At 43.4% G+C, this 71,406-nt stretch overlaps 3 protein-coding genes across 8 annotated transcripts; all 3 read right to left on the minus strand.

Moving 5' to 3' along the window:
* Positions 1 to 1,748: 1,748 nt before the first annotated feature.
* LOC114598691 (pancreatic alpha-amylase) lies at positions 1,749 to 11,737 on the minus strand. Its single transcript, XM_028732643.2, has 10 exons — positions 9,516 to 11,737; positions 7,863 to 8,009; positions 6,280 to 6,477; positions 5,713 to 5,943; positions 5,401 to 5,534; positions 5,167 to 5,289; positions 4,943 to 5,042; positions 2,650 to 2,771; positions 2,365 to 2,490; positions 1,749 to 2,045 (listed from the first exon to the last, which is right to left on the minus strand). Exons 1-10 carry the CDS (start codon positions 9,681 to 9,683, stop codon positions 1,856 to 1,858), a joined length of 1,539 nt encoding a protein of 512 aa, XP_028588476.2. The 5' UTR covers positions 9,684 to 11,737; the 3' UTR covers positions 1,749 to 1,855.
* A 4,762-nt stretch (positions 11,738 to 16,499) lies between these two features.
* LOC114598692 (pancreatic alpha-amylase-like) lies at positions 16,500 to 33,099 on the minus strand. The gene is given in 12 exon segments (XM_028732644.2): positions 16,500 to 16,819; positions 17,298 to 17,423; positions 17,563 to 17,684; positions 19,047 to 19,146; positions 20,682 to 20,804; positions 22,188 to 22,321; positions 23,429 to 23,659; positions 24,427 to 24,624; positions 25,281 to 25,427; positions 28,726 to 28,947; positions 33,007 to 33,066; positions 33,068 to 33,099. Coding segments are annotated over 12 exon segments (1,683 nt in total). The 5' UTR covers positions 33,098 to 33,099; the 3' UTR covers positions 16,500 to 16,629.
* Positions 33,100 to 39,044: 5,945 nt separating this feature from the next.
* RNPC3 (RNA binding region (RNP1, RRM) containing 3) lies at positions 39,045 to 57,789 on the minus strand. Of its 6 annotated transcripts, none has more exons than XM_077928424.1 (15): positions 57,557 to 57,789; positions 55,167 to 55,214; positions 52,883 to 53,001; positions 51,969 to 52,052; positions 51,003 to 51,114; positions 49,289 to 49,357; positions 47,739 to 47,878; positions 46,218 to 46,343; positions 45,756 to 45,892; positions 45,453 to 45,620; positions 45,144 to 45,238; positions 45,001 to 45,059; positions 44,133 to 44,265; positions 42,881 to 42,957; positions 39,045 to 39,271 (listed from the first exon to the last, which is right to left on the minus strand). In XM_077928424.1, exons 1-14 carry the CDS (start codon positions 57,725 to 57,727, stop codon positions 42,883 to 42,885), a joined length of 1,536 nt encoding a protein of 511 aa, XP_077784550.1. In that variant the 5' UTR covers positions 57,728 to 57,789; the 3' UTR covers positions 39,045 to 39,271; positions 42,881 to 42,882. The 6 variants fall into 6 exon arrangements, with proteins under 6 accessions (XP_077784550.1, XP_077784544.1, XP_077784545.1 ...); XM_077928418.1 differs by lacking the exon at positions 57,557 to 57,789 and adding an exon at positions 56,977 to 57,045; XM_077928419.1 differs by lacking the exon at positions 57,557 to 57,789 and adding an exon at positions 56,977 to 57,045 and having other exon boundaries at positions 39,045 to 40,592.
* Positions 57,790 to 71,406: the final 13,617 nt, after the last annotated feature.

The following is a 71,406-nucleotide window of genomic DNA, read 5'->3' on the forward strand; positions in this document are numbered from 1 at the left end:
ACCTGCAACCTTGATGTTATCTGCACCATGCTCTAACCAACTGAGCTACCCAGGCTCATCATTGTGGCTGCAATCTGTACACTGAGTACTTTGTACCTGTGCTTATTTGTCAGATACTATGTACCTCGTTCCAAAACAAGCTGACTGCTTCTGTATGTGTGTCTCTCTCTCACACACACACACTTTCCCCCAGAATTCATACTCAAGGACAGATAGAACAAACAGACTGCAGGTTTTTCCCATCTGTCTGTTTCCTAACGAAATGGTCTTTGAAGGTCTCTTCGTATTTTTTTCACTTTGAAAGGATGTGAGTGAGAAAGACAGAGAGAGAGAGGGAGAGAGATCCCATTAGGTTGGCTTAAAAAACAACCACCAGCCTCGCAAACCACTGGTGTGTCTTTCACAGCTGTACGATGCTGGGGGATGGTGGGGTTGAGAAAAAGTGTTTCAGGCTCAAACATTGCATTTGTATTTCACCCCCTTTTGAACCAACTTGGGCCTTTCTGTCTGAAAGGCATGGAAATAAATGATAGCTTAACAACTTCTGTGAGCAAAGTTTTTCTAGCACACAAGTACATGAATTCCCATAAATCTCCACTACGAAATGACAATAAAAATGATGTTGTGGAAGGAAAAGGTTGCTGTCGCTGCTGATGGGACCACCAGTCCCTCACTGCAGCTCACCTCACCCACCCTAGATGGTGAGAAGCCACACTTTTGAATGGGACCTAAGCCAGCGCCCAGCTGACATTGGACTTGGTGCTGAGTTTTGAACCTAAAAAGAGCCTGCTGGATCAGGCCAATGGCCCATCTAGTCCAGCATCCTGTTCTCGCAGTGGCTGACCAGATGAATGTGGGAAGCCTGCAAGCTGGACCGGAGAGTAGCAGTATTCTCCCCTACTGTGGTTCCCAGTAACTAGCGTACTAGCTCCAATCCCAGCTTGGCTCCCATTCAAAAGTGCTGGAGACAGCAGGGCCAAACAACAGCCAATCAGGAAACAGGTCTGGGTTGAAAGTGGTGATGGTCTCTGGTGGTGCACAGACTGGTGACAGATTAGATATGTTGCATGATGCTGAGGGCAGATTCCATTTTGCAGACCCTCCCACCCATCCATGGACAGTGGGTGGCCAGCCGGTGTGAACACAGGAGAAACCTGGAAGTATAGCATAGGGCCAGTCCATGCATTCTGATGCCACTATGAGGGCTTTTCAAAACAGCCTCTGATTAGCAATCTCAGCATTCAGTGCCTATAGTATGTAGCGTGTAGTATGAAAGCACCCACCCTGCACTAGACTAGTTGCAGCTAGTCGGTGGGATGGAAGTCACTGCTATGCTGGTATCATCCACATGGCGGAGGAGGAGGAGGAGGAGGAGTTTGGACTTGATATCCCTCCTTTCACTCCCTTTAAGGAGTCTCAAAGTGGCTAACCATCTCCTTTCCCTTCCTCCCCCACAACAAACACTCTGTGAGGTGAGTGGGGCTGAGAGACTTCAAAGAAGTGTGACTAGCCCAAGGTCACCCAGCAGCTGCATGTGGAGGAGCGGAGACGCGAACCCGGTTCACCAGATTATGAGTCCACCATTCTTAACCACTACATCACACTGACTCTCTTGGCGACTGCTCTATGCATTCTTGCTCTCCTTTAAAGAATGGCTACATGTGGGCTGTTTTAGATAGATGGGGACTCTGTGTGTGTGTGTTGGTGGCAAGCATTGTTTTATCAGGGAAACAAATGGCAGATCCATGTGAGCATTGCAACTTTTTATTCTTTTGAGGGATTCCAAAATTACTCCATCTCGCTCAGAAGTGCTTTAGGAAAGCAAAACCGAGGTGAGGACATTCCTCTCCCCGAGCTATAATTTAGCATCGACATGGATGGCGACAAAGGGGTCTTCGGCAGAGTTGCTGATCTGGAAATAAGCTGTGCCATCGCCATTGACTTGGATTTTAATTCCACTGCAGCCATTGCCTTCCTTCTGCCCAGAAATGATGTCACAATAAGTGCCAGCAGGGAGGCCAGTTTGCAGAGTTTCAGACATGTTCCTGTTTTAAAAAGAGAGTCAAAAATAATGATAATGTAGTTAACTATCCTTTATCATCGAGCTTTGCACGCTAAGCTACTTGTTGGGTCCATTCCTCTATGCAATTGCTAATAATAAAGTGAGATTTCAGTTTGACCCCATCCTGGCTTTTCTAAGGACAAAACTGATGATGCTCAATTGCCCACCGCATCCTTCCTTCTATGGAAGATTCTGGTGTGCTTTGCAAGGCTGGTTTAAACATTATTGCTAGATTCTGTATAGCTCTAGGTGCCAGCTAGACTTCTCTGCTTTAAACACATGAGAAATCTCTTCCTACTTACCAGTCGTCATTATTAAAGACAATGAATCCTTTGTTGCCACGGCCAAATGCCACTTGATTGCTGTTATTGTCCCACCAGTTGGTAAATGGCTGTCCGTCCACAACATTGCGGAAAATCACCATGTTCCTTTGGAGGGGGAAAAATGGGTTCATTGGTAATTGATGTACTGCAGAACAGAGTCAAACATGCCAAAGTGCAATAAAGAGATAAGCATGATTAAGGGGACTGAAAGAGTGCTAATCTATGTGTTGGCTTGTAGCCATTAAGCCATGTTCACATTCCAACCTTATTTGACGCCATCGATGTTCGCAGACCCAGTCATTGCCACAGGTTGTGTCTGGATTAATGGTAACAGATTTGGTAGACCCATCCCCGTTGCTCGGAGGTCCAACCCAGTCATTTATATCCTGGTTGTCAAAGAATTGAGAAAACATAAATATTAGACCAGAGGTGAAAAATAATAACAGAACACATTTATTGGAACGTATAAACTAACCAAACTTGCAGATTATCATATTTCTGGGAGGCAAAGGCCTGGTCTACACATGTAACATAATGAGTTGAGAAGCTGCTAGGGTCCCAATATGTTAGAATGGATGATGCCACTTCAGATGGAGGATCATATCATGATATTTCCTTATACCCCTACCAAGTTAGCACAGAATAATAAATAATAATAATAATAATAATAATAATAATAATAATAATAATAATAATAATAATAATAATTTATTATTTATACCCTGCCCATCTGGCTGAGTTTCCCCAGCCACTCTGGGCAGCTTCCAATCAAGTGTTAAAAACAATACAGCATTAATCATTAAAATCTTCCCCAAACAGGGCTTCCTTCAGATGTCTTTTAAAAAGAAGATAGCTGCTTATTTCCTTCACATCTGAAGGGAGGGCGTTCCACAGGGCGGGCGCCACTACCGAGAAGGCCCTCTGCCTGGTTCACAGAAAGCAACAGTCTTGGCTGTCACCTCAATAACTAATACACTAGGGTTTTTTCTTGGTTTGGATGAACTTTTACTGTCTGTTTCAGTCAGGGTTTTTGTTTTATGTGGAGGAACATTCAAAACTGATAGGCTGAAATACTACAGTACTATCGACCACCTTCCTTGACATTCTGCTGTATGCGCAAGACCACACACACATGACTTGGTCAGTCTCCTGGATGTGTAGGATTGTTGGTTCTGTGGAGCAAGGTGCATATTAATGACGCCGATGAGTCTGAAGGACAGAGTTAGCACCTGCATTCCATAAGTAGTTCAAGTCAAATAAATAAAACCCAGTGGTAGACAGCATGGTTAGCCTGCACTGCTCACCTGACTTTTCTCCGGCTACATTTTTAGTGCATACCATCACGTGAAAGAGTAAGGTTGGTGAGGTGCAGTTAGGCCGATGGAGTCTAATCTGGTGCTCTTGCCAGTCTGTTTGCACCGCATCAACCTTGCTACCACCTCAGCCTCACCCCATCCTGGTGTGAAGCAGCAACGTTGCCAAAGGTAGGTCAGGTAAGCGTTGCAAGCCCACCATACCTTCTCTGCAAGTGTGCTTCAGAGTGCAGATGATTATTCGTCAGGGGCACCACATGCCCAATCATTACAAAGCAACCATACCAAAAGTGAAGTTAAGATAAATTAATTCTTTTTGGAGTATAATAGTGTAATCATAACCATGTGTAAAGGTAAAGGTAAAGGAACCCCTGACCGTTAGGTCCAGTTGCGGACGATTCTGGGGTTGCAGCACTCATCTCGCTTTACTGTCCGAGGGAGCCGGCGTACATCTTCCGGGTCATGTGGCCAGCATGACTAAGCTACTTCTGGCGAACCAGAGCTGTGCACGGAAACGCCGTTTACCTTCCAGCCAGAGCAGTGCCTATTTATCTACTTGCACTTTGACGTGTTTTCAAACTGCTAGGTTGGCAGGAGCTGGGACCGAGCAACAGGAGCTCACCCGTCGCAGGGATTCGAACTGCCGACCTTCTGATTGGCAAGCCCTAGGCTCAGTGGTTTAGACTACAGTGCCACCCACGTCCCAACCATGTGTACTCAGAAATAAATCTCAATGAACTCAGTAGAAGTTACTCTCAAATCAATTGGATTAGGTTTGTAGCCTTGAAAGATTTGAACCTCCCTGGGATATTCCTTCCTTCCACCACCCCATTTCAATTTACTGAAAACTGAAATAGCCACCTATATAGAAGAAGAAGAGTTTGGATTTGATATCCCACTTTATCACTACCCTAAGGAGTCTCAAAGTGGCTAACAATCTCCTTTTCCCTTCCTCCCCCGCAACAAACACTCTGTGAGGTGAGTGAAGCTGAGAGACTTCAGAGAAGTGTGACTAGCCCAAGGTCACCCAGCAGCTGCATGTGGAGGAGCGGGGACACGAACCCGGTTCACCAGATTATGAGTCCACCGCTCTTAACCACTACACCACACTGGCTCTCAGTACAGAGCTCTTTGAAGATGTGGTACACATCTAGAAAAGTGGGGTGCACATCCTTTAAAACCAAATAACGAATGCCCATTGCCAATTTATTTAGGCTCTTTGTTATCACACAATAGAAACTGACCTTTCCATTCTCAAAGTATCTTGGCCAGCGGAAACTTGACATCACACGGGTGAAACCATATGGGTGAGCGAGCATGAAGCCGACTGCCATTTTGTATTGCCTGAAGATATATTTTAAGAAAATGAACATGAAAGGGAGGATCAGAAATGGAGATTTATATTTATTTCAGGGGTGGGGTGGGGAGGAGGAGCCAGTAAGGCTTCAAGTCTCAAAGTGTTCCTTACCTGGAATCCCAGAAAGTCAAAATGGCAGATCCACCAGCACCGTGCCCCCTCTGGTTGTCATGATTGTCTACAAAGACAACGGCTTTGTCAGAAGGCATAAAACCCCAGCCTTCTCCCCAGTTCCTGAAGAAAAGAGAGAAAGGGCCAAATTTAGCTAAACACTCAATTTCAATATGTGCAAGGCTCTAAGCTTCGGTATTCAGTTTTGCTTTGAAGTATATAAAATTAAATTACTTTAAATAAGCCATCTTTTCTCCACTCCACTTGCGAATGACCGTTCCTAGTTTTGCACCATATTTGAATTCAGTTACCCGGCCATTTCCATAGTAGTCACTGGCTTTAATTGCCTCTCCACCCAAATCAATTACCTGTTGAGGGAAAAGAAGAAAAGTTATTACGATACAGCAACAGATGAGTAGAAAATAAAGTGTTTTTTGTACGCTCTGAAATCAGCTCTACATCACAAATGTCTGCCCTTGCCGTCCTCTCAAGCTAGCCTTATATGCGCTTAATGGTTGTCTTCAACATAACAGACAGTCAAAGTACCTCTTGGAAGATGAAAGGCCTTGTTCCTTCAGCAAACCAAGTTGTGCTCAGATTTTTCAGCTTGTCTAAGAATGCTTTCATGTCCCCAGGCCACATATGCTTGGAAGCATCAATTCGAAATCCTGCTACTCCAATGTCAATCAGATGGTTCATATACTCAGCAACCTTGGAGCGCACATAGTCCTTTTCGAGCGCAAGGTCAAGAAGGCTAACGAGGCGACAGTCGCGGACCTGTTTTGAAAGGTTGTTTTGAGAAATCAATTTCATAGAATCATAGAACTGTAGAGTTGGAAGGGACCATGAGGGCCATCTAGGCCAATCCCCTGCAATGCAGGAATCTTTTGCCCAACGTGGGGCTCGAACCCTGAGATTAAGTCTCATGCTCTACCAGCTGAGCTATCCCAGATGCCCAGTTTATCATTAGTGGGTTGGGTGTCACATTTAAACCAACTTCTCCTATGCAGAAAAGAATTGAAGAAGAGGAACTGCATAAGGATGATGAAGAGAAGAAATATGCAAGCGAAGAAAGGAGAAAGTGGGTAAAAAAAATGAATGCAAGAGCTTCACCTGGTAAGGATCACCATAATTTTCAATCTCTCCACTTCCAGTTTTGCATTTCCAGTCGTTGAAATCCCAGCCGGAGTACGGGACAGCAGGGAAATCGTGGGTCTCTGAATTAAAATAGCTTCCACAAGTAGAGTGGGTGCCAGATCCAGCAGCAGCTCCACACATGTGGTTGACTACAGCATCAACATAAATATATACCTGAGTACAGAAAAGGCATGACCAGGTTGTATTTATTATCATTGATTTTTATTCTCTTCTAGGCATAATTCAAGGAGCTGGTTATATCCTATGAAGGCCCAACATACTTCCTCTCTTGGGTCCCTTCTCAAGCACTGAGTTCCATTGAGGATGCCCTCTTAATCATACCATCTGTGCTTAGTTACCAACTGAATGAAGAGAGATGTTCTTGGTGGCTGCCCTTCTCCCCAGTTACGGAACGCTTTCCCACTGCATATTTGCCAAAGTCTAAGCTCGAGGGCATTTTGGGATGGATCATAGGACCTATCTGTTTGGGATGGCCTAGGGGGCTCAGAGTTAAGTTGGAGAATGGTGAGAAGTGTTATTAATGTAGGTGAAATATTAATTCTGTCTTGCAGGTGCTTGATCTGTTAACCACTCCACATCTTAAGGATGGGGTTGACTAGAAATCTCGGTAAATTAAAACAAGGCACTTTGTGTCAGTGATGGAAGGTTTTCAAGCAGCACATTTCATGGGCCCATTCCTCTAGAGTCTGGGCCATTCCTCCTTTATTTACTTTTAAAATGTATGCAGAGGAGACATTGAACATGCATATAATAAGTGAGAAACACAATTTAAAATTCATTAAGGGGTCTGTTTTGACCTTGCAGTAACCCTAGAGTTTTCTCTCCTGCTCCTCCTTCACAAAGTTACTGAAATGGCAATATTAGGTTCCAAGAGACAGCTGTCCATAATAAAAGAGCCTCACTATTTAGACTACACATGCTTATACAGCATTGTGTATAACTAACTTAACTAGAAGTTAAAGGAAAGGTAGTTTTCTATGTCTCCCAACATAGAGAACGTGCACAGTAGCTCTTGGGGGGCTCCCAGGAACCACAGCAAATGCCATTTCCATGGTTTCTGACCTTTCTGGACATTTCCCATAGCTTTTTGTGGGACTGGATGATTTTGTATATGCTTGCAGGATCCTTGAAAGTTAAACTGTGAAGCCCTACATATGGCAGAGTTACCCCTCGAGTAACTAACTTTAGTTAGTTTGGGAAAGGTAAGGGGAGAGCAGACAGGGCTCTTGATCGCAAAGTGGTTCTAGATCCTGTTGCATTCTCAGAACTGATTCAGATTAAACTTGCTTTTACATTTGATTAATTTAAGGGTGTCCAGGGGATGTCCTCCAAATTCATCCAACTGAAATGGGTCCATTCTGAATCGAGTTAGGCAGACTCCACCCATCCCTAGCTTGTTGGGGTGACAAGTGAATTTTACCAGCCATCTCCCTGGAATAATTGTCTCCCTAACTGAATACATGTCACTGGCATAGAACCATAGCTGATTTGATCTGAAGTTCCCCACTACCTATAGACAGGATTTCCAAACCACTTACTCCAACATTGTTGCATCTGGTAACCATGTCTTTAAATTCATTCTCATTTCCAGATCGTGAACATAGCTTGTAACTGATGGGCTGGTATCTTTCCCACCATGGCCTCCATGGATTTGTAATAACGAGGTTTTCATTTGGAGGGGAGATCTGTGAATTAAGAGATATTAAAACACCACACACCAATAAATGCCATTTCAACAATTTAGTAGAGAGCTGATGGTGCTGCTTATTTATTGTGGGCTGCGGTTGACATAGCCAGAATCTGTACAGAAAATACAAAACAAGTCATGAGTAAATTCTCCTCAGAAAGCTTTCACAATCTTCCTCAGAGAGTCTTCAGAAGAACCAAATGTGAGAGGAACTGCCCCCAGCCCTCCCTGACAGCATCATTTCATCCAAAGCAACAGGGAGGCCTTGCAGGCATCTACGCATTTGGAAATGACACTCATACAACAAAGTCAGGAGTGTCCTTGCCTTCTGGAATTCACAGGATTTTTAATGTTTCTATGCCCATGATTCAAATGAATTGAATGCTACAAATCCCAAGAATCCTGACAGACTATGGCCAGGAACATCGCTTCCTGCTAAGCAGAAATCTCTCTTGGCTCCACTAGCAAGGTGTTCCTGCTGCCAATTCACCCATCCTTTCAGAAGGGAAACAGGAAAAACCAGGTTTCCAAAAAAGGTTCCATGTTGCATGTTGTAAAAGACAACAAAAACAGGCATGGAGTTACCTCTTGTTCTCTCTCTCCCTCCCTGATTTATATTGCCCTGAGGAGTAGAAATGAAGAGTAGAATGTTATCACTCTCCTATTGCACTGGACCACTCTGCTCTAATGGGGAAGTGTGAAAAGATGTTCTTTATCACTTGGCTGGACAATAGCGATGTCTGGCTTACCAGCTAATTTTATACATTCCTTGCTAACTTAATTCTTGGCAAAATTATGGTCTTGTGACTTAGCAAGTCGTAGAGAAGTTTTCATTATCCATTATCTCTATTAATATTAAAAGAGTGTCTCATTGTTATGCACAGAAGAATCATTAAAGATCATGAAGCCCATAGCAAAATGCTTCCATCTTCTTTCCCACACACCATTATTCATGGAGTGGTTTGCTTAACTCTAAACCAGACCTATAAATAAAGCCTTGGCCAAAATATTATTTGGGGTGTTTTTCCCCACCCCAAATTACATTGTTGGATGTTGCCAAGTTGGCTATGTGAACCGGTCCCACATTCCAAACAAATTTCAAAAGCTTTGGTTGTCACTTTGACATTGTATTTCAATAGTCTTATTGGTTCAGACACATTAATTAAACCAGGAGTAGCTAACATCCTAACCTCCAGGTGGTGCTTGACTATAGTTCTCATCATCTTTGGCAAGGCTGTCTGGTGCTGATATGAGTTAAGAGTCCAGCAAAATCTGGAGGTTATGACATGGAGTTCAAGGGTATCATATTGGCTACCCCTGAATTAAACCATTAAGCATTAACTATATATTTGAGTCCTTCACCTTGGTCTGTTTCCAATGACTGGTCTAAGTATACGCCTGTAAGCACCTATTATTTCCAGTTGTTAGTTATATTGAAATCGCCACTTGTTGTCTTTGGTCCAAATAAACTGTGACAAGCAAATATTGAATAGAAGTCGCCTACCTGGACTCCGCCAAATCCATTAGGTGCCAAATAACGCTCACATTCCAGAGCAATGTCAGCCCAACGCCATTCGAAGAGATGGACTATTGATGTCCTTCCGGGCTTTGTATTTGGGTTATACTGAGCCCAAGAAAGCTCAAAAGCAACTAGGAGAAGAAAGACCCTCATGTTGTCTTGGAGAATTGTCGTTGTTGAGTGCTCTGCTTTGCCTTTCTATTTATATTCTTGCTGCAGATCAAAGTACACTTCAGTCGTGATGCATTCAACACAATTGGCTATATTTAATCAAAGGTCATTCCATTTGGTGGTTTAAACAAAAGTAACAGGTGAAGATAACAGACCAAATTCTCTGGCTAATAACTTCAAATCCACTGGATAAGGCTCCGTGTGATTATTCATGTCTGTGTTCGCAGCTAAATAGATTAGATAGTCCTGGGAACAGACATTCAGAGGCTGAACCCATGAACTTGTATGCACCGGGAAGAGTTTGTATGGACACACTCTCCTATTACTTTCAACAGAAGGAGCCATTCCACACTTATGTGCATGGAGTATATTTTAATGGGAACCTATTAATTGGAATCAGTGTCATTGCAAATACTGTGAATAGTAGTAGACGGTGCAAGTGACTCCTGGTGTCCTCATGTTTTTTCACAACACACACAGGTTTCAACACAATGCCAATCATCCCTTTTCATAGGTTACACCATTCAGAGCTTATTACTTGTTGTCCATCATGGTGAATTCTTTCTTTCTTTCTTTCTTTCTTTCTTTCTTTCTTTCTTTCTTTCTTTCTTTCTTTCTTTCTTTCTTTCTCTCTCTCTCTCTCTCTCTCTCTCTCTCTCTCTCTCTCTCTCTCTTTCTTTTACACTTGCCCTACTTCTCCAAGCTGCAAGATGTTGCAGGGCCACAACACTTACCCAGATTTGGTTTACTTTAGAAGGAGGTGACCGTAGGCTTAAGGATGCTCATATTTATTTAACAACACAATAATGGACTTTTTTTCCTGTGGTAGCTCCCTGCTTGTGGAATGCTCTCTCCAGGGAGGCCTCCCTGGCACCTTCATTAAATCATCATCATCATCATCATCATCATCATGTTGTACCCTGCCCATATGCAGCTACATTGACACCAGGCAAAAACATTCCTCTTCTCCTAGATCCTTGGCTAATTAAACTTTCTATGCCATGGGTAGGCAAACTAAGGCCCAGGGACCGGATCCGGCCCAATCACCTTCTCAATCCAGCCCGCGAACGGTCTGGGAATCAGCGTGTTTTTACATGAGTAGAATGTGTGTTTTTATTTAAAATGCATCTCTGGGTTATTTGTGGGGCATAGGAATTCATTCATATTTTTTTCCTTCCAAAATATATTCCGGCCCCCCACAAGGTCTGAGGGACAGTGGACCAGCCCCCTGCTGAAAAAGTTTGCTGACCCCTGATCTATGCCATTCTATACTGCGGTGTGGTATTGTTTTTGTTTGTTATTATGGTATGTATTTTTGTGGTTTTATATTGTAACCCACCCTATGATCTTTGGACAAAGGGCAGTATAGAAATATAATTAATCAAGTAATTAATAATTGGGGTGGAATGCCCCACTAGCATATGCATTCAGTGATACAGCAACCAAAAGTTATAGGCATTGCAGCCTCACTTCCATATAATCAATTGCTCCCTATAGTCAAGACCTAACACTTCTGTACCTAAGCAAATTGTATGTCAACTGTATTAATCAAGATGTGTCACAATTACCCATAAGAGAAGTGTCCCAGTCTGCCCTGGGTTCCAGGGATTGTACTGGTGTTAAACATTCAAATTAGGAGTCTGCAGAAACAGAGGCTCTTTTATATACTCTGTGGAATATAACAGGAGTTTTCAAAGTACATTGTATGAGAAGCATAACCTACAATTACAAAGGGTGGTACATGACTAAGGCTGCTTACACACAATACCTTTAAAACACATTTCCCCTCTCAAAGAATTCTGGGCTCTTTTATTTGTTAAGGGTGAAGAGAATTGTCACTCTGTGAGGGGTAAACTATAGTGCCCAGAATTTTTTGATTTGAAAAATGTGCTTCAGATATTTTGCTCAAACTAGACCCAGTGAGATTAACAAGCATGACTTCACTAGATCCAATAATTTTAGAGGGTTTGCTCTGAGGAAAACCTAGCTGATTACTACCCATAGCCACAAAGTCTAGTACTTTCCTAAACAGCAATTCCCAACACACACACACACACACACACACACACACACACACACACACTCCCAAAGAGACAGACATATTAACCATATTTACCAGTTTTGTTGAAGAGCCAGAAGATTCTGATAAGTGAATGATAGGTTTAAAGGTAATTTTTCAGCAACAGATGACTTCAGATTCATATCTCCTTGATTATATTAACCTCTCTGAAAGTTTAGAATACACTTGAATTTCAAAGTTACCCTTAAGAGATTAGAACAAAGATTAAGTGTCTAGTGGCTAAACAGCTTCCTAGTAACATTTTATTTTATGACTTCATTGTTGCCTGCTGTTTCTTAGGAATACTGAGTTAAGAAAAAAGAATGAACTTGGTTAAGCTAGTATTGTTAATATATTAACATGACAAGATAAGCATGTGCTGAAGATATCTCAGGAGCTTCAAAGCAGTTGTATTGAGAGTCACTGGCAGTGTTTTGTTATAAACCTGAGTGGAAACTCATTAAGAAGAGCTGATATGTATGTCTGTGGTTCTCAAACTTCCCAGCCCCCTGCAGAGCATTGAAAATCACTGAAAGTCTTGGTGGACCACTTAATGATTTTTCTGCCTATTTCAGCAATTGCAATGAGCTGTGCTAAATGCTGTGTGATCTTTAATTATATTTCTAATGCTTCTTCTACATTTTATATGTGTTTTGTTCCTCATGTCTTTATTTTATTTCAGTTTTAATTCCGTAGAATACAGTAGAAACTACAATAATAAATAGACAATGCAAGATAAGAAATAAAAGAAGCAATCAAAATACAATTAGAAAACAGAATGGTCATTTAATGCACCCACTGTACTCATACTCTCCATGAAATAGAGACGTCCCTTTCAACATTTCTTCCATGAAAATAGGGGCATCCTACCATACCCTCCAACGTTTCTCTGATGAAAATAGGGATGTTCTCAGGAAAAGCAGGACATTCCAGGATCAAATCAGAAAGCAGGACAGCTTCTGTAAATCTGGGACTGTCCCTGGAAAATGGGGACACTTGGAGGGTCTGTTCTTCACAGACACACAATGGACCACCTGAATGCAGCTCACAGATCACTGGTAGTCCATGGATCTCTGTTTGGGAACCCCTGATATAGATGATAAATTCAGGAATTATGTCCTGGAGAGCAAGGATAGTGAGAGAAAGGTCTCTAGGTATTCCAGACAGATCCCATGGAGCAGATGACTTGCTCCAACAGATTTCTGACTCCAAACCTATATCCCAAACTCTGCCTCCTTCCCAAGGAGTGGAGAGACTTAAAGGGACAGCCCTCTGTCCCAGAACCAAGCACTTGCTTGTCTCAGCTAGTTCCAACTGGGTTTATTGCCTGGGGGGGGGCAAGGGCAAGCAGGAGACCCCTGGTCAAGAGAGCTCTGGCCTCTGAAGGGGTTGCAGAAGGGTCACATTCTCTTCTGGAGGCCACATGCAGAACCTCCAGGTGTCCCTATTGTCCAGGGAGAGTCCCGGATTTACAGAAGCCATCCCGATTTCTGATTTGATCCCAGAATGTCCCACTTAGGACATCCCTATTTTTATTGGGGACACGGGTGGCGTTGTGGGTAAAAGCCTCAGTGCCTAGGGCTTGCCGATCGAAAGGTCGGCGGTTTGAATCCCCGCGGCGGGGTGCGCTCCCGTTGCTCGGTCCCAGCGCCTGCCAACCTAGCAGTTCGAAAGCACCCCCAGGTGCAAGTAGATAAATAGGGACCGCTTACTAGCGGGAAGGTAAACGGCATTTCCGTGTGCTGCGCTGGCTCGCCAGAGCAGCGATGTCACGCTGGCCACGTGACCCGGAAGTGTCTCCGGACAGCGCTGGCCCCCGGCCTCTAGAGTGAGATGGGCGCACAACCCTAGAGTCTGTCAAGACTGGCCCGTACGGGCAGGGGTACCTTTACCTTTACCTTATTTTTATTGGAGAAATGTTGGAGTGTGTGGAGTTATGCGGCCCCCGAGCCAAGGAGATAAGTAACTCTACAACCTTTAGAAGACATTCGAAGGCAGTCCTGTATAGTTGTGTAATGTTTATAATGTTTTATTGTGTTTTTATATATGATGGAAGCCATCCAGAGTGGATGTCAGTCAGATGGGTGGGGTATAAATAATAAAACTGTTGTCGTTGAATAGGACGTCCCTGTTTACATTGGAGAAATATTGGAGGGTATGCACGTGCCAGGGCTGGGCAAGGCCAGCGATAGAAGTGGGTGGAGCGGTTTATGTCAATTTTACCTCAGTACGGTAGGCTAATTCGTACACACACTCACACATCCTTCATTCAAGGCTAACAAAAGGAGAGTTCAAGAGCACAGTCCAGCTGGGGGGGACGACACTCGACACTCGAGGAGGGTATGAAATGAGGCCAGGGTAGCCAGGGGGGTAGAAGGTGTGGCTTGAGGACAGCCTCTTCCACCAAATACAGAAGCCCTGGGCCTGAGGTTCTCCACCTCTTTTCTAGGGGATCACAACTGGAGTCTGTAGCTCATGGGGGTTCAGTTCCAGGGCCCTCACAGCTTTTCTCATTGGCCTGTCTGACCTGGCCACCCTGGCCCTCTGTGTCAATGTCCAGACCACTGCTCATTCTTTGGCTCGAGATGGTGTAGTGGTTAGAGTGTCAGATTGGTACCCGAGAAACCAAATTTTAAAGACCCACTCGAAGCACAAAGCTCACCAGCTGGCCTTAGGCAAATCATCATCTCTCAGCCCAACTTACCTCACAGGGCTGTTTTGAGGGCAAATACTGCCTTGAGCTCCCTGTTGGAAAGGAAGAATACAATGAATGAATGAAGGTTAAGTGTAAGAAAAACGAAAGGGAAAGGAAAGGAGGCTTTATCACTACCATGGAACAGGACCGTTTGCTGAAATGTAATTGTTCCAGGATTGCTGAAGATTTTAAAACGGTCAGGGAATTCATCAGTAGAGAACTAGTTGTGCCACCACCTGTTCCCAATTTTTTTTTCCTTTTTAATAAAGGGCATAGTCTATGAAGAATTAAAGAAAATGCTCAGACAAACATTTCCCAAAAGACCAGAGGCCTTCTTACTGGGCATAATGACAATAAACATCTCAAGAGAAAGCAAAAGAGTATTTTTTTATGCAACAACTGCGGCTAGAGTGTTAACTGCCAAATACTGGAAAGGGGATTTGACTCCAACTAAGAAAGAATGGCAAAAGAAAGTGTGTGAGTATGTCGAACTAGCCAAAATGATAGAAGCAATAAGAAATCACTCGAGCTTAAGGATTAAAAAAAGAATGGGTTTGTTTAAAAAACTATTTGTGTAAACAGGGTTCCCCAATCAAAACTTGGATGTGCCTAGAGCAAATTTCACAAAATTACAAAATATGTAGAGGAGTTATTATATATAAAGAGAAGGTTGATAGGATTTTGACATAGTACAAAAGAAAATGAAATAAAGAGAGAAGAAGAAGCTGTTAAGAGGTAGAGGGAAGTCAAAAATTATTATTTGGAGTATGCATATATATAAAGAATAAAGTATAAGATGTATGTTAATGTAAAGGAAAAGTTGATGTGTATCTGGAATTTTAAATTGCAATAAAAAAGGGAGAATTTGTTGTGCCACCAACTAGGCAAATCACAGGAGGTGCTGCAAATATGGTCAGAGCTATTGCCAATCCACACTCAAAGGCTGATTCCTTTAATATAATCAGCTTTACAGTTCCTTGAAATAAAACGGCGTCAAAAATTAAGGTGGTCTTGCAACACCTGCTTTTGAAAAGTTGATCAATGAAACCATGAGCAAAAGCAAGGTTGGCTGTTGATACGCACCAAAGGAAAACAAGCTTTCATATTTGCACAGGTGCAAAGATTTGGGTGGCAAAGCAAAAACAAAAGCTCCCTGCAGCATGTGAACCGTGAGAACTGCTTTCTAAGGTGCTTGAGGTCACCAGGAGTTGCCCAGAGCTAGATTTCTCTTCATGAAATTATAACCTGTAACTGTTGCACAAATAAGCCCAAACAATATAATAAGAGTCAGTATGACCCTATCTCCAAATGTTAATCCCAATGGTTCATTTATCACGCTTAATTGGGGAAGTTACTACTGTTTCCTACAGGGTGTAGATCGCCAACTTTGCCTTGGGCAAAGCAATGAAGATTTCAAATGATGAATGATTATCAAGACACCTTAGTCATTCTGCTTGGACTCAGGGATCGATTCCCTTGTTTTTGTAGACACTCCTCCAGCAAACAGTTCTATGCAGGAATGGACTGCATTATTGCATGACACATGGGACCTGCAGCAAAGTGTTTCAGCACGAAGCACTGCTGGCCAGAGTTCCAGTGGTTCCATTCCACTTCCACCCACCCCAAAGTCCATCACCGTTCAACAACGACTGAGCTCATTATTGTTGGTTGACTTGCATTTTTTAAATTAAAAAAACCTGCAAAACTTTGGGTTTTATTTATGCATACCGAAATATCTAAATATAAAGAAAAAGAAGTCTTCTTAGTGCACACAAAATCAGCATGAGATCAAAAGAAAAACAGCAAAGATCTAAAGAGCATAAAATTGGCAGGGGAAGCTTGTTTGGGGGACAAACAATGGTGGTGATGGAGAAAGGTGTCCTCTTCATCCTTTGTTTCTGAGTTTCCCAGAGGCATGTGGCTGGGTGATGCCAAGAACCAGATGGCACACTAAGATGGCACACTGCTCTCATCCAGCAGGACTTACCTTCTTTGAAGGACGAATGAGAAAGGAATTCTAAAATTAATCAGAAAAGAAAGAAACAAGCTGAGCCACAAGTGACTTTTATTCATCTAGAGATAATTTATGAGGTTTTGCATTTTACTTTAATTTAGCTTCATAAAGCTTAGAAGAGCTAAGACAGAAAAACAAACAAAAAGAGATTCAGTGTGGATTACAGCTTGGCTTCGACATGAATTGCAATGAATGGATTTTCAGTTTGGCTGTTAAGTTGAAAATGAGCACTCCCATTAGCAGCAACGTGGATTTGCGTTCCAGTGCAGAGGTTGCCTTCCTTTCCTCCCGAAATAACATCGCAATAAGTGCCAGGGGGAAGACCGGTTGGTAATGTTACCGACAACGCCCTGTACAAAAGAAAACAAAAATAATAATTTTAATTTTTTTAATGCCATTTTACATACTCAAGTTTACAGTGGTACCTCAGGTTAAGTAGTTAATTCGTTCCAGAGGTCTGTTCTTAACATGAAACTGTTCTTAACCTGAAGCACCACTTTAGCTAATGGGGCCTCCTGCTGCTGCCGCGCCGCCGGAGCACAATTTCTGTTCTCATCCTGAAGCAAAGTTCTTAACCTGAAGCACTATTTCTGGGTTAGCAGAGTCTGTAACCTGATGCGTATGTAACCTGAAGCGTATGTAACCCGAGGTACCACTATATATGCTTCTGGTCACATTGTCATTCTGTACTTCTGGATCATTTGCTCCCCTGGGTGCACAAGCAGACATGCAAAAGACAAGCAGCAAAATTAACCTGCTGTACAAATTTGGCAAATGACTTGCTACGCATAATTTCTGAACGCCTTCATCTCTACATAAAAACATTACCTGTCATCATTATTAAACACAACGAATCCTTTGCCATCACGTCCAAATGCTACCTGGTTGTTGTCATCATCCCACCACCTCGTAATAGGTTGGCCGTACACTACATTTCGGAATGTCACCATGTTCCTAGAAATGAGACACGTGTATCACTTCCTTATGCAAACGGCACAAGTCACTGGAATCCTAAACATCTGGAGAAATAGGCTTTCTCCATCTCAAGAAGGCTCCCGCAGGAACAGATGACACATCTGGCAGCTTCCATTACCTTATTTGATTCCAACGATGTTCGCAGACCCAGCCGTTACCACAGGTGCCATTTGTGTTAATCGTAACAGGTTTAATTGATCCATCACTGTTGCTCGGTGGCCCAACCCAGTCATTTAGGTCCTAGTTATGGAAGATGACATTTAAAGTGATTAGACAACAAGAAATGACACTATAACATGCCGAATAAAATTTGCTGGCCGTGAGTCTCAACATGCTGGTTGATGTACCTTAAACCAGACCAGGTCTGTCGTAAGTCATGGCAGCACGATAGACTAGTTTATTCCCCAAATGAGTAGTCATGGCCTCCATTTAGGGGTAGCTAACCTGTGTCCCTCCAGCTCTCAGCCCCAACCAGCATGGGCAATAGTCAGGTATGATGGGAGTTGTAGTTGGGCCATGTGACTTATGACAGACCTGCCCTGATTTAAAGTACAACAACAAGGCTTCCAAATTTACTTGATTATACTGGTGAACCTCATAGCAAGCAAATGTTCTGAGAGTGGACTACACTGATGTGCTTGTCTGTCAGGGTTGGTTCAGATGCAGGTCAGCACTCAGAGACAGGCAGAAAAGTTCGCTCTTTATTCAAGAAAACAGTGTACCAGGCAGCAATGCCTACAAACAGGACTGGCCCCTATGAAACTGTTGCCAGAACTGAAGGTCTTTGCCTTCTACTTCCCACTAAGTCTCCTCCCTAGCTGGATGTCTCCCCAGCAGCCTTAAACTATGTCAGGGACCTTGGAGACAAGGGGGGAGGGGAGCTTACTACAGTAGGAAAGGCAAGCTCTGCTTATTCAGCCTCTGGCCCCTCCTTCTCTGCTTCATGTCTTGAGTCTGCACTGCTTTCTGCATCTGGCTCTTCTCTCTCACTCAAACCTGTTGTTTCTTCAGCCTCCCACCATTCTGCCACCCTCTTTCATCCTCTGACCTGTCCTCAGTGTCCCACCACCACTCCCCAGGCTCTGAGCCTTCCTTGTCTCAGGCTTCCCTTAAGGTTCCCCGGCTGTTGTCTCCCACCACTCCTCTTCGTCCTGCCAGTCCCTGACATAGCCCATCATTGCACACTAGGTTTGATGGCCTGATACTTGTGAGGCACAGCCTCAGGCTAAATTTATTGTGGAAGCCCACCTAAGTCTATTATGTGCATATGGGAGGGAGGAGGGCTTTGCAGTCAGTGATCTCAGTCAAAAACATGAATCCTCCTTAAATCTCACCAAAACTAATCAAGACAAAAGACGGCTATCCTATGACGGTTACCTGAAATTAAGTCCCACTGAATCCAGTAAATCATACTTCTGGGTGTAGACATGCACACGATAACACTGCTAAGTTGGTAACAGCCAACTTAAAGCATAGATTTCAACGGTTGCTCTGGCTTTGGGGCCAAAAAACCTGTTTTCCAAGTGTCAATACTATCCCTTAAGACAGAACGCCTTTGATATGGAATTAACAAATAGCTGTTGTGAACTGGAATAAAGTTACCTTTCCATGCTGGATAGCTCTTGGCCACCTGTAACTTGACATTATTCGTGTAAATCCGTAGGGGTGAGCAAGCATAAACCCAACTGCCATCTTATAGAGTCTGAAAAATGGATAAGAGGCACCTAGTTGCCAAAAGTGTACCAGAGTACAGAAAATAAGCAGGCCCAAGAATTTCATATTCTCTTCCAAAGCAACTCCCCATTCCCGATAGTACAGTTCTCAGGTGTCTTACATTCATGCTGTGTATACTGCCAAGGAAACCTGAATTCTGCACCACACTAATAATTCATTATAGGTAGTTTATGTACAAGTGCAGAAGCAGCCAACATGCTGCCCTCTAGACAATGATGGAGACCAACTCCCATCAGCCGCAGTCAGCATGGCCAATAGCCAAGGATGCTTGATGCTAGCACCATCCAGAGGGCATTCTGAGTCCTGCCACTTTCTCCAAATATGTGCATTTTTAAAACACTGAGTCAGACCAGCAAAAATCTCTTCAATAGGAAGATCATTCAAGCAGAGATTAGATACAGCACAGTAATGTTCCAATTTATAGACAAATAATTACTTTGGATCAATGTAATGATATTTGGAATGACTTTATATAGAATATATGAGGTTACTGATAAAGAAATTAGTATTTGGATAATAAGACTATACACATTTTTATATATTAATGTATGGGAAGACATTTTTATATATTAATGTATGTCCAATAATCCACCTTAGCCTAGGCTTCATCAGTAGAACAGGCTCATATGTAATGTTACAGGATAGTGGATCTCATAGCATAGTACTGGCGAAAGAAGGCTAATATACCGGAAATCCTTATCTTAGACTCTGTGAAAGGATTCTGTGGAACTGTAACAACCCTTCATGTGGATTATTGGACTCTTTGAACAGACAGGTGGAATAGATACTTATACATGTATGGGCCTTATGCATGAACTGACTAGCGAATGAACTGATCCACTGGGTCTTCTGCTTTTTTCGTTGAACTTTATGAGACTTCCGTTGAAATCTACAATTTGATACATTGAATAAAATGTAAAGGTACCCCTGCCCGTACGGGCCAGTCGTGTCCGACTCTAGGGTTGTGCGCCCATCTCACTCAAGAGGCCGGGGGCCAGCGCTGTCCGCAGACACTTCCGGGTCACGTGGCCAGCGTGACAAGCTGCATCTGGTGAGCCAGAGCTGCACACGGAAACGCCGTTTACCTTCCCGCTAGTAAGCGGTCCCTATTTATCTACTTGCACTTTCACGTGCTTTCGAACTGCTAGGTGGGCAGGAGCTGGGACCGAGCAACGGGAGCGCACCCCGCCGCGGGGATTCGAACCGCCAACCTGACGATCGGCAAGTCCTAGGCGCTGAGGTTTTACCCACAGCGCCACCCGCGTCCCGATACAATGAATAGTATACCTTATTTATGCAAAAGTGCAGCCGGTTACGTCTTGTGTGTTTATTGAGAATGTTTCACGTAACCATAGGTTTGTTGTGGTTGTTTTACCACTGGGTACCCAGCAGACCAATAGGATTCCTTCTCTTCTGAACTGCTCTTGATATCAACATGCCTGGATATTCAGACCTCAGGAAATAAACATTGCTGCTCAATAACCCTAAAAGGACGCGCCTTACCTTGGGTTCCAGAAAGTAAGAATGGAGGCTCCACCAGCCCCATGGCCCCTCTGGTTGTCGTGGTTATCTACAAAGACAATGGCTTTGTCAGAAGGCATCAAACTCCAGTTTTCTCCCCAGCGCCTAAATTGTGAAGAAATAATCAAAACTTTATTCACAATTCACTTCGGTGCAAACTACTGTTTATTTACCAGGTATATTTTTTTAGCCCACTGCTCATTACACGATCTCTGAGGGGGTGACAGCCAAACTGAAGCAAAAACCATTCCAGACAGCTTAAGAGCAGGTAAAAGCACAGCTTTAGAAGTTTGGTGAAGATGATGATAACGATGATAATGATGAATTTGATTTATATACTGCCTTTTATCAAAAGATAAAACAAATTTTACAGAGCATAATAATAATAACATAATAAAAAGCATGATGATAGATAGCATAATAAAAAATGATCATAATAATGGTCTGATAATCCCCACCTTTAACAGGCCATAGATTATTTAATGGCCAAAGTCCTTGGAAAAGAGGAATGGTTTGCTTGGCACCTAAAGACTTCTCTGGGGAGAGCATTCCACAGTCGAGGAACCACCACAGAAAAGGCCAATTCTTATGTTCAGAGACAGTTTTTAGAAATAATTTTATTATTTCTTGTTGGTGTCCTTGTTTCTCAATTTGATCCTTTTACATGGTTTTGTACGTTTTGCTGTATTCTATATGAAAGCACGTTGAAGTGCAAGTAGATAAATAGGTACCGCTCCGGCTCTGGTTCGCCAGAAGCGGCTTAGTCATGCTGGCCACATGACCCGGAAGCTGTACGCCGGCTCCCTCGGCCAATAAAGTGAGATGAGCGCCGCAACCCCAGAGTCGGTCACGACTGGTCAGGAGTCTGGACCTCTCAGGGAGGGGGAACATCGAGAAGGGCCTCAGGTGACAAGTACAGAGTCTGGGTTGGTTCTTATGGAGAGAAGTGGTTTTTACGTTATTGAGGTCCTGAGCTGCCTAAGAATTTATAGGTCAACACCAGCACTTTGAATTGGACCTGGAAACTAACTGGCAGCCAGTAAAGCCAGGACAGGATTGGGGTTATAAAAGCACCCAGTATCTGTCATAAAACAGATAATAAAATACTCAGAATTGCAGTGGCAGCTAATGCTCCATAACCTCTTGGGCAAATGGACCAAAATGCCAAAAGTGTTGGATCCATTTGGGTTTCCAAGGGGAAGAAATTCCAGTCAGGGAACCACTACACATTTTTGCATTTTTATTTTTTTAAAAAGGTGTGTGGGGGGGTATGAATAATCCTGTCCTTCCGATTATAGGCTGAAAAGCACACCTGTGGAGTTTCATATACAAACCCCACTCCTGTTGTAGGCCATGACTGTATTATTGCGCTAGTGGAGGGGGGGACATCTGCAGTGTTTGGCTTCCATCTGTGTGCAGTGGACCCCCTCTGCACCCCACCCTCAGTGTGTGGGCCCCTGGGCATGGATTGAGTCTAAAGCAAATTACTTTAAATTTGCCATCTTTTCTCCGTTCCATTTGCGGAGGACTGTCCCGAGTTCTGCGCCATATTTAAACTCAGTCACCCGGCCGTTTCTGAAGTATTCAGAGCTGTGGACCGCTTCACCGCCCAAGTCAATTACCTGGAAAAAGCCAGGGGAAGACACAGAGAAAAAGGATACACAATATTGATTTCAATTTGCTGCAGAAACCAACATCACTGAGCGAAGGTAGGCTACGGCAGGAATAGTCGGCGAGCTGAACTAAGACGTAAATATCTTGTGGTACGTACTGTGTTACATCTAGTGGAATCAATTTCGACTTATCTCCAATATGACCAGAGAAATGGTTTTGGCTATTATGGCCATTACCTTATGGAGCTGGTTTCCTCTGGCCTCTAGCATCTTATACATTTGAAGCGAGAATGGAAATATATCAGGACGTGAAGCAGCTGACCTGAAGCACTTTGAAGTCGCGCCAATTTCATTGCACTAAAATTAACGGTTCTTACAAAGGGCTCCACATGGAACAGCAAACTCCTTCCCAACCCAATATTTGCACTAGCAGCAGTTGTGCCCAAGTGTATCAGTTCTTCCATTCTTTTAAGCAATGTCTAAGGGCTGACCTGGAGAAAATAACTGCCTTGTTGGGTAAGACCAAAGCTCCATGAGGTCTAGCATGTTGTCGGGGACCGTGTTGAGGAGGGCTGCACTGAGGAGGAATGGTGGGAGCCACCCCCTCCCCCTGCTCCTACATCTTCCCAGGAGGAGGAGGACAGTATAGATTTGGAACAGTGGTTTGCAGAGGGGCCTAGTTCAGAAGGCAGAAGCTGGGAAATACTGGATGGGGAACAGCTAGGAGAAGAAACTCTGGAAGAGAGAGGGTTAACAGATTCACAGTCTCTGGACAGCCCAAGGTCAAGAAGAGCTCAGAAAGTGGCAGAACAGAAAGCATAGAGGGTACAAGCTCAGATTACAAGGCGTAGGAGTGACGTACATTAATAGGAATGGAAGGGGGTGTAATCCTTAATTGGGAACACCACCATTTCTAGGAGATGTGTTCTTTGTTCTCGCGCTGTGATTATTAAAGTTCCGAACAGGTAAGGCCTTCCTTTCTTTGATCTTCTTATCTACTGCCACAGGGGGAGGAAGCCAATTCCCCGAAGCCTGACACATAAGTAAGCATGGCATGCAGAACAGTTTGAACACTGGAAAGTGCCAGACAAAATGCTTAAAATTCCTGTTACTTACCTCCTGATAGACAAAAGGCCGTGAACCTTTGGCAAACCACCGTGTGTTGAGGTCATGTGCTTTGCTTAAAATAGCAGCGATGTCCTCAGGCCACATGTGCTTGGAAGCATCGATTCGGAACCCTGCTACACCAATATCAATCAGGTGGTTGAGGTAGTTGGCCATTTTTGAACGCACATCATCCCTTCTTTGCGTGAGGTCAACGAGCCCAGACAGGCGACAGTTGCGAACCTGTGCATGTGGGGGAAACCGCCATTGGTTTAGCGGCCAAAGCATAAACACGCAATAATCAAAGTACTTGTGACAGCTGCCCAACACCCATCCTGAACAAAAGCTCTTAGGATCTACTGACCCCACCAATTTATTCATCTCCACCCCCATCATTCAGCCCATCCAGCGCTGAGGGCCTTCTGGTGGTTCCCTCGCTGTGAGAAGTGAGGTTACAGGGAACCAGGCAGAGGGCCTTCTCAGTAGTGGCACCTGCCCTGTGGAACGCCCTCCCAGCAGATGTCAAGGCAATAAGCAACTATTTTACTTTTAAAAGACAACTGAAGGCGGCCCTGTTTAGGGAGGTTTTTAAAGTCTGACACTGTATTGTTTTTAATATTCGGTTGTAAGCCACCCAGAGCGGCTGGGGAAACCCAGCCAGATGGGCGGGGTATAAATAAATAAATTATTGTTATTGTTGTTGTTGTTGTTGTTGTTGTTGTTGTTGTTGTTGTTGTTATTAGCAGCAGCAGCCATTTAAAGAACAAAAAATACATTTGGAACGCAATTTCAAACCTAAGACCCAATAAGATCCCGAGAAGGAAATAAATGGTATTGGTAGAAGCTTAGCTATATTGTAAGAGGGGAAGCTGGAATCTTCCAGGTATCACTGGGCTCCAACTCCCATGATGCCTTAACCAATGGCCACATTGCTGAGGCTGATGGGAAATGAAGCCCAACAGCATCTTAAGAGAGCCAGGGATATCAGGTATCAATAGTGTAAAGCTTACCTGAACAGGATCACTGTAATTCTCAATATCCCCACTGTGTGTTTTGCATATCTCGTCATTGAAATCAAAGCTAGAGTATGGGACGGCTGGGAAATCTCGGGTCCCTGCATTGAAATAACTGCCACAAGTCCCCCGGTTCCCAGAGCCAGCCCCAGAGCCACACATATGGTTGATTACAACGTCCACATAGATATACACCTGTGGAAGATACAAGCAGCAGAGTTGCATGGTGGTTAGCGAGCCACTTGTTTTCAGTAATCTGTTTTAGCTTCTTCTAGCATCTCTCTAGGGACGCGGGTGGCGCTGTGGGTTAAAGCCTCAGCGCCTAGGACTTGCCGATCGAAAGGTCGGCGGTTCGAATCCCCGTGGCGGGGTGCGCTCCTGTCGCTCGGTCCCAGCGCCTGCCAACCTAGCAGTTCGAAAGCACCCTCGGGTGCAAGTAGATAAATAGGGACCGCTTACTAGCGGGAAGGTAAACGGCGTTCCGTGTGCTGCGCTGGCTCGCCAGATGCAGCTTGTCACGCTGGCCACGTGACCCGGAAGTGTCTGCGGACAGCACTGGCTCCCGGCCTCTAGAGTGAGATGAGCACACAACCCTAGAGTCTGTCAAGACTGGCCCGTATGGGCAGGGGTACCTTTACCTTTACCTTAGCATCTCTCTATTTCTGTTCAGGTTTCTAGTCCTTAGCGTTCAGGATGTAGCCTTCCAGCTTGGGAAGGCTTCCCATCATTTTCGTCTCAGAATTTTGCAGTCTTACCATTTTAATCGATTGTTGGTTTATTATGCTCTTCAACGTTCTTTGGGTTGAAAAGCAGGATTGTCCAAAAATAAATAGCCACTGAAAGCCACTTACTCCGACATTGTTGCACCTGGCCACCATGTCTCTAAATTCATTTTCATTTCCAGAACGCGAACATAACTTGTAACTGATTGGTTGATATCTTTCCCACCACGGCCTCCAGGGACTCGTAACGACAAGGTTTTCATTTGGAGGAGAAACCTATATAATTCAAAAATGTAGTGAGCGAGTAGGAGATAAAAACGTAATTGAACTCTTCCTATCAGTCTGATGTTTGAAGGTAGATAGGCCCCTTTTAAATCATAGTTTGAACTAAAGAATGTGACGGATGTGACAATAAATACAGCAGTGCAAACATTAGCAATTATGTTAAGGATGGTTAGTTTTGGTAGGTGTGTGTGTGTGTGTGTGTGTGTGTGTGTGTGTATGGGGTTTGTAATGCCCCAAGATAATTTCTGTGGGATCACAGACCCTGCATCCCTTACTCATGCACTTTTATTTACCTTCAAGTATTCTTAACTGACACATAACAATAGCTATCCCGAATGCTTTTCTCCATATGGGTTCATTTCAAATGCCAACACCTTGGCTATGTAGCATTTTATGTAATCCAGACGTGGCCTATGGGAAAGCTCACTGGAATAACGTTACCATCTTTTCTTCACATCTGAAGCTGGGAGGCCAGGCCTCAACTTCCACTATCTGGGCACCATGGTCCACAATGTCCACTCTCTAGTGTCTGACTGCTACATTTCAGATAGATGGGGAGCATGAAAAATGGCTTCCCATATGATATGGGAAGAAAGTGGGATTTTGCAAGATAATAAGCATCCCACAATTCAACTGCACAAACTCAGATATTAGTATTGGATGCAGGGATTCGTGAGGTATGTTCCGGTTTGGCCTTAGGACAGGCATAGGCAAACTCGGCCCTCCAGATGTTTTGGGACTACAACTCCCATCATTCCTGACCACCAGTCCTGTTAGCTAGGGATGATGGGAGTTGTAGTCCCAAAACATCTGGAGGGCCGAGTTTGCCTATGCCTGCCTTAGGAGGTATATTCTGGTTTGGCCTCAGCTTTACTTTCAAAAGCTAATTTCTAGCTCTTGTGATTGCAAAGGGAGTTTTAAAGGCATGCAGCTGGTGTTTGCAATGTCTTAGAAGTCGTGATGGGAGAGGATTTGCTGAGTGGGATTTCCAGTTCTTAGGGCGCAGAGTTTCAGTAGCCTGCTTAGCTCTTTTATCATTTATTCCGCAGAACCAGAATAAATGATTAACATGATTATATATATATATTATATATATAGTTATTCATTCATTCCATTTTACAGCAGCAGTTTCCCAAGAAGTTTGCAGTGGTATATAAGGTTCTCCCTTGCCAACAAAGGTCCGTATAGTTAAAGCCATGGTTTTCCCAGTAGTGATGTATGGAAGTGAGAGCTGGACCGTCAAGAAGGCTGATCGCCGAAGAATTGATGCTTTTGAATTATGATGCTGGAGAAGACTCTTGAGAGTCCCATGGACTGCAAGAAGATCAAACGCATCCATTCTTAAGGAAATCAGCCCTGAGTGCTCACTGGAAGGACAGATTGTGAAGTTGAGGCTCCAATACTTTGGCCACATCATGAGAAGAGAAGACTCCCTGGAAAAGAGCCTGAGGTTGGGAAAGTTGGAGGGCACAAGGAGAAGGGGACGACAGAGGATGAGATGGTTAGGCAGTGTTCTCGAACCTACAAACATGAGCCTTACCAAACTGCGGGACCATGGAGTCACAAAGAGTCGGACACAACTAAACGACTAAACAACAACCTCCACAGCAATTTTATCCTCAAAACAACCCTGTAAAGTAGGACAGGGATCTGACTGGTCAGCCCCAGTGAACTTGATACCTGATTCCCACATGCTAGCTCTTAAATACGTGGCAAGTGTCTCAATTTGTATAACATATCCTGGTCCAGCCTTTGTGAGACACATTTTGTTACTATCTCAGTACAGAGCATTCACAAACCCTGCTACTAAAGTTCATTGACTAGGACTTCTTTTTCAAAACTCTATTAATATTTAACCTAGTGCAAATCCTCAATAAATGGTATTCTGGTAAACTGAGGGCAAGTCCACACAATCACCTGCTGGGAATTGTTGCTTTATAGTGGACAGAACAGGCAAATACACTCCTCCCCATTAGGCATATTTAGGTACCGTGTAAGTCAGTCGCCCCAAGACTAAGCCTACAAGTGGAGAAGACCGATTTGTGTGATTCTTCCCCTCTTTAAGGGGGGAGAAAAATATTACATTAAATCCAACAGTGGAGGTAGAAGATAGCCTTCCTAGGCATGAATTTGTCAAACTACACACTACATGTTATGTGAAGCAAGACGTTCTTTTGTCTGACCTGAACCTTCAAACATGGCCCCAGATTCTAGTATTTCTAACATTCATTGGAAGGCTGCAAGTTCTATTATTACGATAGAAGAGAAAACCTTCTCCCTATTCACTTTCTCCAGATCAGGCATCATTTTATCCAGATCTGTCACATCCTCCTTTGTTCTAAGCGAAGAAACTCCAGCACAGTAGCCATATGAGACGCCATTTTCCTCAACCTTTTCCAGCTCCACAATATCCTTTGTGAGGTGAGGCACAGACAAACCTGGGTTTATCAGTGGACCATCCATCTCATACATGCATGGTGAGAAGACTATGAGTGTATTAACTGGGTGCTATGAACTGGATGGTTTGAAGCTCAACATCAAAAAACCAAAGATCATGGCCACTGGTCCCATCACCTCCTCTCAAATAGAAGGGGAAGAAATGGAGGCAGTGAGAGATTTTACTTTCTTGGGCTCCATGATCACTGCAGATGGTGACAGCAGCCATGAAATTAAAAGACGCCTGCTTCCTGGGAGAAAAGCAATGACAAACCTGGACAGCATCTTAAAAAGCAGAGACATCACCTTGCCAACAAAGGTCTGTATAGTTAAAGCTATGGTTTTACCAGTATCAATGTAATGAAGTGAGAACTGGACCATAAAGAAGGCTGATCGCCTAAGAATTGATGCTTTTGAATTATGGTGCTGGAGGAGACTCTTGAGAGTCCCAGGGACTGCAAGAAGATCAAACCTATCCATTCTTAAGGAAATCAGCCCTGAGCGCTCACTGGAAGGACAGATCCTGAAGCTGAGACTCCAATACTTTGGCCACCTCATGAGAAGAGAAGACTCCCTGGAAAACACCCTGATGTTGGGAAAGATCAATGATGTTCAAGGAGAAGGGGATGACAGAGGATGAGATGGTTGGATAGTTTTCTCAAAGCTACCAGCATGAGTTTGACCAAACTGCAGGAGGCAGTGGAAGACAGGAGTGCCTGTCGTGCTCTGGTCCATGGGGTCACGAAGAGTCGGACACGACTAAACGACAACAACAACATGAACTGGATGGTAGAAACTCATCCAGAATCTACCAGATAGTTATTTTGCCTTCAGCAAACGAGAGAGTACTAACCTGGACACCTGCAAATCCATTTGGGGCTAAGTAACGTTCACATTCAAGAGCAATGTCAATCCAGCGCCACTCAAAGAGGTGGACAATAGATGTCCTTACAGGCTTCGGATTGGTCTTGTATTGGGTCCAGCAAAGTCCAAAGGCCGCCAGGAGAAGAAGAAACAGGTTCTTCATGTTGTCCTTGACACTCGGTGACATCCTTCTCAACAGCCTTCTGCACTTCTGAAGGGAGAGCAAAGCACAGTTTAACAATTGCACCTCGACACTCCACCTTGTTAGTAGCATGTAGTTTTAAAGCACAGACAACTGTGGGGAATCTGTGGCACAGGCTGCTACCAATAATACAAATGTCAGTGGGGTGAAAGAGACAGTGCTTGTTGGTTTAATGTGGTCAACATGTTGGACAAGTTCAGCAACTTATAGTGAGTCTCTGAATTCAGTCCCAATCACAGACCTTCCAATTTTCCTTATTTTCCAATGAGAGTTTTGGATTTACAGAAGCCGTCCCGGTTTCTGATTTGATCCCGGAATGTCCTGCTATTGTCACTATTTTCATTGGAGAAATGTCAGAGGGTATGGAGTTATGTGACCCTTGAGCTAAGGAGATAAATAACTATGCAACCTTTAGAAGACATCTAAAGGCAGCCCTGTATTGGGAAGTTTTTTTAACGTTTAATGTTTTGTTATGTTTCTCTATATGTTGGGGCAGCGCACTCAGATGGGTGGGGTATAAATAATAAAAGTAATATTACTGTGGAATAGGACATCACTGTTTTCAGTGGAGAAATGCTGGAGGGTATGCAATCACACACAGAGACTGTGATAAACACAGATTTCATCAGGATTAGGGTCATGCGTGTGGCCATACCAAATTGAAGCATGGAGAGTGTGCGTTCACCTCAGCATTCATGAACTTAGGAGTCTAGAATAAGGGAAATTCTATAATAAGGGAAATTCTGTCAACCACAGAAGGGCAAAAACCCATGTGCAATACCCGCCCTAGCTCATGTTTCTTCAGAATAATAATTATAGAAATCCTGAATTTTGTCTCAGGCCAGGGCATGGGATGAGAGTTTCACCTGGCTTAAATTTGCTGTTGCAAAGATCCTCGTTTTAAATTCTGTATTTTAGCTCTCTGTTTTGAATATGTTATTATCTCACACTGAGCCCCGAGAGAGAGAAAGGTTTTGCATCTTGCTGCAGGCACTGCTTTTTCGGCACAGGAATGTGACTCGTTTAAAAACATTAAATCATAATAAATATAAATCCATCGCATTGCTCAGGCATCGTATCAAACTGGAAAGGGCACAACACTGCTATATTGAGGTGGTGTGCATTCAATCCTCCCTGATTCCTGGTCCAATAATCTGACCTATGTTCTAAGCATTCACTTTTGCCAAAGTTCCCTAGGTGATATTGAATAGCACAGCTTCATTTCCCCTAACTGAGCTTGCTTAATCAAAGAAAAGAACTTGTCAAACAAATTCCAGTTAAAGCTTTGCCCAACCCCAGCTGCCAGACCAACGAGAGCTCTTTGCAAAGCTCTCAGCACGTTAGCAACACTTCAAACTGGATTTAACATTTTAAATTTTAAACCAATTTTTTAAAAGCAAAAAAACCCCAAAACCTCGAGCTGTTAGAAAGCCCAGATGTAACACCATGCAAGTTGGCGTTAGAATACCTTAGTTACTCTGGCAACAAAACAAATTGGAGAATTGACAGATGTGACTGCTGAAGGCTGAGATTGCAAACTACGATGATGAGGAACATCTTTTCTTTCCACTTTTGGTGTTCGTTTAGGATCCCGGATCTATTTAGCAGAAATGTTCATTAAATGATAATTCTGCTTTTTTCTTGGATTTTCCCATCAAAAGTCAAACTGTAGAGCCATGACATGGGTGGGAGCCTCAATCTTCCCCTCCTTGATTTTCAAAGCCTGCTGGTTTATACAACACCAGTAACAAAAGTGGCATCATCACCACCTCACTGCAGGTACTGGCTATCTGTGCCAGCTAACCATAAGGAAGGAAGGGACTTTCTGGGAGATGATATATAATGAAATGAAAAAAGTATTTAAATATACTTTCCTGAAAAAACCAGAGGCCTTTCTCCTGGGCATGGTTGGCCAATTGGTGCTAAAGAAGGATGAACTTTCTTTATGTATGCTACAACAGCAGCAAGAATACTTATTGCAAAGTATTGGAAGACACAAGATCTACCCACTCTGGAAGAATGGCAGATGAAGGTGATGGACTATATGGAACTGGCAGAAATGACCGGCAGAATCCGAGACCAGGGAGAAGAGTTGGTGGAAGAAGATTGGAAGAAATTTAAAGACTACCTACAGAAATATTGTAAAATTAATGAATGTTAAAATGATGTTGGATGAAAAGTTATGTGGTTTTAGCTATAACGCTATAAGGAGTATGAAAAAATGGGTTATTAATAGTTAAAAATTAAATGTTACACATTATTTTAAGATTAAAGATTAGGATAAACAAAGAGGGGAAGGATTTGCTGAACTAACAAATTGAACTGGAATACAAAAAGGGAGGTGTGAGGAGGTCCGGGAAATAAGCAAATGAAAGAAAGTGATGGAATTGTTTTTCATCTATTTTTATTTTGTATTTTTCTTTTTTTTTCTTTTTTCATATTGTAAAATTCTAATAAATATCTGTTAAAAAAAAAAGGAAGGGACCAAATTAGGAGTTCAGCTTGCATTAGTGACTCAGAGCTCTAAGCACTACACACACCAGCTCTATCTGTGGCACAGTTCTGTAGCAGACCAGCCTTTCACTCAGGTATTTTCCTTTGGGGGGGCATCTAAGCCTATAAAAACAGACTCATTGCCTTGTATGATCAGGCAAAGGTCCAGATTCTGTTTGTATCAGAAGTCCCCACTATGTCTCATACTAAGCAAGCCCCTTGGCTAATTCCCACATATATAATGGAACAGTGGTACCTCGGGTTACAGACGCTTCAGGTTACAGACACTTCATGTTACAGACTCCGCTAACCCAGAAATAGTACCTCGGGTTAAGAACTTTGCTTCAGGATGAGAAGAAAAATCGTGCTCCGGCAGCAGGAGGCAGCAGCAGGAGGCCCCATTAGCTAAAGTGGTGCTTCAGGTTAAGAACAGTTTCAGGTTAAGAACGGACCTCCGGAACTAATTAAGTTCTTAACCCAAGGTACCACTGTAAAAGCAAAGCCATCTCCCTAAACAGGGTCAGTCTGGAATTTGAATCTATAGTATGTTTGGTGTTCTATCATGTTTTTATATGTGCTGGAAGCTGCCCAGAGTGGCTGGGGCAACCCAACCAAATGGGTGGGATATAAATAAAATTGTTGTTGTTGTTGACTCTTCCAAAACAAGAGTCATGCCCTCTAGTGCAGTGGGTCCCCAGTGAGCTAAGTATTGCAGACCCCTTGTTTTTCAAAAGCCAAGCTATGGACCCCCTACTTTAGAAAGAAAGAAAAAAGTTACATCTCCATGGTAGCTTTTGTTATGTGAATGGTGCCACAGACCCACTGGGCAGGTTGCCACCAACTGGGAAGGCGACTAGCCCAGCTGAAGGGCTACAGGCTCACCAACCTCTGCTATGTACCCAAAGACTGAAAAGGTCTTTTGTTAGTTCATCACTCTGCTCTGTACCAACAGATCAGGCTGTAACCTTTCTCTTCCCTTTGTCTTACAATAATATATATGCTTAAAACAGCCATAAAAACACAATTCTCTTAATGTATGCAGTGGGAGGAAGTTGGTCCCATTTCACGCTCTATTCCATGTGCCTGGGTAGCTCAGCTGGTTACAGCGTGGTGCTGATAATGCTGGGGTTGCAGGTTCGATCCCCGTACAGGACAGTTTCATAGTCCTGGATTGCAGGGCGGCTGACTAGATCAGGGGTCAGCAAATTTTTTCAGCAGGGGGCCGGTACACTGTCCCTCAAGACCTTGTGGGGGGCTGGATTATACTTTGGGGGGGGTGAATGAATTCCTATGCCCCACAAATAACCCAGAGATGCATTTTAAATAAAAGCACACATTCTGCTCATGTAAAAACACGATGATTCCCAGACCGTCAGTGGGCCAGATTTAGAAGGCAATTGGGCCGGATCCAGCCCCCGGGCCTTAGTTTGCCTACCCATGGACTAGATGATTCTCTAGTCACTTCCAACTCTACGCTTCTATTACTCTTATGTTGCTCAAGAAACCTTTAAAATGATCCCACCCTACCACATATCACCTCAGTAGATTGGAAGGCATACAAATTGGCTGAAATACCTCGGGGAAAAGTGTGCGTGGTCTTTTCACCAAATGCAGCCAAGTCACTCCTCGCAATGCAGGCCGAGGTCGCTTGCACTCCAGCATTCATAGTAAGCTGCCAGGAAGCGGATTTTGCAACGGTGACTATTAGGCAGCAAGGGCATGGAGATTCATCCCTCCCCCCCCACACACACTCCGCAACTCTGAAATGCAGGGGGTTGGACTAGATGCCTCGCGTGGTCCCTTCCAACATTACAATTCTATTATTCTGCGTTCTAGGCTATGGAAATATTATTCCCACTCACATAAACTGCAAGGAAACTGAGGCGTTCCTCCATTCATCCTCATCCTCAGATGGATAATAATTATTATTATGATATTATTTTTTATTTCTAGGAAGAGAGAAGGTGGCCAATTTCTGAATGGGCAAGTGGTTGGAAGAAGGGCTGCCTCACCTACAGTCAGGGGCAGCATAAGGTTTTGCTCTTCAATGGCATCCTGAGACTGATGGGCAGAATTTCTCAGAACCACATGGATCGAATGGCGGGTGGGCTCTGATGAGACTGAATCCATGCCTGAGCCAATCAGAGGGACTGAAAGGAGGAGCCTGAAGTTCTGAACACCAAGATTCCAATCCAGCATAACGCAAGGAGAGCCTTTCAAAATACATTTTTTTAAAAAAGCATTGAACACCCACCAATCAGCTGTTTGGCAGGGAAGAGAACAGAATCCAGTTCCAAACAACTAGTCAGTGGGACACCAGTTTTCCAGAACTGGAAATGCATGCACAGAAACGCTTACTGCGTGTGGTGTCTCCCATTCAGCCACAGATGCACACCCAGAAATCTCTCTCTGTGCATATATGTCCCTTAGTTGGAAGGGGAGAGAAAATGATCATTCTTACACCGCACTTTATTTTTGCAGAGCAATCTCCTTGCTGTTGCTTCGGCTACAAAGGAGAAAGAACGAACTTCTGTGTGCCAATGTGCTCTTTTGGAACCCGCTTCGTTGCGCAGTGTGCCAGCCGACAATGTGCAGGTCTGCCAGATGCAGTTGCCACCAGCTGTCGCCGCATTTTGCAGCCGCAGCTAGAAGCACAACTGTTTGGAATGAGCAAAACTGACGCTGCCCCATTGCAATACGGAAATCGAGTTTGGGAACGGCGGCAGACACGGCTGAATAGAAACAAAACAGCCACCCAAGAACTGTTTAATGAGCTCAGCTCACACTAAATGTAAGCCACCATAGCGGAGGAATTAATTTACTGTAAGATAGGATGCTTTGCCTGCTTTCCCATGGGAAAAATAGAACCCGTTTGCTGAATTATGCGGAATGAGGATATTATTATTTAATAGAGTACATTTCAGGATATTTGTGCATCAGAAGTGACTTTTGGAGACAGCCTTGCAAATAAACCCAAGAAGCTTACTGGCCTCCACAAATGATACTAGCTTGTCTATCCACTCATGGACTCTTCTTCCTTGGAGGTTTCCAAGCAGAGTTTAGATGACCATCTGTCAGGGATGCTTTAGCTGAGATTACTGTACCTGCTCAGTCCCACTTAAAGTGAAGGGTGCTGGAGACAGTAACACAGGGCCATCAACTATGGCCGAAACTATGTTAGGCAAGCCAGCAGCCTGCATCCAGGTCAAAGGCCTGGAAACGATGCCTTATGAGGAACGGCTAAGGGAGCTGGGCATGTTCAGCCTGGAGAAGAGGAGGTTAAGGGGTGATATGATAGCCATGTTCAAATATATAAAAGGATGTCATATAGAGGAGGGAGAAAGGTTGTTTTCTGCTGCTCCAGAGAAGCAGACACGGAGCAATGGATCCAAACTACAAGAAAGAAGATTCCACCTAAACATTAGGAAGAAGTGTGGTGGAGTCTCCTTCTTTGGAGGTCTTTAAGCAGAGGCTTGACAACCATATGTCAGGAGTGCTCTGATGGTGTTTCCTGCTTGGCAGGGGGTTGGACTAGATGGCCCTTGTGGTCTATTCCAACTCTAGATTCTATGATTCTATCCCCAAATGGCTGTGGAAAATGCTGATAGCTCGCTAATCCCACCTTGCTGCAATGGGCACTCATTATGCAAAGTTAGGGATACTTCAGGGTCCAAATATATAGGAATTACAGTGGTACCTTGGGTTACATACACTTCAGGTTACAGACTCCGCTAACCCAGAAATATTACCACGGGTTAAGAACTTTGCTTCAGGATGAGAACAGAAATCGTGCTCTGGAGGCACGGCACGGTGGCAGCAGGAGGCCCCATTTGCTAAAGTGGTGCTTCAGGTTAAGAACAGTTTCAGGTTAAGAACAGACCTCCAGAATGAATTAAGTTCTTAACCCGAGGTACCACTGTACATGCACACAGTTAGTTCCCAGGCAGCCTGGTACTTGGCAGAACTTGCAATGTAGTGCTAGTATATCTAACTGAGATATATATATATATATATATAAAGGTAAAGGTACCCCTGCCCGTACGGGCCTCTGGGGTTGTGCGCCCATCTCACTCAAGAGGCCGGGGGCCAGCGCTGTCCGGAGACACTTCTGGGTCATGTGGCCAGCGTGACAAAGCTGCATCTGGTGAGCCAGAGCAGCACACGGAAACGCCGTTTACCTTCCCGCCAGTAAGTGGTCCCTATTTATCTACTTGCACTCGGGGTTGCATTCGAACTGCTAGGTTGGCAGGCGCTGGGACCGAACGACGGGAGCGCACTCCGCCGCGGGGATTCGAACCGCCGACCTTTCAATTGGCAAGCCCTAGGCGCTGAGGCTTTTACCCACAGCGCCACCCGTGTCCCATATATATATATATATATATATATATAAAATAAAATTGTCATCATTAGACAAACAGGAAGATGTCTCTGTCTCTATACCAAATGCATCTATCCTGGAGGGGAGGATGTAAGACTTGGGAGGAGGTGGAAATAACATTACTGCAATGCAAATGCCCTTCCAGAGCTGCCATTAGCCATAGAAAGCAGACAGGACATATAAGGATTTTCTTCCAGATCAGGGATGGTGAACTGATGCTCTCCAAATAGGACTCCAAGTCCCATCAGCCCCTGCCAACATGGGCAATGCTAAGAAACCATGGGAACTGCAGGCCAGCAAAATCTGGGAGATTCAAAACTTCTAAATTACACATGGTTTGGCATCACTATCATCATCAAGCCTTACTGGGCCAGCGCTTCATGAAAAATCTGGGACTTGCCCTGCTAAACCCCTTGCAAATCTGGTAGCAATCCTTGGCGCATGCCTAGTTAGAAATAGGCTCTACAAAATCCATGAAAGTTGCATTATGGTTCGAACAGAATCACAGAACTGTAGAGTTTGGAGGAACCCCCAGAGAAATTTAGTCCAACCCCATGCAATGCAGGAATTGACGAATGCAGCCCTTCTCAAAGCCAGTTAAAGGCTTTTGTTTTGTTTTTAATCTGGATTTTTAGGAGCACAGAACCTAAAAGTAGGGCGGCCAAGAACGGGATTTTTTTAAAAAAATCTTGCAACAATCTCAATTGCTGCGTCACTTTTCGACTGGTGCAACCTCTCCCGAGAAGGAAAGGGTTTTATTTGGCGTTTTCCTGCAGGCACCCTCCCTCCCCGGATTAGCAGAGAATAATCCCATTGAATGCATTGCAGGTCGCATACCTACGCGCTCGGTGGCTTAATACAAGGCTCGGCTCCCCTCGCGGCTCCCCTAAAGGCTCCCACCTTTGCAATGCACGGCTCGGAGTAGAGGGGACGGCAGCCAATCGTTGGAAAGGAAGCAAACGACGTCCCGCCTCTGCAACCGGCTTGTGTGGCTCAGGTTGTCTTTCACTCAAGTCTTGGGCAAAATTCTCACGCCTGGTTGCATAAACACCTGCATGCTGCCCTCTAGCGTTCATGCTTTTAATTTTCACTGCAAGGTGCTCTTTTCTGCCTGGTATTAGAATCATAGGATTGTATACAGTGGTACCTCGGGTTACAGACGCTTCAGGTTACAGAAACCCAGAAATAGTACCTCGGGTTAAGAACTTTGCTTCAGGATGAGAACAGAAATCATGCGGCGGTGGCATGGCAACAGCGGGAGGCCCCGTTAGTTAAAGTGGTACCTCAGGTTAAGAACAGTTTCAGGTTAAGAACGGACCTCCAGAACGAATTAAGTTCTTACCCTGAGGTACCACTGTAGTTATAATAATATATTATTTATACCCTGACCATCTGGCTGGGTTTCCCCAGTCACTCTGGGAGGCTTCCAACAAAATATTAAAAGCACAATAAAACATCCAACATTAAAAACTTCCCTAAAATGGGTTGCCTTCAGAGGTCTTCTAAAAGTCATAGTTGTTTTATTTCCTTTGGAATGATATGAGTTGGAAGGGACCACGAGAGTCATCTAATCCACCCCTCTGCAACATGGGGCTCAAACCCACAAAACTCAGGTTAAGAGTCTTCTGCTCTACCAACTGAGCTACTTGTGAGCTACTTTTTAAAAACAGGAGAGACAACATAGCAAGTGGCATTGTTTTGTTTTGTTTTAGTAGCACGTTTCAGCCTTTTGTTGAATAATAAAAAAGGGTCTTGGGAGTTTGTAATGAAAATCCAGGAGTGGGTTTTTGAATTTAGGTGCACGTATCAGCCTATCGTTGGGAAATGACTATTGAGACACAAATGCAGCCTTCAGCTCTAGTAAGAACATTCATCCTCCTTCTGTTTTCACTCATTACTTTTCAGTGCCCAAAGAACAGGACCGCTGTCAAACTTAATGACATGGAAGACATTTAGAGAGATCCTGTGCTTAATATGGGAAAGTTTGAGGATTTTGCCTTGGCCTCCAATTTGATGTAATGCGACCTTCCTTCATCCCACTGAAGCAATCTTTGGAATGGATCATTGGCATCCCTCTGCCTCAGGAGACAATGGAAGAGTGAGCCTTCAGGTTGAAGCGTTGGAGTTACAGCGCCTGCTGTGGCCGTAGAGACCGGATATGGGAGACATGTTTTGTTGCAACTAGGGCAGATGAAGGTGTCTGGTTGTGCTGCTGCAGAAGCACTGTGGCGTTTCTTCTGTGATCGTAAAATACAGGTCAGCGTAATGCTCCCTCCTTCGTCCCATTGATCCCAATCTTTGGAACAGAATGTACAACTCAACCTTCTCAAGCACTGATTCAATCGTTGCACTTTGGAGAGGGGACCACTTGTTGCCTCTCCCTTTTGCATGGGCAGCTTCAGAGCTCAGCACCACCACCCCTACTGGGTAAAAATACTTCTCGTGTAACTATGTACAAAACCACACTGTATGGACAAAAGGAGAGCTATCCTCACCGATACAACATGTATGCAGCCATTTTTTTAAAAATAATAATCGGCCCTTTGGACATACAATTGCACAATTGTAAAAATATTTTTTAAAGGGTGTGGCAGAGGCGATACAGTGTAAATATGCTTGTAATAGCTGCAGAGTGTATTAAATCAAGAAGGGAAAGTGGCCTTCCCTAAACCTTGCAAGTACTCAATTTATTTGTGATGCTTTAGAGCAGTTTCCTTAAGATTTCTCCACCATTAGCCTAAATAATCTACACAGAATTGTAGAGTTGGAAGGGACCCCCAAGGGTCATCTAGTCTAACCCCCTGCAGTGTAGGAATCTTTTGCCCAATGTGGGGTTCGAACCCACAACCCTGAGATTAAGAGTCCTGTGCCCTACTGAGCTATTCCCTCCTTCCAACCTTGAAACATCCATGTGGAAATAGGGATGGACAAGTCTGTCCCACCCTAACTTAATTCCAGCTGCACTTTAATATTTGCATTTCTGAAGTAGGACAAGGGCTGACATGAACCTTCCTCTTCCATTTTAAGAATGAATATGGGGCATTTTCTACTCCGAGCCTCAGGGTCTCAGCTTCCAATCTGCACAGGTATTCAAGTATCTTAGGGAAGTGAAGTGATAGAACAGGAGAATATGCTTTTGAGCTGAAAACAGGGTTATGGTATGGTGGTTGAATGTCATTGGTTGTGTGGAAAAAAATGAATGCTTTGGCAAAGAAAAAAGAACACAGAAACAATGCAAAAGTGAATAATTTATTAGATCTTTAATTGAAACATTTTCCACCTCCACTATGTGACTTGCTGGAAGGTCTTCCATTGTTTAAAAGCACACAACACACCTAAGGTTAGCAGAACATTTGTGTCGTGTTTTAAATACATGTTAAATGCTTTTACGCACTGTTGAATAGTTCGGCCGACCGTGCATCTTCTTCCCAGAGCTTGAAAGACAGGGAACTCAAAACGAACCTGGAACGATTTAAAGGCGCATTGAAAACACACATTTCTAAAGTAGAAAGCTGAAAAGTTTGGATAATAAGAAAAACTAAGGCGGAGAGCTCATGAGCAAAAGTCTGCTCCTGCTATGGGCAAAGAAGAAGGGAATTTTTACCAAATCTGTCTTCCCTCAAAAACACCCTATGGCCAGCAAAAGCTGTTCCAGGGGTTTGGGGAACCATTAGGAAGAGTATAGAATGCAATAGGGGATGGCTGCAGGAAAAAAGTTAGCAAAAACCGCCCTACAACATCCCATCAGGATGGGACCCATGCAGACCCCTCCTGTAAATGGAAAGAGCATTTCCTTTTGCAGGGCTGTGGTTTTGAGTTCTAAGGGATCCAAGGCTAAAACTGTCTCTGGAACAGCTGTATTTTACTGTAATGTGCTAGCCTGAGAACAAATTAGAAAGCAGCATGAAAGACTAAGCAGAAGATCATTTAGTTTGCTCCATTTATACCACTTCACTTGCTGCTCTCTATCCAGTAAGGATATTGTATTACTTTGCTATGGAGGTGTTGCTGTTTTCCTCTGAACACCATGAGATTGGAAGGCGGTTAAAAATATAGAGTTGAGGCCAGATCTTCAGTTGGTAAACAGCATTTAAAACTCTACCAACGTAAGCAGAGAGGTTTACACTTGCTGAAGGCCTGGCAGCCCAAAATTGTGCTACTGTTAATATGAGGAATTTTTTAAAAGTACCGTATTTTTTGCACCATAACACTCCTCCTAGAAAGTAAGGGGAAATGTCTGTGCGTGTTATGGAGCGAATGCCTGCGGGTGGCGAGGGGATCTGCTGCAGTCGTGAGCAGAGGATCCATGGTTCCCCTTCCTTCCCTCCTCCGTGGTTACAAAGCATGGATCCACATGGATCCTCAGGATTTTTGCATTGGACTACTCCAAACTCACTGTCAGATCACATGTCTGTGGCCACAGCATGAACCACAAAAATCATATATCCACTATTTCGTTTAGAATTTTTTTTTCTTGTTTTCCTCCTCTAAAAGCTACGTGCGTGTTATGGTCTGGTGCGTGTTATAGAGCGAAAAATACGGTACATTTTAAGGCTATAAACTTCCATGGGCACCCTGGTAAGTTAACAAACAGGGGCTATGTTTAGTAAAATAACAAACTATTACTAGAGATCTGCTAGATGACCACCTAGTGCAATGCTAAGAGAACACTAGAACTTTTTACTAGAAAAAAAAGATGTATATATACAAAAAAAAGGATACAGCAAGAAAGGATACACTTTGCATGACACAGTATTACTGCAGTATTTAGGCAGGAATGTTTCTAAAGAAGAACAGCAGAATGAGGTTTAATCCTTTTATTCTCTGTTACAGCTTTCATTCTTTAGACTACCTATTTTAAAACAGTGGTCATTTTTAAATCTTCAGACCAAATGCACCAGGAACTCGGGAGAACAGCTCTGAATCCAATACAAAGAATATAGTATTAACTATTCGATCAGTACAATGCCAGAATGCGCACCAGAATTCTGGCTTTTTGCCATGTTCAAAAGCTAAGCATTTCTGTCTCCAATGTAGTTTTTGCTAGATGTTAGCCAGTGCTAGAATGTATTAGCATGGTCCCCCTACAATTCTGCTGGCTACCCAGCCATACCAAATATATCCATTAAAAATAATTTGTGGGATATGATGCATCAGGAGGCCACTTATCATGGGAAAACTTTTGTCTGCTACTTTTGTTCTTTTTTTAAGCATAAAAACCAAAGAGTGGTTTTTGTAACATTCGTATTCCTTGAGTGGAGCCTATCTCCTGCTTATGGCACTGTGCTGCACATTTGCTATTCTGGTGAGATCAGGGGAGGAGAGAAAAAGAGGATTTCCCCAATCTTGCACGGATCCTTGGAGAGACACAAACTTGGAAGGAGACAGAAACTTGCCTCTGCTGTTATGCAGAGCCAAAGAAAGTCAGAGTCGAGAATCTGTCCCTCCCCCTTCAGGAGGAGAAGGGCAAGCACAATTTCTGACTGGCTACCAAAGCTACAGGACACCAGCAAAAGAAATATCCGTCTTTAAAAAGACACTGCAATGCAATGGATACATTAGTTTCATCTGTAGCTATTTTTGCCAAACAACTGACGGAAATTTTACAATCATTTTAGCAAAGGATACAAGGTTACGGAAGCCAGTAACACAACAGAATGCAATTTTATTTATAAAGGTCAAACTTCAGCAGCGTGCTCAACCTGCAATTTGCCAGTCCCCACCCCCCCCCACCCCATCTATGACCATCAGCAATCCAGGATGGTAAACAAAAACAAACATTGTGATTACTGGAAAATATGGATGAAAACACTCAAAACTAACGCTCCGATTTGCTTCCAGATGGTCATTTGCAATACTACAAGAATACTCGACTGGCTAGATGTGTCTTTTTTAAAATGAATGGGCATCTCCGTCTAGGGCCACCTGCTGTTAGTTATTGCATCTTCAAGAAACCAAATCCTAGGGGAAGTTTACAAACATAAAACATGCAGTATCATAAATGATAACAAAGCGATTGTAGCAGCCATACAACTTGATCTTAGATCAAGGGGCAGAGACCCCACAGTTCTAGGAGAACAGTGGAAGAGGAGCCCAAAGGCCAAATTCGTTTGCACTCTGACATTCTAAAACTGATGACACAATGAACGCAAAATGTTATATTTATAAAAAAAATTCTCAGGCAGAAAGAAAAAAAGTGCTGCTGTGTTGATCAAGCAGAAGTTAGAAGTCTTTTCTTAAACCAGCTCCTGTTGGTGGTCAAGGCCTGTTTGTCACTGGAAAGCAAACCAGATTGTACCACTTCGATGACACATTGATGGAATGTTGCCCACACAAGGAGATTCCTGTTGCGCATTGAAAGCTGGTGCATCAGGAAGGAGGCTAGTGGGGAACGCATCTCACCACCTAGTTTTCTAAGCCAGTGTTTCCCAAACGTTTTTGGGCAACGGCACACCTGTTTACCGGAAAAAAATCTCGCGGCACACCACCATTAAAGCCCCGCCCCCGTGACGTCATTCGGGGAGCCGGCGGCCCGGGCCTGAGCTGGAAGGAGAGGCGGTGCTTTTCGGCACAAGGCAATCGGCCTGGAATTGTTTCCCGCGCGCTGCGAAAGGGAACAGCTGCGGTCGCGCGAACCCTCCGGCGCTGGGAGGGGAAAGGGCGGAGTCGCAGAGCACCAGCTGGCCGAGCGGTTGCGCGCAGCGTTGCGCTTTTGGAGAGCGTGCGGCTGCTGCTAGGGGATCCGGGGACGTGAGCAGGCCTGGCCCGACCCGGGTTGAAGGAGGACAAGCTGGCAGCGCGCCAAGTGAGTTCGGTTGCGCACGACGGCCCCCGCTCCCCCCACCCCCGCCGGATCCTCGCCGCCGCCGCCTCTCGCCCGCCTCCCTCCCACGGCACACCACCCGATGTCTCACGGCACAGTAGTGTGCCGCGGAACACCGGTTGGGAAACACTGTTCTAAGCCATGTCTAAGTCAGGTTCACCACTTCAGAGGCAATGTAGCCATGCTCTCTGTGTTTTGCATTTTTTTAAGTTAGGAGGGCAAAATGGAATACAAGGGAGTTTACCTACCTTCAGGGTCTTCTCCCCTTATCTTTTCTCCTTTCCTCTTTGGGATCCGGCTTTGGTCTCGCGGATCGAGCAAATTGCTTGGATTTTATTAAGGAATAGAAGTCTTGACGGCATGCGTTAACAAGAACAATTTATAAGCGGTCGGGGGGGGGGGGGAGGAGATGTAAGAAACAAAGACTACGGGACACAAAAGCATCACAAAATTATGATCCTTCTTAATTTCTATTTATTAAAACTAAAAAAGCTTGTTAGACCACCTCAGTGGAGATGGCAGAAAAATCTAACTCACTTTGCCTTCTTAGTGCTGCAGAGAAAGATTTATGTTAAAATAATTGTTGCTGTGTTGATGCAACCAGAACCAAAACACTGTGGAGCTGGAAAACAGAGGAATGGAGAAGAGACTGGGGTGATGGGTGGAGTTGGAGGGGTGTATGTGAAGCAGGAGACAATGAGCAGCATGCACCAGCACACTTTTGTTCATGATAAGATATGGTTTATTTCTGACTATGGCTTACTACGGAGGTGGGAGCTGTGGCCTCTCCAGATATTTCTAGACTGCGACTCCCACCATTCCTGACCACTGGCCATGTTGGTTGAGGCTGATGTGTGTTGGGAGTCCCAACAGCCCTGTCTTACTGTCATGTGCAAAATGGGCCAGTAACTGTTTTAATAACTGGTTTTCCATTTTTTTAAAGCAAAAAACAAAATTTGTGGATGGTTCAATTGCCTTGATCAGGCGTAGGCAAACTCTGCCCGTCCAGATGTTTGGGACTACAATTCCCATCATCCCTGACCACTGGTCCTGTTAGCTAGGGATGATGGGAATTGTAGTCCCAAACATCTGGAGGGTCAGAGTTTGCCTATGCCTGGCCTTGATTTTCACTCCATGACTTCACTGGGTTCCACTCAACCCAGTACAAGAAGCTGGCTGTAGAGAACTACATAGGAGACAAAAGTTTGAGGGCTGTTTTAGCGAAGGCCTGGCTGGTTGGTAAAAGTGTCCCTTTGGTGGCAGGGGAGAGGGCTGAGGAACACAGGAAAAGGGCAAATGAGTGAAGGACTCTGCTAGCTGGTTCACTCCCCTCCTTCTCACCTGTGCTGCAACAACTATGTCTGTGTTTGCCTACAATTTAAATGGGGACAAATAATATGCAGAGAAACCTTGCTACCAAAAGCAAGATTCTAAAGGCAGGCCCAATATTTAACTGAAAATGAAACGGAAAGCTTTTTTTTTATTTTAAGAAAAGGATACGACCACCATAGGCTTGTCAAATAAAACATATCCATTGACTTCTTTCAAAGCTTTTGCAGCTGCTCCTTCATTGGGAAGCCCAACAAATGCTTGTCCTTTCATACGGCCTTCTTTCATTAAGCGTATATCGAACCTAGGATAAATTTCAAGACGTAAATGCTTCAGCTGCCCAGTACATATCGTGACAGATGAAGGAAGGAGCCATGATTTGTTTCAGTAGTTCTCACAGTTCATATAGAAACAGTCAATAGGACTACAGAAGAGTCCTGCTGTACAAACAGCCTGCTCAGGTTCTTGCACAATTCTGGCAAAACAGGTATCTTCTGATACATCACTATACATTTCAGCTTCCCAAGCTGTGGCACCCATGGAATAAAATTGCAGTTCTCTTACTAGAACAACATTCTGTAACAGAATTACAGTTCCCTTAAAAGAACAGCATCCTCAGTTGGTACATGTCTACTCTCTTTCCCACACCCCTCCTTTGCAACATCTTTAGCTATCTTCCCAATTCTCCTAATTCCTTTCTCCATGCCCTATTTTTTTTCCAGTGCACAATTTATCCCTTCCCACAACCTCACTTTCTCGGCCACATTTCTCTGACTCAACTCTCTCCTTCTACACCCCAGTGGCTTCTTTTCTCTCTATTGTCACAAGTGGTATAGGCCCTCCCCATGCCCACCCTGCTGCTCTCAATCCTAATGTTTCATTATCCTCTATGATCCTCACTACAGTCTTTCATTAAAAAGGGTGCTGGACTCCTCTACTGGAAAACAGGTGGAAACATACGAGTTCATGGATATATCATTTGGCTCACCAAATCAAGAGCGGCTCAACCTACGGAAGAAGTCACCCAGCCATCACTTACATTATACGTTCAGTTTCTGATGAAAAGTCAACGTATCTTCCAAAGATAAACTTCAAATCCTGGGATTTAAATAAAAGCAGAGCAGGAAGAGTTAGCTACTTCTGCGGAAGGAACCAAACACTTTCTGCTCAATTCCCACTTACCCTTTCTTGAACTTGTTTAGAGAGATTCTTCACGTAAATTCTACAATTTGGCTCACCGGGCTCATAATTTCTGAAGACAGCAAGAGTTTCCATTTCTTGAGCACAGAAAAAAAATAATATATATATATAGCTGTAATCTCCATTTTAGCCAATAGGCTTAATTAAATAATTAATTCTCAACAGAATGTATATTTTATGTGAAAAAAAACCTAAATCAACTAAGCAATATAGCCAAACAAGCTCATCACATTTAAATAAAGCAACATCCTCATTGCGTGTCATAAAAAAAATTAATGGTAATAAAATCACCTTTATGGGAGACTCTGCTTTTTTCTAGCTCTCTTTTAGAAACAAATTCCGAAGGTATTTCATCGTCTTCTTCTTCCTCTTCTGTCTCTTCTTTATGACTGGAACGGAGAGCGGGTAAGATTTTTCCAAACCCTTCACCAGATATTTCATCAATGGCTGCATAGATGTCTAAGACAATTAAACACAGAGAACGTTTAGTTGGGACGTGATCCTGAGACACAAGTGACCTCAATCAAATTAAATACATGATAACGTGAAATCCATGTACATATAAACACGTTTTAGTTGACACACACAGCATACCATTGTTATGCTGCTCCGCCAAGCTTTTCTGAAGAATGCCAGGGCTCTCTGAAGATATGTGAAATTCAATTTTTTTGAGACCTACAGGGTGCGGCTGCTCAAACACATCCGAAGGCGACAGGGCTGGGTGCAAATTGCTGTTCAAAAAGACAATATAAAGCTTTGTTTAAAGCTTCTTTACAAGAAAGATTATGCACAGAATTGTTTACTCCTTAATGATTTTACATTTCTTTAAAGGGATTGCAAAAAGGGTTGCTAAGCACGTTACAGGTAAGAGTTGCAAGCAATATTCTGGTAATACTGTTTTTTTCTTACGATATAGCGCTATATACAATCACACCGCTGGACAATCTATATTTTTACTTGCTGAATATTTCTGACAGTTCAGTCAGGTAATTTCTCAAGATATCTATGTACTCCTTACATAGCAATGATCCACATTCAATACTCATATATCCATACCTGTGGGAAGCAAGCTGGGAGACATTTAATAAGTCTTTGATCTTTCTCCTTTTTCTTGTACGGTGCGGCTTTGTTGGGATCCGTCGTTTGGGTTGGAGGGTTGCCAATTCCATCAACTTTGTAAATCTGAATTATTAACACATTGAATACTTTATTGGAAAAAAGGCATTTCAACAGAAAATATGGGGGGAGAGTTAAACTTATCAATGAAACAAACCTCCCGCCCTCAGGGTTTCAGAGTTTGGCTTTTAAAAGAAGACTCTATTTAGTAGATGCCTGCTGCAGACAAGGTGATGTTGACTACTCTGCCATTTCTTCCACTCTGAACCCTGGTAGACGGAGAACTGGGGAGAACTGATTGGGAAACACACACCACTGCCCTAAGAAGAGTCTGGTAAATGAAAGAGAAGTAGCAGCCAGAGCAGCTGTCTCCTTTGGTTTCAGTTTCTCTGAAAGATAATGTGCTGATGAAGTCCAGTGAAGCTCAAACCTCACCACACACGAGGGGAAGAGGCTATTTCTCAGATCTAAACTTGCTATAAGAAAGGGACGGGAGGAAGGGGGCATCTGAAATCAAGATCAATTTTGCGGGGTCTACAGACCAAATTAACCCCTATCAAGTTAAGGGTGAGGTATGCTTTCCCTACCCATTCACTTCTTTGAATTACATCAGTTGATTCCATGCTCTATAGGTCTTCAAGGGCAAGGTCAAAAGCTTTGGGGATATATATTTAATATATATAACCAACGAGATGTAACTATTTGGTGGAAGCACCACACAAAATGCAGTATTTTAAGAAAAGAGTATTTTTTAAAAAAACAAAACAACCCTCCCTTGATACTCAATTATGGTTAAAATACCTTTTGAAATACTTTTGGGCAAGGTTTAAAATTAGTTGAAAATATATTTACTGCTTGATAAAAGAAATCTAGCAGTCTCTCCATAGTTGGTATTAAAGTACAGTGGTGCCTCGCAAGACGAAATTAATCCGTTCTGCGAGTCTCTTCGTCTTGCGATTTTTTCGTCTTGCGAAGCACGGCTATTAGCGGCTTAGCGGCTATTAGCGGCTTAAAGAAAAAGGAAACAAACTCGCAAGAACTCGCAAGACGTTTCATCTTGCGAAGCAAGCCCATAGGGAAATTCATCTTGCGGAACGACTCAAAAAACGGAAAACCCTTTCGTCTAGCGAGTTTTTCGTCTTGCGAGGCATTCGTCTTACGGGGCACCACTGTAGGCTTCTATGTTACTGCTATGTATTCAAGAGAGAAAGAGACAGAGACATTGATTACTAAGGCACAGGTAATTCCTAAACTATGGGTTCCAATCCCATAGTTTAACTATTTGCTACCTTTTACAGTTTTATTTTGTTGGGAGCCACCCAGAGTGGCTGTGGAAACCCAGTCAGGTGGGTGGCGGCTGCTGCTGCTGCTTCTTCTTCGAATGCAAAATATCACTAACTCTTTGCAGGCAGAGAAAAACAAGGACACCAACTTTTACGCAGGCTACAAAATATCACTAACCTTTCTTTTTCCTCTTCATCAGCACTTTCATACTCAGATTCATCTTTGCTCGAGTCCTGACTGTCCTCCTCTTCAGGCAAAGGGGGTTCCTCAGGAGGCAGAGGAGGAATCGGAGGCGGTAAAGGGATATACTCTTCATACTAAAGGAAGAATAAAATGTACAACCTTTTTGGTATTTCAGTTGTTAACAGTTCAAATGTGAGTGTGTGTGTGTGTGAGAGAGAGAGAGAGAGAACATACACAGTACTCAACAAGCAAGTGTTCTGCACCAGTCTAGTGATTGACATTAGATTATCACACATACCCTCTTGTGGGCAGCGCTCCTATATCTGAAGGAGCGTCTCCACCCCCATCGTTCTACCCGGACACTGAGGTCCAGCACCGAGGGCCTTTAGCGGTTCCCTCACTGCGAGAAGCCAAGTTACATGGAACCAGGCAGAGGGCCTTCTCGGTAGTGGCGCCTTCCCTGTGGAACACCCTCCCACCAGATGTCAAAGAGAACAACTACTACCAGGCTTTTAGAAGACATCTGAAGGCAGCCCTGTTTCGGGAAGCTTTTAATGTTTGATGTATTATAGTATTTTAATATTCTTTTGGAAGCCGCCCAGAGTGGCTGGGGAAGCCCAGCCAGATGGGCGGGGTATAAATAATAAATTATTATTATTATTATTATTATTATTATTATTATTATTATTATTATTATTATTATTATTATTATAAGAAATGGTCTGGACAAAAGGCCATAGCTACTGCAACACTCATGCAGCATACCCAGGAAATATGGGTCAAGAGTGGAGACTGAGGAAAGAACAAAGTAAGAATATTTATGTATCCATGCGCAATTTATCCCACCATTGTACCAACAGAACGTGGGGCAACCACAATGTAAAGTGCAGATTTAGCTGTTGTGAGGGATGGACAATATGCTTTAGCAGATCTTGACTACAGAGTTTGACTACATCAATTGCATCTCTTCTTATTCTGAGAAGAGTCAATATACAGCTCAATATACTGAACTTATATTTCAGTAATGATAGGAAATTCCCATTATATTTTTCAAAGCACACCTTTTATGGTTCACTTGATAATGAAGAACAGGACCCAAAGATGGAGTGACACTTCTAACTGAGGAGTTGCAAAAGCAGTTTGAAATGGCATAGTAATCAGTTGTTGATGGGGGGAAAGCCAAAAATTCCACTAGGTTCACACTCCCACTTGGATCCTAGCCAAAAATGTTAAAGAAAGGGGTATCTTAAAACTATAAATACAGTGGCACCTCTGGTTATGAACTTAATTTGTTCCGGAGGTCCACTCTTAAGATGAAACCATTCTTAATCTGAGGTACCACTTTAGCTAATGGGGCTTCCCATTGTCACTGGCGCATGATTTCTGTTCTCATCCTGAGGTAAAGTTCTTAACCCGAGGTACTACTTCTGAGTTAGCGGAGTCTGTAACCCAAAGTGTTTGTAACCCAAGGTGTCTGTAACCTGAGGTACCACTGTACAATGTTGCATTTATTCACAGTGCTTCAAGTAATAACAGTTTCATACCATAGGAGGTCGAGGAGTAACTGGCCCAAAGGGAGGAGGAAGATTCATTTTGTTCATAAGATGCAAAACCTGAAAGACAATAGCAACTTAGCATCTTCTCCAGCTACTCAAAGATGAATACTTGAGTAAACATGCCATTGTCATGGGACGAATATTATCCTTGCCACAACCGTTCACGTATTCCACATAAACCAAAACTTGTTGCATATTTTACAGTGGTTTTATATTTCCTATAGCTAATGAGCAGGAAATATGTCATCTGAAGATTAAAATGTCAGTTTGCATTTCTTAGTACAGAAATTATTGATCTGATGTGTAGAGATCTTTCCTATTCTAATTAATTCAAGAGGGTTCTGGAAGCTTCTCTGTGTGAAAGAAACAAGCAGAAGGTTCATGATGTTTGGGTTATTCCTTCAGAGAAGCTGCATACAGCTGGCTTAAACTGGTTCTCTTACCTTTTTCTGTCAAGGTCATGCTGACTATAATAAGAGGCCAGAAGGAGCCTGGGTTACTCTCTCTTTCCATCTGGTGTAGTGTTCTGTACATAGTATGCTTAGTGTTAAGGTTTAGTCTTATTATAAGTTATCGTAAGTTTAAGTGAAGTCTGCTGCAACTGCATTTCTTATGGACAGTGCCAATCCTGAATGTATTCAATTTGTGACCATTATGCTCATTTGCCTTTGGTAGCAGTAAAGTTCTGCTGGATGAAATGCCTCTGGACTATTTTTTGGGAATCCTGCAACGTATTTAAGTTTTTACTCTGCTAACTATACTTTGGAATTCTACTCTGGATCAATAGTGAGTAGAATAAATGACATAAAATCCTGGAACCATAAAAAATGAATAATTCTACAAGTTAAAATAAGTTGTGCTTGCCAGACAGAACTAGATTTAATGTATCTACCTAATGTGATTTATTTAAGGACTTTTTTCTCACAGGGAGATGGGATACTGAGATAAAATAATTTGGCAATACAGGGAGATATATGTACAACAATTATAACAGAAACGGTGTAAAATCTTGACCTAGGCAGTAAAACAATATCAACTAGTTTGGACATATTTGAAAACATGGTTACATACTTCCAAGCATCTAACAATATGGACTAGAAGTTTGGCCTTTTAAAAAAATTATTGGAAAGAAAATTTAAAGAACCATGTGATTTGTCATTTAAGACACTGAGCAAAACCACCCCTAGATTCTGCAATGAACACGCATACCGTACCTACTTCTGCCATGGAATCCACGATGGCACACATGTGATCCAAAAGCCAGTACTGGCACTGACAGGCATGCATATATTGAGCAAGGTGGTAGCTGTATGGTGCCTTCAGACCATAGCTTAATAGCTTTGATGGCTGAAAACAGTGCTTATGAGAACATACTAAAAATATTCTTACTGCTAAAGGTGATCTAATAACTCATACTGAAAGTCTTTGTGAGCTCCTTTGCAGTCACTTTCAAATTAATTGATGCCACTACAAACTCAAATAGGAGTGGAGCGATGCAACATTCACAGCAGAATCCTATACAAAAGTTAAGTCCCACTGAGATCAATGGAGCTTATTTCAAAGAAGCAGATACAGGACATAAGCCCTAGTCAATAATTTACAGCTGCTTAAAATAACAATTTGGCAATACCATACTAGTAATCCCATACTAGTATAGGGTTTATGTATTGAATTTAGGTTGGGGACGAGGATTTACACTTACCTGCACATAAAACTTAGGCACGCTTGCCAAGGCATTTGCTATGTTGGCTAGGATTGTACTGGAAGGCGGGGGATATCGATATTTGAGGCAAGAATTTATAGGGAAAGTTAACCTGTGAGGGGAAACAAACCAACCTTAGAAACAATTCAAACCTATATAAAAAAAGCTTCACTATGCAGAAGAGTTCAACATTTAGAGTTTAAAAGCACCGAACAAAGAAACCCCTAGCTCACAAACCAGCAATTCTGAAACATCAGAGACTGATTCCATAACATGCAGGGATTAATAAAAATATTTACCAACTACGGGATTGTAATGCTTCTCTTTGTTGAACAGCAGTTCCCAACACTACAGGCGACACCATTTTTTGAAACTAAAGGGAATTTCAAAAGCATGTTGAGCATAGAACTGAGAGGTCACCTGGTCTAACCCTTACTCAATGCAAATATGCAGTGTGTAGCAAGCTGCTACACACACTCGTAGTAGCTCTTAAATACCAATCCGTATGCAAAAAATAGTGACAGGAAACGAATATCTGCAGACAGAGGTTTGTGGAGCACTCAGAAAACTAAGTGTGGCAATCTTTTCAGCACACAAGTCTGCTCTGTTGCTTATCACATCTACTGTAAGTTCCACGTCCATGCAAATATCTAACATTGGTTCTCCCAATGTTGCTGGACGCTGAACCATCGCTTACTGACTGGGGCCAATGGGAGTTGGAGGTAAACAGCATCTGACAAACTGCAGGTTAGCTACTTCTGTTTTAGTCAGTAGCAGGGAAAAAACGTACTAAGAAAAGGGTAGTGATATAATTGTAGGAACAGAGAGGATGTGATTCATTCTTGGAAACCAAGTTAAGAAAATATTACTGGTCTCTCATATGTTTGCCTAAACGTGTTCACAAATGGTTACAGGCCAGGATTCAACAACAATTTTTGTATACAAAATCAGAACTCAAGTACTAACCCATGGCTAGGAGCAATTCCACTTTCTATCTTGAGGCAGCCTAGATCTTTCTGTTCTTTCTCTTCTTTCACTGGTTCTTCAAGGCTAAAACACACACAAGAGCAATCTACTACATTATGAGGTATGTTGAAATAACCCTAACTGTAAATGAACCCCACTGTGTTTGGACACAAAGTGCATTAAAAAAAAAAGAGCCACCAATAAAATTTGTTGTTGTTCATTCTTTACTTGTTTTTATCTAAATGAAGGACAATAGTAATAGGGGTAAACATAACATAACATAAATGACCAGATATGGAAGTTTCTATGAAGTCATAACTCTAATTTTGGCTCATAAATATGAATACCCACTCAAATCTATTTTGTTCAATTGTTGAATTCTGTGAGGTAGCCGTAATTTATATTCCAATAAAGGGGATGAATAAGATGAATCCATATATGTAAAAATCTGTATTTTTGATTCTGCTCAGTTCTCTTCCCTTCCTATGTTTGCTCAGTGAAAAAAAAAATCAAACAGAATTGTCTTTGTGGCAGAACTCCTAACTTCTTCTGTCCCAGTCCTAGACAATCTGACCAAAATTTATCTTTGAATGGGTCAAGATTTCCCCAGTATGATGGTCACACGGTAAAAACGGAGTGGAAAAGCATACCTGCTATGTAACCACAGGAACCTAGCCTAAATAAGGCCGTAATCCGAACCCCACTTACTTGGAAGTCCTACTGCATTCACTAGTACTTACCTCTTGCACTTCAGATCTAAAGTATTAATACAATGGGATTTGAAGAAACAATCTGGATCCTCCCATATCCACCACAGCAAAGTTTGAAGAAGGAGTTTTTGGAAAATATTTTCAAGAATCTTAGAAATATTTTATAAGCCCACTGAATTTGAAAATACAGAAGCATCTACATACCTTTTGTCCTTCTCGCTTTCAGAAGATTGGCTAAGTGCACAAACACTGTCTTGGTCCTTTGCATATTCAACTACCAGAGTGTGGCCTAGAAGGTTCAGCTGATGCAATCTCGATAAAGCCTTCAATTGAACACAACATGCAGTTAAATCAACTAACATTTAAAATGCACTCTGACCCATCAACCTCTCGGTTTATCCCTTTCTTCTCCCCTCTTGCAATTTACTTTGCCTAAAAACTAAACAACATGGAGAGAAAGTTTGTTTGGGGGAAGAGCAACAACTTTCCATTCAATCCCTCTTAATGACCAAAATGGATAATGTCCTGACCGTTGCCTACAATTTTATACCAACTTACCAGCGAGAAAGACATGCTGAAAATCAGTGAGAATTACTTCTCATTGCAGATAAGACTTGCTACACATGCAGAAAATTGCACTGTTAATGACTATGGGATTTGATTGCTTTCTTGCCAGTTCTTGAACTGGACACTGAAACTTATACTTCTGTTCCGATAATGTAGGTTACTTATACAGTGGTGCCTCGCAAGACGAAATTAATTCGTTCCGCAAGTCTCTTCGTCTTGCGAGTTTTTCGTCTTGCGATGCACGGTTTCCCATAGGAATGCATTGAAAATCAATTAATGCGTTCCTATGGAAACCGCCTTCAGACCAGGTCTGGGGACAGTCTGTCCCCCGACCTCTTCTGAAGGCTGGGGGGGGGGGACAAGGGCTTTTCTTCCCACCCCCAGCATTTTAAAAAACCCCGGGACAGCGGAGGACTTCTCCGCTGTCCGGGGCAATCTTAAAATGCTGGCGGGTGGCATTTTAAAATCGCCCCGGGACAGCGGAGGACTTCTCCGCTGTCCGGGGCGATTTAAAAGCCCCTGGGAAGGCAGGCAGGGGAGACAAAGACTTTTGCCCCCCGCCAGCCTTCAGAAGAGGTCCAGGACCTCCGCTCTCCCGGGAAGGCAGGCAGGAGGGAACAAAGACTTTTGCCCCCCGCCGGCCTTCAGAAGGTGTTCCTGCCCCGCCGCCCGGCTTCGGAGCATCCTTCCGAAGCTGGGCAGCGGGAGGAGGTGTTCCCGCCCCGCCGGGCGGCGGCGGGAGGTGTTCCCGCCCCGCCGCCCGGCTTCGGAGGAGCCTTCCGAAGCCGGGCGGCGGCAGGAGGTGTTCCTGCCCCGCCGCCCGGCTTCGGAGCATCCTTCCGAAGCTGGGCGGCGGGAGGAGGTGTTCCCGCCCCGCCGCCCGGCTTCGGAGGAGGTCCGAGGACAGTGGGGAAGACGCGCTGCGCTTCCCCGCTGTCCCGGAGATTTCCCTATGGGCTTTCTTCTTGCGAAGTAAGCCCATAGGGAACTTCGTCTTGCGAAGCGCCTCCAAAACGGAAAACCCTTTCGTCTAGCGGGTTTTCCGTCTTGCGAGGCGTTCGTCTTGCGGGGCACCACTGTAGATTTGTGATTTATATGGGGCCAATATGCATATATTTTATAAATTTCCTACTCCAAGGATTTTACACTTTTATGTTAGACAGAAGATAGAAGTTAGGAGAGGCAAAGTTAAGATGACAACAGGATGTCTGTCATCTTAATACAGAAAGAGCTATAAAATATAAAGCTAAGCAACTCGATATATTTTCTGTTTCTTTACAGCAGGCTTCCTCAGACTCGGCCCTCCAGATGCTTTTGGCCTACAACTCCCATGATCCTTAGCTAGCAGGACCAGTGGTCAGGGATGATGGGAATTGTAGTCACAAAACATTTGGAGGGCCGAGTTTGAGGAAGCCTGCTCTACAGTCTTGAACACGTAGCGGGTAGCCTGCATTTGCACATTTACAAGTTAAGCAGGCCTGTTTTAATATTAGCATCTAATATGTACACACAGTCATCAGTACCATACTCTGTTGTCTTTATGCTAACAGTTAATATTCATTTGCTAAAGTGTCCTTGCTGTTTTCTAACAACACCTAAGTATGTAATTATCTAAAGCATTTTGGAGGAATCTTATCCAAACATGAATGCTCTTAAGCAAGTCTTCCCTCCAATCTTAATGGAGTTTATTCTAAGTAGGTATGCAAACAATCACAGCCTTACAACACAATCCTCAGAAATAAATCCCATTGAAATCAATGGGGTTTACTCCCAGGTAAGCAAGGTTAAGACTGCAGCCTTAGACTTATCTTCAACACTTTGTTTCTGTTTTGAAAGGCAGACATCTTGACCTACAGCCATAGAACACTACAGCAAAAAAGAAATAAAAGAACGAAGTTCTGTAATAGTCTCAAATACACACCTGAGTAGCTGCATTTTCATTCGGAAAAGTAGCAAAAGCAGTGTGTTTCTGAGGGGGGGAAAAGAACATGCCAAACGTTGAATTTCCAATATAAGCAGAGAGAACATTAACACACAAATTATCCAATGTATTGCAGAATTTTAAACGTGAATGTGGCTGCACCTAAAGGCAAAGCAGGAAGGGCAACCATCTCTCTTTCTCCTCCCCTTGTTAGAACTGGAACATCAAGAAAGAGAGTCTAAGATGTGGAATCAGTACTTTTTGAGTCCAGTTTTCTAACCAGCTCCGAATCCCCTATTTAACCAGTTTCCTAGTTTTCAGTAAATACATGATTGCCGCTTTACACTGCTCTGCATTCTGAGTAGAGGTTACTCACAGACATTTGTAGATATATCTTGAGCCGCTTTGCATGGCACTCTTAATATAAGCAGGCACGAAAATGAAGAAACATGGCTTGGTGACCAGGCTCCCAAAGAGAAGCTCCCAGACACTTTGCTCCTCTCTGGTCCTTTCTGCCATTGCACTAACCCAACATTTGGTTTAGTGTGCAACGCCACACTGGCCATTGCATTTTAGTTTTAACTCTTATCGCACAACACTTTGAGATTATTATTATTATTACTGTATTATTATTTTAAAGCAAGTGGTCTATAATCTGATACAATAAATACATGTGCCAGATGTTAACAAATGGTCAAATTGTGTGTGTATATCCATCTATCTGGCGCCTAAAGGTGTACGGCAAAGACACCAGCCGGACCTCCCTGGGTGGCACAGGTAGTGTGTCCCTATCAAGGCGTAAGGCAAAACAAGAAGCGCCACCTTGCACTGACCTTCCTGCCCCTGGTTCTCCACCTGCCACGTTCTGGTAGAGAAGCGGCGAATCCAGGCGGGATTATTATTATTATCATTAATTGAATTTATATAACGCCCTATACCCAAGGGTCTCAGGGCATGCTCGCAAGGTCATGCACAGCTCCAACCAAAACCGGCACTGCTTCTGCCGAGGCTTCTACCCAGGGCCGGATTTAGGTTTGGTGAGGCCCTAAGCTACTGAAGGTAATGGGGGCCTTAATATGTCCAGCTGTCCTTTGTCAACAACAAATTGGTGCTTTTTTGCGTTGAATATATGCTGTACGGTAATTTATGGTATCTAACAGGTATCTAAAGCCATTTGCACATAATAATAATAATAATAATAATAATAATAATAATAATAATAATTTATTATTTGTACCCCGCCCATCTGGCTAGGTTTCCCCAGCCACTCTGGGCGGCTTCCATAAAAACCAAAAAACACTAAAATATCATACATTAAAAACTTCCCTGAACAGGGCTGCCTTAAGATGTCTTCTGAATGTCAGGTAGTTGTTTATCGTTTTGACATCTGATGGGAGGGTGTTCCACAGGGCAGGCGCCACTACCGAAAAGGCCCTCTGCCTGGTTCCCTGTAGCTTTGCTTCTCGCAATGAGGGAACCGCCAGAAGGCCCTCGGCACTGGACCTCAGCGTCCGGGCAGAACGATGGGGGTGGAGACGCTCCTTCAGGTATACTGGGCCGAGGCCGTTTAGGGCTTTAAAGGTCAACACCAACACTTTGAATTGTGCTCGGAAACGTACTGGGAGCCAATGTAGGTCTTTCAAGACCGGTGTTATGTGGTCTCGGCGGCCGCTCCCAGTCACCAGTCTAGCTGCCGCATTCTGGATTTGCTGTAGTTTCCGAAGTCACCTTCAAAGGTAGCCCCACGTAGAGCGTATTGCACCACTCTGGCGAGACAGTCCGCAGGCAGGTAGGGTCTCAGCCTGCGTACCAGGTGGAGTTGGTAGACAGCTGCCCTGGATACAGAATTGACCTGCGCCTCCATGGATAACAAAATATAACAAAATATGTATTTTGTCAAAAAATTGTTGAACTGAAATACAATTAAGAAGATGTATATGGGGGGGGGGGGCGGCACAAGAGAGTGGGGCCCTAAGCTATAGCTCATGGGTAGGCAAACTAAGGCCCAGGGGCCGGATCTGGCCCATTCGCCTTCAAAATCCAGCCCACGGATGGTCCAGGAATCAGTGTGTTTTTACATGAGTAGAATGTGTGCTTTTATTTAAAATGCATCTCTGGGATATTTGTGGGGCATAGGAATTCGTTCATTCCCCCCCCCCCCCCCAAGGTCTGAGGGACAGTGGAGCGGCCCCTGCTGGAAAGGTTTCCTGACCCCTGAGCTTGTTTAGCTTATACGTCAATCCGGCACTGGTTCTGCCACCTTAAAAGCTTCTTCTGCCGCCCGAGGCAGTTGCCTCAGTCTGCCTAATGCCAGAGGCGGCTCTGACACCGCGGCTGCCTCAGGCGGCATTGCACGCCTCGGCCGCCCGCCCCAGCCGCGCCTTCCCTACCAGCCTCCCGCGGTCGGACAGGACCCGCACGGAAGCGGCCCCGAAGTGCCTCAGCAAGCTCTCCTTCTCCGAAGCCGTCAGCGAGGCGGGGAGGTGCCGCACCAGCAGGATCCGCCCGCTTCTCCCCGGCCGCGGCGGTCGGGCCGTCTGCTCCGAGCTGGGCGCCGCCATGTCGCCTCGCCGCGCGGACTGAGCATGCGCCCTGCAGCCCCCGCCGACGCCACCCGCCGGGAAGGAAAACCTCGGAGAACCGAGTGGGAGAAGTTGTAACCTCGCGAGAGTGAAGGCGTCCTCAGGAGGGCGAGGACCAAAGGGACCGTGGCGTCGCTCTTTCGACGAAGAACTGCGGTACTCAATCGAACTGGAGGGCTGCTTTGCTCTTTGATAGCAAACGAGCGGAATGCTTTTCGCCTGTGTCAGTGATGATGATGATGATAATGATGATGAAGAAAAAGAATAAGTTGTTTATAGAGTGTCTAATGATACCCACAGAGTGTTCATGGCTGATGCCTGTGTTCAGTTTACTACCGGAAGTTTAAGCTGTTTCTCTAGATGCCCTTTGGATTGGGCATGCCCTGTAGGGGAAAGGGAGGTCCCAGTGGGCGGAAGTGTTCAAGTGCTGGCGGTAGTAAAGCGAAGCGGCTTCAGGTCGGTTTCCAGCCTTCTCTGTTTCTCAAACTTAGGATCCCCCACCCACCTATTGTTGGACTACAACTCCCATGAACCTTAGCAAGCAGTGTCAACGATCAGGGGTGATGGGAGTTGTTGTCCAACAACAGCTGGGGACCCAAGGATGAGAAACGAAAAGCCATCGCTCGTTGCTTCCGTAGAGAATAATGGAAGCTGATGCTGTGCGGGTCTTGCTTCTGTTTTTTGTGTGGACACGCAGTAAACCTTTAGCGTTATTCCTCTGGTCAAAGGCTGTTAAACAAAGGCTTTTAAATAAATTTCCAGCCGATCTATCCTTATGGCTTTTTGATTAATTCACTGATTCAAGCCACATACGTTTTGCATACCAAATTATGAAGGGTGGAGACGTGCTGCTCTCAGATGATGCATAATCTGTTGCAGATATATTTAAAACAACTGACTTTAAAAAAAAATTGTGTTGCCTGATTAATCAGGGTCTGCTTTTAATTAACCCAAAAAGAAAAAGAAAAGGCTAAAAGGTCGCAGAATCTGATAGATGCTTCTACAAAATTATGAATCCTGGGAGGTTTCCCACTCTTTTTCTACTGTAGATACAGCTGTGCCCATTTTCCTCCTCTTGGCCTTTGGGGTAGATATAATTTAGGCCTGCTCTCTGTCGTAAGAAAGAAGCTGGTGTTTATATAAGATGCAGCACAAGGGCTCTCTCTGTTAAAGACAGCATTGCACATATTTCTTACTAGTAATTCAAAATTTAATGTGCTAGAAGAAACTCACTAGTAACTATGTTTTCTTCCACCTTTTTTTGGGGGGGGGTTAGAAATGTGACTGAATCATCACTATATAGCTATTCATAAATTACAGAGGGTATCTGTCACTATAGGTTGTAGAATGAATGGCAGGCTTTGGCCTGAATGATAGGTTAATTTTAAAAATGTGGAAAGCACTATGAAATCACTTCATCAATGTTACATACTCTTCTATTCAAAATCTAGCCATGTGTGCATCAAACACTAAAATAGTAACAGGATATATAAGCCAAAATGCATTGTTTCTAAGCACAGATGATGCTCATCAAAGATAAATGTTGCATTTTATGGCTACAATCCTAATGCACACTTATCTGATGGAGAGCCACATTGAAATTGATGAGAATCACTTCTGAACAAACCTGGATTTGCTCGTGCCATCAACATGACATTTAAAAAACTCATGAATATTGTGTTGATTCATTTTGTTTGCGGAAGTGGCTAAGATCCAGCAGTAAACCCTCCAATCTGTATATCAGAATATCATGCAGGTTGTGGTGGGGTCTTCCATAAAGCTGTTTATCTTTTACATCATGAGCACCTCTAGAATGAGAGTTGCTGCCATCATCATCACCACCTGGCCCACTTATTACTTTTCAAGGTTATTTCAGAATTTGGTCTTTCTTATCCTACTTAATATTATAGCCTGCCTTGCTTAGACAAGAATAACACAGAATATATAGAATATAAGTTGCAATGTGGAATATTGAGGCTGACAAAGACTTTGAAAATGGTTTATTCTGTTAGTGGCAGGAAAGTGTGGCTTTTAAAATTCTGTAAGACCATCCCCATAACTCCCCATAACTCCTTTTCCTGGCCGAGTTCACTAGTGAAATGTAGAGCAACCCTGGATGGGTTATTAGATAAAATTGAGTTTTGCTTTAGAGTCAACTTATCTGTCTCATCTGTGCAGGTAGTTTTGGAAAGTCCAATAATATGATTGAGTTTCGCTTCTCTGTTTAAAGAGAACATCAAAGGCACTCCAAAAACAGAATATAGAAACACTGAGGGCCCTGCCTTTTTGAAAATCGAAATGGACAAGGAGATTCTGTTATCTGATTATTCAGTATAAAACACTTGGCTTTCATTGTGATTTTCTGGCGGCAGGGAGGAGGAATTTGTGGGTTATATTCTGTCCTCTTAGCGGTTTGCAGGGAGATAAGTGGGATGAATCGTTTGTGTGGGTTTTCTTTTCCTGCAAGCTACTTTTGTTCAGTGAAAATAAATGAAACTGACACAGTTTTTCCAAAACCCTGCATTGTGCCTGAACTGTATGAGAATCAACTTACAAGATCTTACAAGAAGATAAATTATAACAACAAAGTCAAAATCCTATTCAGACAATAAGTTTGGAAAACGTTGTTAGTCCTTCAGGACAACACATTGATCTTCACTCACTCTGTTAAATAAAAAGCGCAAGTGAACTTGACGTTTGTAAATCCTTTTAAATGCTCGTCCGCGACTGGACCTAATGGTCAGGGGTACCTTTACCTTTAGTGTAGTGTTGGTAGGCATTATGTCTCACATCACAGGGATGTGGGTGGTGCTGTAATTGAAACCACTGAGCCTCTTGGGCTTGCTGATCAGAAGGTTGGTGGTTCAAATTCTGCGACAGGTTGAACTCCCATTGCTCTGTCCCAGCTCATGTCAACCTAGCAGTTTGAAAGCATGCCAGTGCAAGTAGATAAATAGGTACCATTGTGGCGGGAAGGTAAACAGTGTTTCTGTGCGCTCTGATTTCCGACATGGTGTTCCGTTGCACCAGAAGCGGTTTAGTAATGCTGGCCACATGACTCGGAAAGCTGTCTGTGGACAAACGCCGGCTCCCTTGGGCTGAAAGCAAGATGAGTTCCACAACCCCATAGTCGCCTTTGACTGGACTTAACTGTCCAGGGGTCCTTTACCTTTACCTTTATGTCTCACATCTCTTAAGGGCATGAAAAGTGTGTGAGAGAAAATTTTGGGAGGTCAGATGCTTATAAATAGTCAAAAGTGTCCCCACATTGACAAACTATTTGCATGAATTTCTAGCAAGACTCTTATTGTTATTTGTTATTCCTGAGATTCAGACCTAGAGGGGAAATGATTGCAATAACAACATTAGAATTCAATTCATGCAATTGTCAGTTGACAAAATTAATCCTAAAATTCATATTTTGTCTATCCTTGGAGTTGACTCATGTTTTCCTTTCAAACCATTGTGTTTGCTTCATGAAAACCTGCATTTTTATCACCAAAAATATACTGTTTGCAGCCATTTGACTGGATCTGGATCTGAATTCAATGATAAAATGTATATGCTTTACTCTGTTAAGAAGAGATGCATTTCACTGCTTAATATAAAGTGTAATTTTTTTTGCTTGTAAGTGTTTTTAAAAGCCAATAAGCTGAGTTGGTTTTGAGTTTGGATGTTATGAGATTCACTTTGCAATATGAGTGAGAGAAACACAACAACTTTGCTTGCATAGTAGGGGTTTATTGTAGCAAATAAAATTGAGGTTCTGGATGCAGATACAGTGGTACCTCGGGTTAAGTACTTAATTCATTCTGGAGGTCTGTTCTTAACCTGAAACTGTTCTTAACCTGAAGCACCACTTTAGCTAATGGGGCCTCCCACTTCCGCCGCGCCACCACTGCACGATTCCTGTTCTCATCCTGAAGCAAAGTTCTTAACCCGAGGTACTATTTCTGGGTTAGCGGAGTCTGTAACCTGAAGCATATGTAACCTGAAGCGTATGTAACCCGAGGTACCACTGTAATGCATTCAGCAAAGTTTAGTATGTCCTAGGGTTGCAAGTTTGCATACAGACATGTTTTGCAGGTGTCTTTCTAAAGCGAAGGAAAGGGGAACTTAGCAACATAGGATGCACAATGCTGCTTTAAATTTTAAGTACTATTCATATATGCTAATCCACTGTTTATAAATAAAACAATGATATATACTCCCCAATATATAACTTGTGCTTTATCATACTTCTCTAAATGAAACACCATCACTACCAAGGAAAGTTTTCTTTTTCTTTTTTCCAATTAAGTATTGTTCAGTTGACCCCTTGCACTCCCTCTTTTAATCCCTCTAGTTGTGATGACGCTGTTCAAATATAAACTTAGGAAGCACAATTTTTCCCCAGCTCCATGTTCCTTGAGGAAAGTGTGCGTGCCACATCATCCCTTTGCACAAGCTGCCCACTCCTTCCTGCACAACTGGCCAGACTCCTCTGCAGCTGGATGATAGGAGGGAATTGTTTCTGAGAAGTTGTATCGCGCCTGGACCAATAACGCTGTATTACAGAGATAAAAGGGAGTATGTTACAAGGCAGAAGATTTACAGTCTCGTTTTTTTCTTTGTGCATGTCATGTGCCTAGCTGGTCTGACTCTTCGTACTGTTTCCAATTATACATGTCAAGGCACAATATTCTTGCAAACGTGAATGAATTAAAGATGAAAGTCCGCTTCAAGCTGTTTTCCAAACCATTAGGTTAGGGTAGTTAAGACTGTAGTGCAGGACAAGGCTTTTTTTCAGCTGGAACTCACTAGAACTCAGTTCTGGCACCGCTCAGGTGGGTGCCATTGCCATTATAAGAGAACAAGGCGAGTTCGTGGTGAGTTCGTGGTGAGTTCTGTCACTTCTTTTTCTAGAAAAATAGCACTGGTGCAAGATATGCTATCCAGTGGTGCCTCAGGGTGCCTTGACAAACCAATAGTGAAGCAAACTTCAGGGGGTCATTTAACAGGAACATATGGGGACCCATATGAACCGACCTGGACCCTGCGACCATCATCTGAGGCCCTTTTCATGCGCCTACTCCATGCGCCTACTCTAGAGCAGCGGTTCTCAACCTGTGGGTCCCCAGATGTTGTTGGACTACAACTCCCATCATCCCTGAGCTCTGGCCTTGCTAGCTAGGAGTGATGGGAGTTGTAGTTCAACAACATCTGGGCACCACAGGTCGAGAAAATCTAGAGCATGGCGACATGAGTGTGGGCCTTTTTCCATGGTGACTCCCCATTTGTGGAATGTTCTTGCTTGGCGCTGCCATTATATATATTTAGGTGCCAGGCAAAACTTTCCTCTGTAACCAGGCCTTTAACTCGCAGTGACATTTTAGAAGTGTGTTGGGTGTTTTAAATGTATTTCCCTCCCACTCCCCCAGTTTATATGTGTGGGGTTTTTTGTTGTTGTTGTTTATTTAGTTGGCTGGTTGTAAGGCACCTTGGGGTGTCCTGGGAAAGATAAAGTGACTAACAAATTTAATAAAGAAAAAAAACATAGACGAAGCTTCCTTTTACTAAGTCAGGCCATGTGTGGGGTGCTTCACTAACAGGCGGCTGTGCCAGAATCAAGTCAGGGGGGTTTACCATGGCAGTCAGGGCATCCAAAGACATTGGGGCAGGACTCTCCCAGCAACCCACATGATCCCAGCATCTAGAAGAGCCCCTCCCAGACTGCTGGCCCCCTCCCCAAGATCCAGGTCTACATTCTCATCCCATTCCCTCTTCCCTTCCAAGATGTCTCCAGAAGGCTCAGGACAGTGAAGTACTTCTTTGAGCAAATAAAGATATAGATATATATCACTGCAGATGGTGACAGCAGCCATGAAATTAAAAGACGCCTGCTTCTTGGGAGAAAAGCAATGACAAACCTAGACAGCATCTTAAAAAGCAGAGACATCACCTTGCCAACAAAGGTCCGTATAGTAAAAGCTATGGTTTTCCCAGTAGTGATGTATGGAAGTGAGAGCTGGACCATAAAGAAGGCTGATTGCCGAAGAATTGATGCTTTTGAATTATGGTGCTGGAGGAGACTCTTGAGAGTCCCATGGACTGCAAGAAGATCAAACCGATCCATTCTTAAGGAAATCCACCCTGAGTGCTCACTGGAAGGACAGATCATGAAGCTGAGGCTCCAATACTTTGGCCACCTCATGAGAAGAGAAAACTCCCTGGAAAAGGCCCTGATGTTGGGAAAGATGGAGGGCACAAGGAGAAGGGGGCGACAGAGGACGAGATGGTTGGACAGTGTTCTCGAAGCTACCAGCATGAGTTTGACCAAACTGCGGGAGGCAGTGGAAGACAGAGGTGCCTGGCATGCTCTGGTCCATGGGGTCACGAAGAGTCGGACATGACTAAACGACTAAACAACAACAACAACAAAGCACTTAATGTAATAAAAAGTCCTCCTTGTATTTCAATCAGAGCCGACCTCAAACATTTGCTGCCTTATTCCAGATACACAAGCTGACCACACTGGCAGCTGAATCTGGATTTCAGCCATGGGTCTTCCATTGCACCTGAGGGCAGCAGGTTAGCTTAAGGAGTTCAATTTAGGTGACATGATGCATACATAGCTCTGTCCAATCCCCACCCCTCAGCATCTGCCACCTGAGGTGTCTGTTTCACTATGCCTAACAGTAGGGTCGGGGCTGATTTCAACAGACAAATGTGGTAACTTTTACATAAAGTTCTTAGGCCACTGACAAACTGTTGTAAAGAATAGCGTATATGTTAAAGATGTACCTACCACTCCTTCATGCAACTCCACAAGTGTGAGTGCTCTACTAAACCTTATTTTAACAATACATTATTTTATTTCTGGGGTAGAAAGCTTGCCCAGACACCTCAGCTGCAAAGTTATAAGTCTAAATGTACTGAGCTCTTTCATTTCTCCCTCTCCCTCTCCGCTCCCTACCCTGTAAGCATTCATAAGGAACACATTGTAGCAAGTGGGATCATTTACGTATACATCTTTTCCTGTGTAGTATCTTTCATTCCAGAGATGCTGACATGACTTTGGTTGGTAATTCTGTATGTCGTGACCACCTGGAATGCAGCTGTCAGCCTGTAATTCTTCCAAGCAAGTGATACGTAGTTTTGTGTTGACAGAATGCTGAGTAAACCTACAGGGATAGACTAGGAAATGTTAATGCTCAACATATAATTGTAGATCGCTTTATCAAGTGACAAATGATGTCTGGGTAGGGGAGTCAAAATATCTCCATTGCAGCAATATATTTTGCCATCACTATTTATTGAGGGTTAATTGTGGTTTTCTGCAAAGCCTGTTGATTTCTTCTGAAAATAAATAGCTTGACTCTATTGAATGAGCTGCATGTTGTTGTTGCTTATTCGTTTAGTCGTGTCCGACTCTTCGTGACCCCATGGACCAGAGCACGCCAGGCCCTCCTGTCTTCCACTGCCTCCCGCAGTTTGGTCAGACTCATGTTAGTACCTTCAAGAACACTGTCCAACCATCTCATCCTCTGTTGGCCCCTTCTCCTTGTGCCCTCAATCTTTCCCAACATCAGGGTCTTTTCCAAAGGCATATGCATTTTATGAAATAAGTAAACAAATAAATTGATACATGGCAATCATGATTTCAGCAAGTCCATGCAATCCAGGTTGATGTTTACTGAAATCTGTCCATAAGTCATGATTTGCAAAGCCAAACATAGCATGTGTTAAGTGACGCCCAACTTTTTGGTGCTCCTTGTTACATTAATCCGCTGGCATGGGAGCTATATCTGCAGGGCTCTGGTGACCTCAGTGCCTGGGGGCTCCAATGAGGGCAAAATATGCAGGCATCATAGATGTGCAGTGATGGTCAGCAGCCATTCATACAGTTCCCTCGTAGAGGTGCAAGTTCTCCCCAATGGAGCACTGCCATGGAGCACTGCCGGGTTGCAAATCTGGCAGCATTCCCAGTTCATTCCCAAGATTGGTACATGGTAGCCTGCAGGTCCCCCCAGTTGGAAGTGACTATCAGATATGATAAGGCTAATCTATACTGGTCAATTTCAAACATTACAAATGCGTTATAATCATGTGACACCAGAGGGCACTGTAGAGCAATGTAAAATTGCACTGAGAGCTATATAACGCTTCTTTTTTAAAGCGTTTTTTATAATCAGTATAGATCCAGCCTTAGGCATTAGTATTAGATGACTAATCATCTAATGCAACTTAGGTATGGAAATATACTATGATTCCCAACTAGTAACATTTTCAATATGGCTATCATTGCCTGCCCCAGTTTGGGGTGTCATCTGTAATTTAGAAAGCCACTTCAAAACATTAAATGGGCAAGATATATTACACTGCTCATGGTAATGAGAACAGACAAGAGACAGAGAGAGAGAGAGAGAGAGAGAGAGAGAGAGAGAGAGAGAGATCTTTATTATTTAAATCATTTTCTTGTATGTTGGATAATACACAGTTCTGTTTATTGCTACGTAGGACTTAATTGAACAACCAAGCTAAACAAATTACATTTAACAAGCTGCGAAATGGACGAGAGCCATCTGGTTGTACAGTGCTGCTTTGTAACATTTAGACTGTGCAGAACCATTTGAATGGGCGGTATGAAACCCGGGAAGTCACAGGAAAGAAACCACAGAGCTCTGGAGACTGTAATAAAAGCTTCGGAAAAGACACAGCTGAACCTCGGCTCATGCCAAATAGCTCACTCAGGACTCATTGAACAATCTCTTTCAGTACCCTTCCCTTCGCCGTCCCCCTACGCATCCTCTCGGATGCCGTTGGCTAGGAATGATTACAGAACTGCCATTAAAATTTGTTTTAAATTCAAAGGAAATAAATTTTCAATTAGAAAGATGATTTTTTAAAGAAGAAATTCTAGCAGGCTTGTAACTTGCCTAGTCACCTATGATGAGTACAAATCTCTAGGCGACCAGGAGAAGATGCTTTAGGAAAGTTCTTAATTATTATTATTTTTTATAAAAAAATCAATGTTACTTTTATGTATATGGGTGGTGGGCAGGCTCCCTTTGCCTCTGCCTTGGACAGTAACTTCCGCAGGTTTCTTTTCAAGGCATGTGGGATAATTCCATGCATGCTCAATGAGGCTTAATCTCAGGATTTCAGTTCAAGCTTGAATGTTACAGTGCACAGTCAAAAGTACAGTGGTACCTCAGGTTAAGTACTTAATTCGTTCCGGAGGTCCGTTCTTAACCTGAAACTGTTCTTAACCTGAAGCACCACTTTAGCTAATGGGGCCTCCTGCTGCTGCCGCGCCGCTGGAACACAATTTCTGTTCTCATCCTGAAGCAAAGTTCTTAACCTGAGGTAATATTTCTGGGTTAGCGGAATCTGTAACCTGAAGCGTATGTAACCTGAAGTGTATGTAACCCAAGGTACTACTGTAATCTGATAGTTGAGTCCAGTGCTATTTTTCTAGAAAAAGAGGTACCGGAACTCACCATGAATGCCTCCCTTGTTCTCTTATAATGGCAATGGTGCCCACGTGAGAGGTACTAGAACTGAGTTCTGGTGAGTTCTGACTGGGAAAGAAGCGCTTTTATGGAAAATATGAAAAGTCTATTAAAGAATTTCCAAAAGAGAAATTGTATTATCATCCTGAAGGTCCTGTAGCAATTTAAAAAATAACATATGGATTGGTTCCTGAGAGGCCACCATCTCAAATCCCTCCTCCGAGCCATGAAGACTTTCCCATGTACAGTGGTACCTCGGGTTATATACACTTCAGGTTACAGACTCTGCTAACCCAGCAATAGTACCTCGGGTTAAGAACTTTGCTTCAGGATGAGAACAGAAATTGTGCTCTGGTGGCATGGCATCAGCAGGAGGCCCCACTAGCTAAAGTGGTGCTTCAGGTTAAGAACAGTTTCAGGTTAAGAACGGACCTCCAGAACGAATTAAGTTCTTAACCCAAGGTACCACTGTAATCACAAAATAAACATTGGATTTTGGTGAATTTATCTTTAAACTCAGCACTCTTCAAAGAACATATTCCTGAACAACATTGACAACATCAACTGGATGTTCTAAGTAGTCACAATCACCATGCAGAGGCAATGCATCAAAAAAGAACAACATAAATTAATTAATGCTAAAATGTTCCTTGTGCTTTAAACAGGCAAAATGCGTATCAGCAAGAACAACAATCTTTGTTTCCTTTCTTGTCAAAATATTTTATTCTAAAAAATACCTGATTAACTGCAGGCTCCTATGCTTATTTACTCAATAGTAAGCATCACTGCTTTCAATTGGGCTTTCTCTCAAGAAAGTGCATTGAGAAAAAGCCTTCTCTTTTTATATCCAGTTGCTTGTATGCAAGGCATAGGCAATATCACTTTAAATTCCTGGTTTGACTCCAAACAAATTACCCCAATATTGGACAATCCCATAGCTTGGTAGAAAGGCGATCCTTAATTTAATTCTGAGCATAGCCTTCTCGAAATGCACAAATTTTAGTTGAAAGTAACAGCTAGGTGCCTTGTCTGGATTGTAATTGCTTTCGTGTAGAGTCGGAAAGCAGCCAGGAAACAGAAGTGGACCTTAACTTAGAAGGTTTCAAGTTTTCGCTTGCATTTGCCGACAAAATATTGTCTCAAAATTATATTAGCCTTTATATCGCTACATCTCACAAATAATTCCCATGGAGGAATAATGTTACCTTGACATTTTGTGTGTGTGTGTGTGTGTGTGTGTGTGTGTGTGTGTGTGTGTGTGTGTGAAATATCTCTGTCATTTGTTTCACATTCCCAGCAGAGGTCACTCTTCACAGGCAAATGAAAAACATCTTTTACACCTACCTACACAGGGCACAGAAGATGCAAGTTTCCCCTCACAAGTTCTCTCTGCTTTTTGATGTCTTTGCGGCTGCCAGTCCTGTCCAGATAAACTGCAGAGAAGCCAGTATCTGGAGGGCAGCTCTTTGATCTGTCCCACACCAGCCACTCCTTTGTAAAATAGGCTACATTCTCCATTTTGCAAAGAATTAGTTGGCTTCTCATTCAGTCTTGGGCACGTTGGATATAAATATGACTAATAAGAATAATGGTTGGACAGTGTTCTCGAAGCTACCAGCATGAGTTTGACTAAACTGTGGGAGGCAGTGGAAGACAGGAGTGCCTGGCGTGCTCTGGTCCATGGGGTCACGAAGAGTCGGACATGACTAAATGACTAAACAACAACAAATAAGAGTAAGAGTAAGAGTAAAAGTAAAAGTAAGAGTAAGAATAAGAATAAGAATAATATGCCACCCATCTGACTGGGTTGCCCCAGCCACTCGGGGCAGCTTCCAGCAAATTAAAAGAACAAACACAGTCAAACATCAAATACTGAGAATTTAAAACTTAACGTTTTTAAACGCAACCCCAGGCCTAATTTCTACAGCCATTTCCTGGCATGAGATGTAACAGGTAGCATATCCCGTATGTATTAAATTTCCATCAGGTTGGCATCCACATAACCAAGCACCACATTAATAATTAGCAGCAGATAAGGTGGTGCATGAAAGCCTATTTCCACCATCAATTCTATATCTCAGCATCAGGGGCGTAGCGTGTGTTGCCAGAGCCCGGGACGGAGTGCACATACGTCACCTCAGAGATAAGAAGAGTTGTTCTGTTGTCTGGAGAGGTCACTTCTTGGTTCGCAAGGAGAAGCCCAGCAACAGAAGTGCACAGCACCAGGTGTTGAAATTCTGCACACCTAACAATTTTGCACCCAGTACAACCACCCCTGTATCCTCTTCCCCACACCATGCCACTGTTTAGCATTTGCCACCTTCATTTGTTCATGCATCATAGATGCAGAATTTTTGGGGAATACAATTCCTATCATCCCTGGCTGGGGCTGCTGGGAGTTCAAAACATCTGTGGGGCACTAGATAGGGGATGGCTGGTGTACAAATACCCAATAGCTCTGATGCTATAGCATCTCCGGTTCTATCTTTTGTGAAACGATAGGTGCTCAACCAATGTCTCGGTCCAGTGTAGATTGCTATCACTGACAGTAATCTTACTACCATATATCTGGTGCAATTCCCTCATTTACTCCAGTTGGGCATTACATGCTCCATCCCATTTTTAGAGCAGGGAGTTTCAACACAAATAGCTCGCCATTTGTGCTGTTAGCTCTTTTCAGAAGTGTATAAGCTATCAAGCTCTTCTATCAAGTTAATCGTTTCTGTCAGAGTAGTGACAGTTTTTGGTGCTCCTTGCAAAGTGGAAAATAATGGCGCCACTGTTGCACTAAATGCCCAAACTTGCCAGTCGCTTAAGGGGACCATATAGGAGTGACTAAAGGTTCTCTTATAGCGCCACTGAAAGTTAATGTTGCGTTTCAGCAAGCAGTGCCTCAAATGATCAGCAGTGGTGTTCCTTGACTAACCAACTAGATATTTGTCAGGTGGAATAGTAAACACTCAAGAAAGCATAGACCACTTATGGTGAAGAGAGGAACAAGCAGTGGGTCTATTTCTTTATAATCCACACTTTCATAAAGTGTAAGTGGCTTACAATATACAAAATATAGAAAACTACTCCATAAATATCCATAAAACGTAATTAAAAACATCAACAACACATCAGTAAATATTTGATGTACAAAGTCCTTGTGCAAAGTGGAACAACTTACATGGGCACAACAGAACTTCCCCTTCCTCGCCTTCTGCTGTGTCCCCCTGCCACTATCCCCAAATCTGGTCCAGAGGGTTTTGGGGAAAACCCCAGAGCAGATATGAGAGGAGTAGAGGGAGCAGATATGGAGTCTTATAATTTTGGTTCTCTTGTAAGGTGGCACTCATAGCAGTCTCTGAGAAGGGCAATTGCCAGTCCTGCCCCTGTCTTCACATCATTTCTTACAAGGCTGGTGAGCAGCAAGCTTTTGGGAATCCACCAAGAGGTTGGCTGAAAGAAACACCAAAACAATTTTATGTTTGGTGCTGCCATTCTTTAATTCCACCCACAATCAATGTGATGCTTCTTCCCTTGGCAATGTTTTCGCAGACTACGTAGGAAAGAGAGCTGTGAGGAGGACAGAAGAAGAGGGAGGAACAGTAGTGGCCATGGTTCAAAGACAAAAGAAAGAACTCGTCTTTTCTAAGTTTGGAGGGTGCATGGACCTCCCTACAATCAACTTTAGCAAACTTTTAAAACTGAAGGCAGTCTGTCATTTTGTGTAAATTCTCTTCTGCTTCTATAAACACAGCCGTAATCAATTAAAGGCCTACTTGTGAAGGGCCTATTGTGTGCCGTTCCATTCAGACATTGCCGAGTTGTCTTTTAGACTGCCTGTGGGGAAACATTGGTAAGGTGATGGGAAAGTTCAAAGTAGCAAGCTTCCCAATGTGGATTCTGTTATCGAGCCTTTCCCAGTCTCTCTCTCTCTCAACCCAAACTTCATATAGTAGCCAGGGTGTCAAGTGGGTTGAAATTGGCTCTGATTGATCATGCTGTTTGCATGTTTTGCTTGTGGCAGGAGGTGTTAAAATTAAAGTTCTTCCTCTTCAGACTGGTTTTACTGCTAGCACTTTTTGTATGGCAGTGAGTCGATTATTGTGCCTGAAATATGGCGAATAGACAATACTTATGAATTCCTTCCTTGCATAAAAGGATTCTTGGCCTTTG

The sequence above is a fragment of the Podarcis muralis genome, chromosome 5 (assembly GCF_964188315.1).
Source record: "Podarcis muralis chromosome 5, rPodMur119.hap1.1, whole genome shotgun sequence".
Classification (NCBI taxonomy): domain Eukaryota; kingdom Metazoa; phylum Chordata; class Lepidosauria; order Squamata; family Lacertidae; genus Podarcis; species Podarcis muralis.

Bases quoted from the DNA above. Each gene is read 5' to 3' on its own strand.
- LOC114598691 (XM_028732643.2), bottom strand. From the start codon at position 9,683: ATGAGGGTCTTTCTTCTCCTAGTTGCTTTTGAGCTTTCTTGGGCTCAG. The intron at 5,944-6,279 runs GTGAAGCTCTTG...CTTTCAAAACAG, and splicing joins ATTATGGTGATCCTTACCAG to GTCCGCGACTGTCGCCTCGT. The intron at 2,772-4,942 runs GTCAGTTTCTAT...TTTGACAACCAG, and splicing joins GATACTTTGAGAATGGAAAG to GATATAAATGACTGGGTTGG.
- RNPC3 (XM_077928424.1), bottom strand. From the start codon at position 57,727: ATGGCGGCGCCCAGCTCGGAGCAGACGGCCCGACCGCCGCGGCCGGGG. The intron at 52,053-52,882 runs GTATGTAGATGC...TGTGTGTTTTAG, and splicing joins GAAAGCGAGAAGGACAAAAG to CCTTGAAGAACCAGTGAAAG. The intron at 42,958-44,132 runs GTATCCTTTTCT...ATAAAATCCAAG, and splicing joins TTGACAAGCCTATGGTGGTC to CAATTTGCTCGATCCGCGAG.